This window comes from Lytechinus pictus, chromosome 2, assembly GCF_037042905.1.
Source record: "Lytechinus pictus isolate F3 Inbred chromosome 2, Lp3.0, whole genome shotgun sequence".
NCBI lineage: Eukaryota > Metazoa > Echinodermata > Echinoidea > Temnopleuroida > Toxopneustidae > Lytechinus > Lytechinus pictus.
Window position 1 is genome coordinate 22897196 of NC_087246.1, and position 58282 is coordinate 22955477.

The 58282-nt window shown below is 36.8% G+C and overlaps 3 protein-coding genes across 5 annotated transcripts; 2 read left to right on the forward strand and 1 right to left on the reverse strand.

The window, feature by feature from the left end:
* The first annotated feature begins 4091 nt into the window (after positions 1-4091).
* Positions 4092-26134, forward strand: LOC129254547 (A-kinase anchor protein 1, mitochondrial-like). 2 transcript variants are annotated; one of them, XR_010296540.1, is made up of 9 exons: positions 4108-4408; positions 14049-14244; positions 14848-14944; positions 17328-17449; positions 18797-18977; positions 20071-20286; positions 21003-21145; positions 21681-22113; positions 22520-24127. XR_010296540.1 is itself a non-coding variant. In XM_064113542.1 (8 exons), the coding sequence occupies exons 1-8, from the start codon at positions 4389-4391 to the stop codon at positions 21822-21824; spliced, it is 1119 nt and encodes a 372-aa protein (XP_063969612.1). In that variant the 5' UTR covers positions 4092-4388; the 3' UTR covers positions 21825-26134. The 2 variants fall into 2 exon arrangements, 1 of the variants encoding a protein (XP_063969612.1); XM_064113542.1 differs by having other exon boundaries at positions 4092-4408; positions 21681-26134.
* A 12618-nt stretch (positions 26135-38752) lies between these two features.
* Positions 38753-50540, reverse strand: LOC129273577 (uncharacterized). 2 transcript variants are annotated; one of them, XM_064113555.1, is made up of 3 exons: positions 50325-50540; positions 43721-46015; positions 38753-41828 (listed from the first exon to the last, which is right to left on the reverse strand). In XM_064113555.1, exons 2-3 carry the CDS (start codon positions 45518-45520, stop codon positions 41415-41417), a joined length of 2214 nt encoding a protein of 737 aa, XP_063969625.1. In that variant the 5' UTR covers positions 45521-46015; positions 50325-50540; the 3' UTR covers positions 38753-41414. The 2 variants fall into 2 exon arrangements, with proteins under 2 accessions (XP_063969625.1, XP_063969633.1); XM_064113563.1 differs by lacking the exon at positions 50325-50540 and adding an exon at positions 46471-46564.
* A 1592-nt stretch (positions 50541-52132) lies between these two features.
* Positions 52133-54894, forward strand: LOC129273567 (netrin receptor UNC5A-like). The gene is made up of 2 exons (XM_054910625.2): positions 52133-53871; positions 54387-54894. The coding sequence occupies exons 1-2, from the start codon at positions 52156-52158 to the stop codon at positions 54795-54797; spliced, it is 2127 nt and encodes a 708-aa protein (XP_054766600.2). The 5' UTR covers positions 52133-52155; the 3' UTR covers positions 54798-54894.
* The last annotated feature ends 3388 nt before the right edge of the window (positions 54895-58282 follow it).

Sequence of the window (58282 nt, forward strand, 5' to 3'; positions counted from 1 at the left end):
GATTGGAGTTTGACCTAGTAAATATACTTTTCTACCAGGCTTGAGCTAACGTGCATATTACTACAGAACAAACATTCAGACTACACACAGACCAACCAGTCAGGATTCTGCAACAATCGGCAACGCTCGATTGACTCTTATCTTATTGCAGTCTGAGGAAGGTCTATGAGTGAAAGTGGAGTAGCACACAGGAAGGTGTGGTAAGTCTTCAGAGGGATCGTCAATATTAGACCCGGGTGGCGCTCTGGAGAGATTGTGCTGTAGATCGAGGAAATCCACCGCCAACATGGCTCAGCTTCGCTACGCCAAGGCGGTTGCATGTGGCACCGCTCTGACGGCTGCTGGATTGGCTGGCTACTACCTCTACACCCGTAACAACCTCAAGAAAGCCAAGATGAAGGAAAAAGTGGAAGAGGGAGATGTCGGAGAGGAGAATGTAGGCAGCGGCACGCAAGCGATTGAAGAGCGTCTTCAACAGGAAGCGCAGCAGGAACAGAATGGAGATAAAGCAGATTGTAAGAAATTTGACTGCAAAAATAGCAGTTCTTGTACAAACGAATGCACACCAGACATAGAAGCAATTGAGAAAGTGCTTGAAAAACTTAGTGCTGATGATGTGCAGGACACAAGAAATGAAAATGAGAATGTAGCGAATAAAGAAAGACAAATTGAAGAGACCATAGCAAATGTTGTTGATGACTTTATGATGGAGTGTAGTATGGATACAAACGCTTCGTCCGGGTCCTCCCTCAATGCATCAAATGAACATATTATGGAGGACCTTCAAGCCATGGAAGAAACTATCCCAGCTCCCATCCAGGAGATCACAGTTTCTGCCAAGCCACAACCCATTCAGGAAGCTATAGTTCCAACCAAAAGACAGTCGTGTGAATCAACACGCCAACCCCTAGACAACGCAAATTGCAAGACCTCGTCAATACCCCCATCCACTGTGACCACCTCTAACAACAATTCATCAATAACAAACGGCAATATGCTAGACAATCAGGTGTCGACGAGGGCCTCGACGGCCAATACAAAGTCTGGAAGGAAGGCTAAGCATGTAAATAATGCTCAAGTGTATGGTGGGAAGGGGTCAACGCCCGGTGGCAAGAAAGGAGGTAACAAGAAGGGCAATGACCTATCAAAGCTTCAAACTGTTGACTGGGCATCCTCTGTTCTCCTGGATGAGAAGACACATAGCTCTAGCGGTACACCACTTGGAAACAGTGAAAGGTGAGTGTACACAATTGACCCATTACAGTAGATTTCAAGCTGTATGTATGCTTTGGCAACTATAGTATGGCTTGAATTCACCAACATGGTTTTGAAAACCATCAAGGTGTAACCCAAGGTTTATGTAGGTTTCCTGGATAAATCACCCTAACTTTACTGTGTATAATAAAAAATGTCCACTGCCTATGCATGCGTTTGTCACAGTGCGCCACTTTATTCAGGAATACGAAACAGTGGAATCATGAATGAAAAAGAGTGCTCAACTGTGGCAACAGGTGTCACTTGGCGTACTGTGACAAAAACGTGCATAAGCACTGCACATTGTTTTAATATACGCGATAAATTTTAGCGTAATGTACATGTATTGAAATCTGCATAAACAAAGTCAACGATGGTTTTCAAAACCACCTTCGTGAATTCGGGCCTATACATGTAGCTCCCATAGAATGTGTGATCATCAAGCAAAGTACGAAACCTTAACGAAGAGACAGCAAGTTTTGTGATCCATTTTCTTTGAAGGAGCTATTTTCCTGTGTATATGAACATATCAAATTACCTGTTGTGTTGAATATTTTGTAATAACGGGACAATTTGTATTTTTGTAGTAGCCCCTGTCCCAATATTTCCTCACTGGGTTGAGGGTTTTGTAGCCCCTGTATGAAACAAACCCTGTTGCGAAGTAGCCCCCATAAATGACTATCTGGGTCAACACAAGATAATTTAGCATGAGCAAAACTAGGAATGTAGCCACCCCCTAGGAATTAAAAATGTGTTCCCTATCTTTTTTTGGGGGGGGGGGTGGGGATTTAGGTGCCCCCCCCCCACAAAAAAGTCCTCAAAGAAGAAAGCTGTTTCATTTTTGCCGTGTTTGGATGTTTATGTACTGTGAGTATGAAGTATTGCTCCATTGTGGTAAAAAAAGGCCAGTGAATACATATAAAAATGATGAATGACAGTAGCATACCTATCATGTGATGACTTTGTGTAGGTAAACCCATCCCCTCCCAATCCATGGACTTGCACACGATGGCGAAGACGGTAAGGTCATCCTTTTATAGACCACTGCTTACAAGCCTTTACCCTTCACCCACCCATTCCCAAATCTTATCAAATTCATCTTCAGACTGAAGTTCAAAGGTACTAATATCATTCTAATTTGACTTCCTGCCAGGCCAACCCTGATATCTATTTTGTGAATGGTATAACAGCAGCACAAAGAGGATAAATGCTTTCCCAGAGGGACGATCGATATCTTCAGCACCTTTGTTGCCCGTGCAACTTGTATTTTGGACTTTGAATTTGCCTTGCTTAATATCTTAATGATATTTTTATTAGTTTACACATTGTTTGAGATTGTTAGACCCAGGCTTGTTTGGAGCTGTGATTGAAGTTAAGGTCACAGGAATGGTTAATTACATCAAAACCAACTGAACTCCACTCTCGTTTACGTACCGTACTGTAAACATGTGAATCCAGGCATCCAATTATGCTAGAGTCACATACATATATGGAGATAGCAGTTTCGTTTTCAAAACTTATTTTCTTTTTTTTTTCAGGAAGAAGGAAATTGCTCTTCATATTCATTTACATTAAAAATATTAAAAATGTGACAAAAATAGCTGAGGTGTTAAAGGAGAATGAAACTCTTGGAGCAAGTTAGCTTTTGTGAAAGCAGAAAAATCAAAGAATAAGATCAACAAAAGTTTGAGTAAAATAGGACTAGCAATAGAAGAGTTATGAGCATTTTAATGTCGAGATCACTAATGCTATGGAGATCATCCATTGGCAATGCGACCAAGATCTATGATGTCACAGATGAACAACTCTCCCCTTTTGGACACTGAAAATATACCCTAAAATATCTCTTTTTGCTCATTCTAATCATATGGCAAACGATTCATCAATGATATAATGTTGTGAAACATCTGTACTTGTCCTCTCATAAATAGAACACCTCACCTTGTGATGACTCTATAAAAGTGAGAATATAAGTGAAATAAGTACTAAAGTAATGAGGGAGTTGTACGTGTGTGACATCACAGATCTTGGTCGCATTGCCAATGAGAGGATCTACATGGCATTAGTGATCTCAATATTCAAATGCTCATAACTTTCTTATTATTCATTCAATCTTCCTCAAACTTTCAACAATATGTTTCTTTGATTTTTCTCTTTGATATGGATTCAGCCGGTTTCAAGGGTTTCATTCTCCTTTAAGGTCATTGGTAGCACACAGCAGGGACTACATGTAGTCAACTTCTCAACTTAAGATGCTTACAGAGCTGCCAACAATTACCTTTCTGCAGTAATTATTTTTTGTCATCAAAATTACGGCATTATGTTTTTTCTTTTCAAATTGTGTTTTTTACAATTTTAGTAATGTGTGGTGTATGTCAGCGAGCGACACTAGCGGCAGTATGTTTTCTTCATGTTGAATTGAATGACTCATCACTGCATTCATACTTTTTGCATTGGATGTATATTGCGTGTGGTTTTAAGCCATTATGGCCATTATGATTCCTTATTTTGCTTGCACAAGGTTACAGCTAGAGCAAATGTGACTGAGGTCTTGACATGAAGTATCCTCAGTGGAACTTTATATAACAAACCTGCCAACAATACAAACCCACTTCCTTGGGATGCAGAACACATGCCCCCTTTTGTTAATGCAGATAAAGAGAATTATAAAAAGTTATTGCCCTTTGAGTTTAAACATGAACACTAACACAATAGGTGAACCTCTGCTTGGTTATCAATGCAAACAGATGGTTGGAAGTTTACTAGCAATTCAGTATGCATAAATTAGAGTAGCAAGAATTTTATGTCACATGGATGGCACGACTGAATTTTACAATACAATTGTGATTGTGTAACACTTTGAGGGAATACCGGTTTGCACAAGTTGTGCATGTTTGTGCTTGGAGAAGACTTTTGGGGTGATCTGCAATTCTGAATGAAGCATCTGATGAATATTGGAGGGGGGTTGAGCAGTGGTTGTCTGATGAGAGTTAACTTGCCAGTGTGGTTGGATTGGGACTATTTAGAAGCTGCTAGAGAAGGATTATACAAGTGGAATTCAAGCCCATTTCACCCAGATGACGAGAACTTTGCCATCTTGAAATGACTTGAGTAGCGAATAGCAGCATTTCAAGATGGTTTTAGATCAGGAAAGGTAGGTCTATTTGAAGTTAATGAACTTTTATTATCATCTTGTACATAGATATAAGATATGTATTTGTCTTCTCTGTTCACACTCAGGAGAATGTCAATTATGTTTAGTTTTGATTGATAATGAAGGAGTACCCAGATGAGATGGGGAAAAAAGAAAATTATTCTTTACACTCTATAAACTATAAGTGGGAAAATATACAGATAGGAAAACTAAGTACCCAACTTTTTGCACTCCCCCCTCCTGATGAAAGATAACAAGAAATACATGAATGAATAATGAAAAAACAAAAGATGAATGAATAAATGAATGGGTTTAAAAATTTTGCCATTCTGCTTAATTTTTTTATAACTCAAACCTGCAGAAAGAAACACAGAATAATCAAGAGTGAGATCATGATGAAATCTTAATGTCAATTTCGCACATTGAAACATGAATTTAAAGATAATACATTAATGAAGCCGAAGCTCTTAATGTACATCTTGTATGTAAATAGTATGATCACATCCATAGATTTTCTTTATTTGTATACTGTTGAGGTGTGACCAAACCTTTAATAAGAACTGGTAGCTGATGATCTGAACATGTGATGGCTTAGTGATTGAATACAATGTACACATGTGTAATATGAAGAGACTTGGCTTGTGAATGTCATACATACTTCTGCTATCCCACTGACATTGGTATTGATATTAAAGCCAAGAGCTTGTAGATTATTTGAATACACTTTAACATCTATGTGTGTTTAGAGCAAATTTTTTTTTCACTCAGTCCCATTGTTTTGATCTAATTTTATGGCAGATGTTTTGATAGTATTTTTTTTTCAATTGATTCCAATTGTGATTTACTTATTCATTTATGTAATCATTTATTATTGTGTTAATTTTCATTTTCATTTTTTGGTTTTATTTATTTCTTTGTTAAGTAATTAATCCATTTAATCCATACCAATTCCCTTCTTAAAATCATTCATCTATTACCTTAGTCATTTTGTCAATTCATTTTTATTTTCCTTGATGTTTGTTTAATCATTAATGAGTGAATAAAATTTTACTTGATGACATTGTTCTAGTTAATGGCATATTTTTTTTGCTATCTATTTGGGACTAAACCACAGAGCTACTCAAGAGTTTTGAAAAAAAAAACTAAAGGAAACCTCTGGCAATGTTCTTGAACTCAATACCATGACATTAGGTGGTTTCAGACCGCCTCGAAGTTCGCCAGTTCCAGGTATTCTCTGATCGGGAAATTTACCCCGATCAGAAAATACCAGGTATTTTGGCGGTGTGAAAGCAAACTACGCGTAATATCCCCGAAATAAAATACCCGATAAATAGTAGGTACTTGGCGAAATTACGAGAACTTTCGCGGGGATTTTTCCAAGGTCGTGGGTATTTTGGCGGTCTGAAAGCAAATTACGGGAACTTTTAGCGCAGCGTGTCGTTGGGTGCGGCGCCGTGCATGGGTTGCTGCTGGGCTAGTGATTTTGAATTTCGCGCCTTGCTGCTTATCAGTCCATACTGCGCATGCTCGTAACTTCAGGAACTTATCCCGAAGGGTATGTTTCAGGGCGGTGTGAATGCAGGAATAATTAATGGGTATTTTTCAGCCTAAAAAAGTTCTCGTAATTTAACGGGGATTCTTGTGATCGAGGCGGTTTGAAACCACCTAATGTCATTCAAAACAGATTTGGCAGACACTGGAATGTGATTGTGAAGACTGGAAGGTAATTGAGAAGAATTTAGGCAATGCACTCGGCTTCCCCTCTCTCTCTCTCCTAGCCTCTCACAATCTCCCCTCCCTTCCCCACACACACTCTCTCTCTATTCATCTCTGTGACTCATCCTTTCTCCCTTTTTACCTTTCTCCCTTTTTACCTTTCTCCCTTTTTACCTTTCTCCATCTTTCTCTCTTCCTCTACTATCAATTTCTTAGTCTTTTCTACTATCTCACATTTCCCCCTCTCACTTGTTATTCCCCTCTACCCATTCTACTCAGCCATCTCTCCCGCTAATTTGTAATGGTATATCTGGGGTCATTATTTGTAATTGATTGAAGTATTGTTAAGAGAGCAACAATATTAGCTGCAAAGTAAATAACCTAGAATCACTACTGTGATTATAATTTATTTATGTGGTTAATTTTGTGGTATGTTTGTGGTCAAGCACAGATGGTATCCTAAAATATGTCTAGACTGCCTACTAGTATGTAATCATTACCCTAGATTCCAAATGATTTAATTCACCTGTTCACAAATTATCAAGTCCACGTTTTAATAGATGGTAGTTGCATGTACATTTAAGTGCAGACTGCATGTATTTACATTGGATTTGGGTTTTCCCTATAAAAGGTTCTACAAATGAATTTACTCCTACAATTGTAACGTTTCAGGGGTGGACGTTTCACAAACAAGTTTTATTTGGTATTTGTACTACACATGCCATATCAAATTGCTTCATTTTCTTCACTCACATCCCTAAGTGTAAGAATACAATTATTGGAAATGAATTAAAGATAAATGTTTTTTGATTGATTTTAAAGATACAAAAGGGTTTAATAACAACCTGAATTAACTGGTCTCACCAATAGATCACACATCTCACAACAGTACATCACACATCTCACAATAAGGATGTACAGGTGGATACAATTTCTTAGCATTTATAATCAAACCATGATGACTCATTTGATTGTAATCATGAATGAATTTGAAATTGAGCAGGTGCACAGATCAAATAAAATCATCAATCATATTTTATTCTAGATTCCAGAGCTGTGCAATAGGGACTTTCATCAAACACTTATCTTCACGCCATTCATGTTTGTCCGTAGGTGTATCCAATCAATTTTTTTTTAAAGCTAGAATAACAAACCAAGCACAAGACATGGTCACTCCAATCAGATTAGTGTTCAAACGATTTTTCATCAACACTGATTTTCCCTCATTTCAATCAAGGCCACATGACCCAGGAATTATGAAAAGGTCAAGGTCGAAATTATGCAATGTCCAAACCGAAAGGAGGCCTGTTAAAATCATAAGATCTTTGTTACCTTCACAAGATTTTTAAATAATACTAGTGTTCTGCAGAATAACTTTTCAGTTGCACCTTTTTCCAGTGTTTCATGCTTGCGTATCAAAAGACATTGATTTTTATGACCGAATTCGCTTGAACGCGAACGTGGTTTGAACTTCCCATCCGAAAACCACGTAAAGGTGTTGATTGTATGCAGGATTGTACGCAGCTCATGCTCTTTACGCAGGTGTGCTTGTAGCCTACCTGCTAATCATATTAGCCATGCATGAGGTGGAAAATGTGCTCATGTGTCGCCGACAGCCTCACATTGTAGCGATGCAGTGTAGGGCAATTAGTGTTGTATTCAGGTTTCGATAGTGAGGGGTTCTGAGGTGATAGGGGCCAAGTCCAAGAGATCACATTCTATTCTGATACCTGATATGTCCCTCTCCTTGGTACTGACCTAGTGTTACAGACAAAGATGAGGAATGGACAAGCAATACAGTATTCCATGGTGAAGATTGAGAAGTCCTGGAGTAATTTTGGTGTTTTGCTTTATGGGTGGGAAAGTGTGGTTTTCAATTTTAGAACAAAGAGAACAGCAGTAGATTGTTTCAGGGGAGGTAGGGGAAGATGAATGTAAGATGATGCATGGGAGGGGTAGGGGGTAAGGTAAGGGAAGGTATAGAGGATAGAGAGAGAGATGGAATGAGAGAGAGGAGGGAGTGAGATGAGGGGTAGATGATGCAGGGGAGGGGTAGGGGTGGGGAAAGGTAAGGGAAGGTATGGAGGATAGAGGGAGATGGAATGAGAGAGAGGAGGGAGGGAGATGAGGGGTAGATGATGCAGGGGAGGGGTAAGGGTGGGGAAAGGTAAGGGAAGGTATGGAGGATAGAGGGAGATGGAATGAGAGAGGAGTTAAGGGGAGATGAAGGGTAGAGGAAGAGGAGAAAGGGGAAGGGATAGGGAGTATGGATGGTAAGGGGTGGGAATAGGTCTGGGAGGTGAAAGGATTGAGAGGATGGAGGGGAAGAAAAGAGGAGAAACATAGGGGATGGTTAGAAGGGAGAGGGCTGTAATGATAAGGTTTAATTGAATGTAATACTCGGAATCCGGTATGTGTGTCTGCACATAATTTGTTGTTACTTGTTACACTGTATGTTTGGCAAAATGCAAGCAATTTAATCATGAGGGGTATCATATTGAAAACATTGCTCATAACTTAAATAATACTCTGCTATTTCACTTCCAGGATACACCTGTAAAATTTATTCTGATGTGGGCCTACTTCCAGACAAGCATTCAAATATTACATGTAGTCTTGATGTGGTTATTTGTATTGCATTTCATTTGAATAGACTGCTTAAAATTCAAATAGTAAAATTTGAATGAACCACATGTATTTTAGGAGACATTTTGCTGAGATATCCATTCAAACTGAAAACTCTCAATCGAAATATCATCTTCTGTTCCTGAACTCTCCCTTAAAAGCTCAAATCAATGGTCATGAAGAGGCATTTAAATGCTATTGACAAGTGAGGTTAATAAGATGTCTATTAGATGACGGTTGCATTATTACTGGGGAATGAAGTGGCTTGCGAGATAGATCTGCTATTCATCTTCTGTGTAGGAAGGAATATTATTTAATTGTCAATATCTTGTCTACCATCATATTGATTCAGAAACAGGGTTTACTTTCAGTGCAATAGTTCTAATTTTGTAAAAGATGCTAGATAAAATTTATTAAAGCTTTGAATACAAAGGATTTTCGAATGATTGTTGACTGCTCTCATATTCAACATGAATGCACTTCTCACATCTCTAGGATACATAACACTGAATATTTATTATTTAATTTTGAAATTTATTATTCAATATCACAAAATACATTTCTTTTTATCACATTCTCATCAAAAATAATTTTGAGTAAAGCAATATTTGGTCCTTCAGGTTTCCCACTTCAGGATTTTTTTTCACGAGCTTATTCAGCAACTTGTTCACGCATCATGTCTTCAGTGAACATTCATATGGACTTGCACAGGTACATGTGTACATCTGTATCTCTACTCCTGCCTACATGTGTAGATGTATATTATATCTCCAGCGAATAGCGGAGGAGACACCCTTAGCGCTAAACCCATCCACGCGAGGGCTTCACCTGACGGCCTTAAACAGCATATCGCCTCCTTGCATAGCTGACTATGGTTAAAGGGCATGCTGTCTAGAAAAGGGCATCTCTGAACTTCAGCGTAGCTTACTCCTCCTCCTCCTCTTCTGGGCTGCCTAGACTATCCCCAAGTCCCTGAAGGTTTTTTTTATCATTAAGGTCTGTACTGTAAGCACGACTCGATGGAATCTTGACTTTAATCTTTGGATTAATGGGAGAATGCCCAAGATGTACATGTAGGGAAGCGGGAGGGGTTCCATTGAGTATCTGAGTAATTAGACTTAAATAACCTTTAAAATAGTAACGAAACATTTTCTCTTATCTGTAAAATTGATTAAATTGTTCAAAGGGAAAAAGAAGATTAGGACTTCAATGCGATAAACTCAGCCCTGTAAATGCATATGAGGGTCATCCTAAACAAGAAACCATATTTCGGCCTACCTGTATATTTTCACACTTATAAAAGATTTGTGTTATTCTGTTATATCAAAATAATATAAATCATGTAAATAGATAGGCTGCACACTAACATCTGCATGATGGCAAGGGCTTTTTCTGATCACAAAACAGAGTAAAAATAGCATAGTATGCTATGGATATTATACATGACATGAATCATCAAAATGGAAATATCTTGTTATTTCTAGAGATCTACACTATGGTAAAATCCATTAATGATAAACTTCATAATAGTCCAGAGATTTTATGAGCGTTACATTGAAAGAGTGAAAAATGTTTCCACAATTTGCTACTGATAAAACTAATAAATTGATAAATGATTTCATTCTGAAGCTGTCTCTTGGAAAATTTTGGAAAATTTTAATGATTCCCCTTTTAAAGCAGTCAATATTTGCATAATAGAACACTACCTAAATTTTGTGAATTTTCAACAAAATACTTGTAGGCCTATATAAATCTAGAAGCATCATGGTAATATGTCTATCAATTGCATTTGATTTCATTATAATGAGACTTTTTAATGATAGTCTCATGCCAAGGCTGGATTAATATATTCTGTCTTTAGATTGTCCCCATCTTTCTGCAAGCTGAGATGCCTATTTTCTTCACTACTAGTACTTTGTTTATTCAACCAGGCCAGATGAAAAGCTGTAGTCTTCAATTTCAGACCAGACTAATCCCTCTTACCAAGATGGGATCAAATTTCACCATATTGCCTCGTCATGCACTTGTGTTCTTATTTTGTAATTGGTAGGCCCCCGCAGTGAAAATCGAGCAGCGCAGATTGGTACAGTGTTAAAAAATCATCAAAAGCGATATCCATCTAACATAGTACACCAATGACAAATGGTAAATGCACAGGGCTCAGAGGGCAGTTCACCCCCCCCCCTCTCTAAAAAAAGAAAAAGCCAAATCAATCTTAAATTTTATTTTGGGTTCAAGATGAAAAATAATGTAAACATTACATTAATTTTCTTCTGATTTATGCAATTATTACAATTTTGTTTGTCAGTAGCATATACTTTAGGGCTGATATTATATAGTTCAAGTGGTTTATTAGAAACCTTGCCAAAGCAATATCTGCATGCAAACCATAACAAATAGCAATGGATACTAGCAGGAAGCTCTTCTGCATTGTTTTATTTATGGTACTATGAATGAATACTCTATCGCCTGGTTGAGGCGCTGTTCAGATCAATGTCATGGTATAGCCTAGTATATCCAATGGCTCAATGTACCATCTCACTACCACTCCACTACATCAGTCTGAATAGTTGACTGCCAAGTTGAAGTGGAGTATTTAGTTTACATCTTTAGACCTTTTTTAAAACAAAAGATCCATGTACACTGTCATGAATTTCTTGAATGCACACCAACACTCAATAATTTTGAAAGTATTCCTAATTTTTTATTGATATAATTTGAATTCACAAAAAATGTCATTTTGTTTCTTGTGGAAGGAAATTTTGCTGCATCAGATAAGCTCTCATTCACACATTAGTCTTTGCCCTCTATGCATAAAATTAAGTTTATAATGAATATTCAGCTTAATCACCAGAGATTGCCAGATCTATTATTTCAGTTTAATTTTTTTTTATAACAAGAGGTTCAAATAAAGGGAATAATCAGTGCAATATTGAGTCTGTTTCACAAGACTATAGTCATTCAAGGCAGACAGACCCCAGGTAGAATCGCACATGGCTGCTCATACTACAACTGTATCTCCCCTCTATCTCGAGAGGAAACTATTTAGTGCACAAGCATACATGTACGTGGGGTCATGCCGCGTTGTGCTAATGTCAGTTATTTTGCCCCCCTTCTACTGCCAGCAGAGGTGATGTCGTAGAGACGGTCGCGTGGGAAGTAATTGGGTCATTGGATAGCGGCACTAATGATCAACGCACTATTTGGTTTGTGGTGATTTTAGGACAGCCCTATGGTGGGGATGATGATCTTGTTCCATTAAAAACAATTATTTCAATCACCACATCAGTATTACATTCATCATGTCAAGTTTTAGACCCATTAAGATACATGTATCACTATGGATTCTGCATTATGTGAGGTGTTTACAGTTGAGTCCGAATCTGAAATGGGCTTTAATACACCGTTATGCTAACAGAGAAAATATTAAATATACAGTCGATAAGGGCGAATTTAATGATGGTTTAACCAAAGTTCAAGTCTATTTCAACTCTGTTTGACTTTTGTGAACTTTAACTTGAACTTTCTTCAAGTTGTGCCATTTTCAATTCTATTTTTCTTTTTATATCATCGCACAGTTGCCACTGACACTTTTGTGGAGTGTTTCTAAGTGGAAACATTTTATTGCACTGTAAGACCTATGCCTTTCCTCTCACCTTTCAAAATCCAACCTGACTATATGCTTTCTTTATTCTGGAGGTGCAAACGGTGAATTTAAAATTATTTTTTACTGCTCAGCAATTATAATTTGGGCATTATTGCCCATTCTATTTGCATAGGAAGATAATAGGGTTTATGTCCACTACGTCTGATGCCATTTTGTCTAATGACTACGGTATGTCGTCTAATGCCGTTTTGTCCCATATTTTATTTAATAGCCGTTTCGTCAATTAGTCTTCATGGTGGGTAAAGTGGCAATATACATGTATGTGTATCTTCAGTGTGCTTTATCTAGAGCTGTTTATTTGTATGTGAACATGAATATCCGGCTTCTATTTCAGTTTAATTAATAACCTAGGCTTGTGTTGTCATGCCCTACTTTCTGTTGGTCTACGTGAGCTCTCATTCATAAAACAACTTTTACAACCTACTGTGGTCTTGCCTTCAGGCTTGAACCTTTTTATGATTATCAACGTTATAGGCATAATATCATTTAAAGAAGAGAAATGGTTGTCTGTGGGGATGGGTTTCCACAGACTTACACAGTATTTAGAGGAAGATGGGATCAGACACGTAATAGTTCTTCTTCTAGGCTCTAACATTTTTACAGGCAAAGAAAAAAATCATGGCAACTAGTATTGAGGGCTTGAGGCTAGTTGGGTTAGGAAGTTGAGATGTTTATTTTTCATCCGTTAGAAAGTGAAACATCCATATGATTTATAATCACTTATGGAATTTTCCTCAAAACCACAGATAATCTTGGAAGATAATTATTTTTTTTACATCAGTTACCTTTCAATTTTTTCCTGTTTGTCATTAAAGAACCAGCTTTTACCAAAATATGATAATATAAGAAATATGAAATGGCTAGTTCAAGAATCTGGAAGGGAAGGTACCATAATACTTCTTAAAATTGTAGGAAAGGAATTGAAAGTAATGATAAAACTAGGTAGCAATTTTACATCTCATGTACATCAATGTGAGGCATGAATCATATAAGCATATTTATTCATTTTTATCTTTTAGATCTGAACAGACCTTGACTATGATTGATGTTGTAAGCCCATTCAAATATTAAAGAAGAAAGAAAATACACTGTAGTCAATACTCAATAGGTTTTTAAGGGGTTGACTGGAAGTTCACATTGCATGCCTTTTGAAGTTAAAAATTCTGAGTATTCAAAGAATTGAGAATTATTGAATTACTCTTTCCAGTATAACAGAAGATTTAGGTTGTCCTACATATGAAACTTACAATAAAAAAAAAAATGCTGACTGGTTGCAAATTCAGACTCTTCTGTAGTTTGTATTTAGTTTCAAGTTTATGAATGATATGAAACCGAACAAATTCTGCATATTCAGTGATTATTGTCACTTGTCAGCTATTTTTAGTGGGAGAATTTTAATGAAAGGAATTCTGATGCTGTTGCATTTTGATTGTCTTCTCTTATACAATTTGGTCTTTGTGGAGGTTGAGAAATATCTTCAATAAAATCTATACTGGCAATGTCTAATTGATGGGTACTGCTGGTAGATGTAGTTATTTAAAGAAAATCTCTCGATTTAACTTGAATTATGTATGGAAGACCGCAAATAATGTATTGATTCATAAAAAGTTATATCTTTTTTGTTAATTACAGTAACTCAACTGGATATGATGTTAGTTCTGAGGTGAACAGTGAGGGGTCATCGATAGACAGTGGCCATGGATCAAGGGACTCTGGGGCTAGTGCTAGCCCTGCGGCTATCTCTCAAGCACCGGGAATGAAGGAAGGACCGGTCATGTACCAGTTTGAATTCCCTTCAAAGCTCTGTGGTAGACTCATCGGAAAATCGGTTAGTAATAGCAGTAATAGTAGTTACCAGTAGTGCCTGAGTTGGAGCGTTTGGTCCATTTGCAATCATCTGATAATGCTTCTTACAATTTCTACTTACTTCTTAATGTTCCTACTGTTGCATCACTGTAATAAAGATATATAATGAAATTTTATTTTCCAACACCTTGAAATGATTTGTAAACAAACTTCTTTATATTGTACATTAGTATTGCACAGTATGAAATCAATGAAATTCAATAATGAAAAGTTGTTCATTATTTCCGAATCCATTGATTACTATGTCTATCATTGCGCGGGACTTTTTTTTTACACAACTACAATTGACCCTTTTTCTGAAATCAAATCTTAAGTTTCTCACTAATTTCAATAATGTGATTGGAAATTAATCCACTTTACCATTATGGTACAAATGTTGGCAATGAGAAAAGAAAACTCTGCCTAAAAATGATTTATAACTTCATCTCTCAATGACCTATGCTAATATTTATAGATTATCCTATTTACACTACCTTTTGTTGAACCCAGTTGAGGGAGGATATTTGTTCCTTTATTGACTCACTAAATTGAATGTTTGACACCCATCTTTTGTATTTATTTACAGGGAAAGAACATTCGTGAGCTGAAGGATAAGACCGGAGCCAAGGTCATTCTAAAGAATGTCCCATACAGCACCACCCATCAGATCTGTGTTGTAGAAGGTATTCTTTAAAGCTTGAAAATTGTTCTTTGACCTTCAAGCAATTTGGGCTACCCACTCTTTATCAGATTTAAGATTAATGCCAGTTTTGGTAACGATCTCAAAATGAGCTTGTACAGAATCCAATAAAATTACCACCCAAGTATTTGTTTGTATAAATAAAAGAATGTGTGCCAAATGGCTCTGGAAGAAAATGTGTAATTGCTGAGAAATTAGCAAAATAAGCACAGAATTCCATCAAATGTTGGGTATTTTTCCAAGCAATATTAATACACTGTCCCACATATGCTTTTCTGCATTATTGATCATCAGAATTATCACTTTTCAGCTAAGATTTTGTGATTTCACAGAGATAAGTTTACATTAATTTACCAGATCTAGATCTATGATAACAAAGTGAAAATTAATCCTGATCTTAAAAAAATACTTCCTTTTACCTTTAAGTGATACTCAGATATAGGAAACTTGAGGTCTTTTCTGCTGCACATACTGAATGTTTCTGTATAAGCTGTATGTCATTGTAATTCTTGCATTTCTTAATACACCATTGTTCATTTTTAGGAGGGGCCTAATTTTCATTGCAGATCAACAAATTTTTCCTCGATCAATGTAGATATCACGCACCTAGAGTGAGAATTGAACAATCAAATTAACTGAACAATGAATCCCAATTGCTAGAATTCAAACATACTTTCACTGGCTTTCCTATTGGCAAGAAAATGAAAATTTCCATGCAATGTTTTGCAACTACTGTTAATTTAAAAGGCACTGAATACCTCACATGAATTGTTCTTTAATAGGAATTATATCGATTAAATGGCAAGAAAGTATTATTTGAATAGTTGAATATTTGAATTATTTGAAAAGTACTAACAATACTTTGGGTGATGAGGGTGCCTCCATTCACTTTTTAAATAATGTATATTAAGCCAAAGACCTAGAGTCATTGGCCTGTATTCTGAACTTGAGTTTGATTTAAACTCAAGGTTTAAAGCTGTAGTTTACGTATGGAAAGCCAATTGTGACATAAATCACTAACAGTAGCGATATATATTTCAGCTCATTTGACTCTCAAATTATTCTCAATTGTCTAGGAATTATGAATAGATAATTGTCTTCACAATCAAAGAACCAGGATAGGGCAGAGTAAACATAAAAACATACAATGCAATACAAATTTTGACACTTTTGGCTTCCCATAATTTTAGCACAGCGTTAGACCATGGTCTATCTTAAACCTGACTTCAGAATACGGGCCATTGTATCAGTGTACATACTTAATGCTTGAACTTTTCCTAATTGGAGAACTCAACATTGAACAAGAGACATGCCTCGCATAAGGATTTCACTTGCTTTTCTCTTTTTTCTTCGGGTGGCACTAATTCCATATTCCTCACAGGAAAGGGCTAATTGCTGGCTTCTCGAACCTGGGACTGCAAATCTTTAAAGCATTTATAGGGGATGAAAATTCAGTGGTAATGCTTGAAATGGATTTTGTACCCTGGGTATTGGTGCATCTGCATTACAATTTGAATGGCATTAACATAACAACTTTAATAACAGTGGAAATTTAAGATGTTTACAGACTTCTATCTTGGAAAGAGGGATTGTTTGGTAAGGAGAATAATGCCTTTGCATTTTGCAGAGGGGCTTGCTCCTGATGAATTTCAATGGAAAGAGCATTCTTGTAAACATACACTGCCCAGTCTTCCTCTCTACCCAACTCTCTGTATCTGTATCTCCATTTTCCTCTCCATGGCCCCATAGCACCTAGATTAGCAATTAATTGCTAATTTGAAAGTGCAATTATGATTGGTTCTTAGTCAGTGCACTGAGCGAAACGCGCATGCAAGAATGATTCTGATAGGCCAATTACGGGGCCCATGTCTCTCTTCTTACACATCTTCCATTCTTCCTTTGTTTTGATCCGTTTTGAAATTATCTTTGTCCCTCTGTTTCTGTCTGTCTCCTCATCCTCACTGATTTCTTTTCTCTACCATCTTTCCTGGTCTCTCCATTCTACTGTTCCCCTAATCCAGATTGGACATTGATGTATGGAAGCTCTCTTCCCCAAAGCTAACATAGAGGGCCTCCTGACTCCCAATCCCTAACCCAGTGCCATTGCGGATGGGAGATAAGAGGATTTGCACTGGGTTAGGGATTGGGAGTCAGGAGGCCCTCTATGTTAGCTTTGGGGAAGAGAGCTTCCATACATCAACATACAGGTACTGTTCCCCTCTCTCTTTCTCCCCCCCCCCCCTTATCTTGCTCTCTCCCTTTCCCTTTCCTCTTTCTCTATTTTTCTCCCCGTCATTCTTTCTCTCCATCTCTCTGTATCAATCTGTCTCATGAACACTCGTCCATATTGCTCTCTTTCATTCCAGGCTTGAGAGGGGAGGTAGATGGAGCGCTTGCGTATATCAAGAAGAAGTTTCCCAGCGTGGACCTCAGCAGACGGGCCAATACACAGCAACAGAAGAAGAACAAGACACCAGATATGACACAGGTTGGCCAGCAGACTCTATATATCTGGTTCTTAGGCTCATTAATTCTAGGATCCTGGGACCTGTAACATAAAGCTTGGAGATTGCTCTTTGGGCTGATTTGCATGGTTGATCACACAGAATAATCAATGCAGAGCCCCGTCTTACAAAGAGTTACGTTTGATCCAATCAATCGTAATTCTATGGAAATCCATCAGCGTCATAATTTTTTCTACAGGAAATTTGCACAATGTCCTTTGTAAACACAGAGAGGCACAGTGAATTTTCAAGAATACAATGAATGCATGAATATACATCATAGTGAGAAAATATTTTGAACAAACATGAATAATAGATGTTGACGGCCGTCCATAGTTGCGATTGATCGGATCAATCGTAACTCTTTGTAAGACGGGGTCTAGGGCCCCATTGTACATAGAGTTACGATTGATCCGATCAATCGTAACTCTATGGAAATCCATCAGTGTCATAATTTTTTCTACAGGAAATTTGCAAAATGTCCTTTGTAATCAAAGGAGAACACCCCAAATTGTCAAGAAATCAATGAATTTATGGATATGCATTCATATCTAAATTTTTTTTTGAACAAACATGCATTTTATATGTTGACTTTGCTGGATTTCCATAGTTGCGATTGATCGGATCAATCGTAACTCTTTGTACAACGGGGCCCAGATCAGTTGCTCTATATTACAGGGTACAGCTCCCACATGTGTCCCAAGTATGTTTGGTATCTGATCTTTGCAGGCGATTATATGCTTGCTAATCATACAGATTTGTAGGGTCTGTATCGGTAGTTACATAAAAATTTCAATATGGTAAGATAGCAGCTCATAAAAACATTGTAGGGGCAATCGTACAACCATTGAAGGGCATTGTACGATCAGTGACGGGCAATGTACAATCAGCGTAGGGGCATCATGAGATATTTGCACGATCTCTATTAGGCCTCTTTATGACTGTATGTGGCCCTTGATTCCAACTGTATGTGGCACATGAAATGGTACAAGGACTGTCAATGATATGAAAATGTTAGCGGAGCCCCCCCCCCCTAATAATTGTAGACTGGTCCAATATGCAGTGATCATAGAAAAAGTAGACGAGGCATTTTGTTGTTATCACATTCTGGAGGCCATATTTTTCGTTTTGAACGTTTAGGTCGACTCCATTTTTACCTGGAGAGACACCTGACTACATTCTTATTTCCAGTGTGGTTTTGGACAAGATATATTCATACAGAAACCAATGCACCAGACAAGCCATGGTCTTTGCATTCATGGTAATCTAATAACTCAGTGATAGACCAACATGAATTGTGATTTAACATTTTGTATGTTCTTCTCTTTCAGCTACACTTACCAGAGGAGACACCCAACAACATCCTAATCTCCAGTGTGGTTTCTGGAGGCCATATTTTTATTCAGCAGCCAATGCATCAGACATATCAAGGTCTGAACGTTCAGGATAATCTGATGACACAGATCTACCAGCAAGCCGACATGACTCCACAGCTCCCAAGACCCATTGAGAGTAAGAGATATTTAAAATTACAACAAAAATCACTTTATAAAACTTGATCTCAAGAAAATTGAATACTCAAGTGTCAAACCTCATCTGGTGGGGCGAGGACCTTTGCATCTGAAGTATGTTTTGGCAAGCATAAAATAAAAAGTAAAGGTCAGGTCTGTTCCTATAAATTCTGACCAAAAAAGGAAAGAAAAGGCATCAGAATTATTGGAGGCTGTATACCATTCCTTTGGATATTCTTCTCTTTTTTGCATGGTGTCGTGGCTTCATATTTGTTAGATTGGTAGAATTTGGACGTATTGTTGCTTGATAAAAAGTGATTTTCCAGAATTTGAAGTACAGACCTTGCCATCCAATTGGGGATATGCATTTTCATATTACTTATCTGGCTGTTCTTATTCTGGTTCTAATTATTGGCTTCCCTCTAAGCCAATCTCCTTTTGTTTTTCTTCATCCACCCAAGAGATGGAATCAAAGCAGTCAATTTGATCTTGTTTGCTTTTCATTTTGAGCAAATATTATGATTTACAATATCAAGGGAAAATGTATTTAACAACAAGCAGACTTTTGTATAAAAATGGTGGCCAGATTTTACTTTCATATATAACTTGTACAAATAGGCGCCACTCACGACAGCTAGACGAGATAGGGTTGGCTGTATTGGATCAGATTACTTATAAAACATATTGCAAAAGAGGCAGAGTCAATGATACTGTAGGTTACATACTGTAGGATACATGAAATGGTAGCAGTTACCGAAGAAAAAAACTATTTCTCCCTTGGGACAGAAATGCCAGTTAATCTCATAGTCACATGTTCTAATAATCAACTGAATTTTCAAACTTCTTTTTTTTGTATTTAGTATCATGAACTGATGACCAGGTCAGCATTACACAAAGCTTAGCTATTGATTCAATTATTTTGTACCATTTTCTGCACATATTCAGTGTAATCAATCATAGAAATCAGCTCTATAGTCAGCTGCTGAATTTTGTGTTAAGGGGACCTGGTATAAAAATGTATCAATGTAAACTCTTTGTTGAATCTTTTAAGATGAATATGCCCTCAATGCTCTTTGCTTTTTTCTTCACTGTAGATGGTGTAATCTGTGCTGCACCAGTAATGGATGGCTGGTATCGAGCCCAGGTGGTTGAAGTCGGCAATGAGACCGACGAGGTTGATGTGCGGTTCCTGGACTATGGAGGCTACGCCAGGGTGGAGGCCTACGCCCTGAGACAGATCAGATCAGACTTCCTGAGTCTTCCCTTCCAGGCCACAGAATGCTACATGAGTAACATTGCACCTCTTCCAGGTAATAATGAGGATAATATTGAGGTTTTACTCACCTGGGACCCGTAACACAAAGCTTAGCAATGATTGCAGAACGTTTTTCTACGACTGATTGCATTGACTACTATGTACAATCAGTTGTAAAAATCAATTTAATTAAATTCAATTCACTTGTTTTATTTTCCACTTTCAATTTCAATTTCATATTTACAATTATGATACAATTGACATAGTAACATATAATCACATTTGAAGTATACACAAAAGTTGATAACAGTATAACATTACAAAGACAATTATCAAATTGAAATATGAATAATTGAAAGGGAGGGAGGGCCAACTCAAAAGCAGAGCTTGTATAATGTAGGCCCCCCTCAAGCGCTGATTAATCGCTAACCTTTGTGTTACGGGACCCTGGTCTCTGAGCAGTTGATATATTTCTAAGATAGACAGTCTGGTCTTATTGACATTTGCTCTACACTACATTTGGTCTAATACCCACTTTGTCTTTTTCTCATTCATTCTAATATCCAGGTGGTCTAATTTCCACTGCATTTACTTATCACTTTGCACTTTTTCGAATGAAAACAGGTGAAGCTGAATTCAGTGAATCATGTAGCTAGCTCTAGAGTATTGGTTTGATGCAAGCAACCATTCTTACTTGGATTCTGCCTTACATGTCTCTTGAAATAGTGCATGCTATTTTATACATCTAACATTCTCCTTTGTTGTTTGCAGGTGAAGCTGAATTCAGCGAATCATGCAGAATCTTCATTGAACAGCTAGCTCAGAGTATTGGTATGATGCAAGCAACCATTACTGGATACTCGGTCGATGGAATCCCATTCATTGAAATCTTCTTCATCGACAGCTACGGCAAGGTAAGTAGATATCGTCTATTTTTCTCTTTGTCTTCTCTTGTTACAGATAAAGATTAAATGTGGCAATATTATAACTTTTTTAAGATAAATGCTTAATGTGTGCTCAGAAATCCTCTAATCGCTTTTCATGAATGCACTGCGAATTATACATTCATGGTTTATTTATTTGAAAAACAACAATGATACACATACTGCAGCCAATTGCTGGAATTTGTGGTATCTACAATATACAATAGTTTAAATGGTGTGCAGATGGAAAAGCATTCTTCAAGATGCCAATGGAAATTTATTCATTAGTCCTTGGGGTGTTTCAGAAAAGCTGTCAGCGCTGCTTCGATGGGGGAATGCTGCCATGATTCCAAATTACACAGTGGGCTGTTTTCCATGTGTGAGAGATTTCTGAATAAAGATTATTAGAACCAAAGCTTAATCACAAACTGATATGTTATTCCCAGTATGCTCAAATAATGTCAGTTACGTTCACTTCTTAAAAAATTTCTAAAGAGACTCTTGTTCATTTCTCATTCAAACACAGTCGCAGTCGCTGAACAAGCAACTAGTAAACCAAGGTCTTGTATCCTGGTACGAAGGCACGGAGGCAGCAGAACCCTGCCCGGATGCAGCCTCGGTAACAAACGGAGCCCTCTATAGCTCGGAGACATTAGTCAGACCAAGCTAGGATCAGAGGGGTGGTATGGCAAATGACATTTTGAATGCTAAACGCAAGGATACGTGACACGAGGATGAGAGGGATGCGCGATTATTATTTTCTCCCCTCTTGTAGAATTCTTTGATTTTTGAGTTGCGAGGGAATGAATGGCTTGTAAATGCAGGAGGAAGGTGGATAATAGCAGATAAGTTGATAGTGTGAGGATAGATGGCTTTCCATTTAAACACCAGTGAAGACATTGTCTTTTGATGAAACGATTTGGATGCTATTCGTCTTGAGGTCTTTTAACCCCTCTGACATCGTTGGTCTAAGTTTGAATATGTGCTAGCTACTGCAGAAGACCCTGTTCATCCTAAACAGTAATGTATCCCGTCAACTCAAATTAACTTTCTCAGATGTACGGAATTGAATGGGAAAAAATAAGGGGAGGGATTGGAAAGGATAGGATAGGAGAAAGATAGTGAAGTTGTGTTTTGGATTATTTTGGGGGATGGATGTAATACCCAGTTCAGATATATGGCAACCAAAATCTGCAGTAGGGCAATTCCATAAAATATGTATGTCCGACCCCCTCTATGTGGGACCCTTCATGAAATTTTCTGTCTCTGATTTCTTGTTCTTTTGACAGTCTGTAATGTTCTCAAAGGACCATGACTTGGTCAGTTTATAAAGTGAAGTAGGACTTGAGAAAATGGGGGTCGGACATACAAAAAAGTGGATCCTTTTATGAAATTGCCCAGCAGTTATCTGTGTGTCATCAAGTGGAAAAAAAACCCATTGCATTTCTGTGTTTCAATAACACACTTCTCAAGGTGCAGATCCACTATTCATTTATTGCTTATAGGGCATCTAAACTTCATATGTTGGTGAATTAAAATGTTAAGACAATATTTTCAATTCCTGTTCATTTACGCAAATGAAAATATGGTTGTTGTGATCCGCTTTAGTATGTCATTCTGAATGACCCCTCATATGAAGGTACAAATGGATGGCATTACATGATTTGAGAACTAGGTTGGAACTAACTCTTGATCACAAGTTTTTGTGTGGGCCATTGTTTCAACACAGAATGTGAATGACATTTCATTATAACTGTTTGTTGTTGGTATCGTTATCTTCCAAAGATAATCTTAATATCACTGCCGGCTTCTTTACCAAAAAAACAGATATACTCTATGTATACTTCAAGTGCCATTGAACGCATAGTTCATATCATCTCTTCTCGAGGCAAGGGTTATGAAACATCTCTCGTATTTCTCAAGAAGACAATCTATAATTAAGGAGCGTTGAATAGCTGGAGTCCTGAAAAGCTCATTCAAAGTGGTGGCCTGATTCCGGGGATTCACAGAAGGAATTATGGCATGTGAGAACATGTGAATAACAAAAAAATAATTGATTTTCTGCTTGGCTTTTTGACTAGAATGCATCAAATCACTTCAAATTTGTGGAAAATGTGAGAATTTTCCATTTTCAAATCTATATGTTAACACTCTTTGTATTGCTTGTGGCAATCAAAAATTGAAAAATAAAGTTAGAATATTGTCTTTCTCTTCAAACAAATAAGTATAGTGCCAAAACATACCTAGTGAACTAATTTCAATCATATTTCAGGAAACAGTACAACTTTTCTATTTGCATACTCTCCAAACAGGGAAGCATCTATTGCTGTATCATTGTGAAAAATTATTATCATTACAAAGGCATCACAAAGGCATCAAAGGCATTCACCCATCTACAAGGAAGACCAGCTTAGCACATGGCCAATATTTTTTGTTTGGGCAGTTTTGAATATGGCTCAAAGCAAATGAGTTTGATGCAACTCCATCTGTTCAAAGCTCCTAGTTGTGATATATCAATGTACTGTCACCAAATAATGTGCAGGTCAAGTTTAACTATTGCATGATATTTTAACAGTTATCTAGTGCTTCATACAGTGTTTCTGAGCACTTACAAAATACAAAGAGCTTTCAGCATGAAAGTGGTGGCATGGGAAAATTTATGCAATACCTTTATTTGTCTGCACTGCTCTTTATTTGATCAGTTGGCGATAATCATAGACTATCTTTGGCTTTGGTAAATCTCCCCGAATGCATATATCAGTATTCCAATTCATTACTACGGTCGATCAATCTCCCTGCAGTTATTCTCGATCACTTTGCTAGGTTTCCTTTAGACTATTCTCGTTCTAGAGCAATCTTGAATTGCACTCTTGATGCAAGACTGCAAACCAGTATTCACATACATTTAAACAGATTTTATTACTTTCTCACTTTATATTTTCTGATGTGCTTTGCTTTTGTTTTTATCTAGATGATAATTCTGTTTTTACAGAAGTTTCTCTTTTTTAATTTTTGTACAATGGGTTTGCATATTGAAACAAATCAAGTAGTTCCAGATTCATGTATGTCTTGCAAAAGTGGTGAATAGTTGGAAAGTATTGATTGGAAAATTTATATCATACATTATTTTGAATTTCTGAAACTGTAGGATTCAATATTCAAAATAAAAAAAAAAGGAAATGAAAATACCAGAAATGAAGAAAAAAAAATGAAAAGGGGTGCTTTATAAGATGGCTGCTTTTATTATCAGGATAACAACATGCAACAATATAAAAATTGAATTTGGTATGTTGAATAATTTCGGAAAGAGATTTATATTTCAGTCTGGGATGTACTGTATATTATGTAGGTGTAACCCCTAGCAATTTAATTATGCATTGCATTGTTGATGAGACTGGCTTAGAAACGGAGAGGAGTGTGCATTTATTTACCAAAGCAGAAAATGAAACCATTGGGTTGCAGTGTGTATGATATATATTACCGCTAAGTGTTTGTCATGGAATGAAATATGATAGTCAATGAGTGTTTTTGTTTGATTTGATTACGTTTATCAACAGGCATTTATAAGTTTTGTTGAGAATGAATGGTTGGTACGAGGGCACAATATATATATTTTTGAGGTTGAGAAAATACTGGTAGTTGTATCGTGTACAGAGGAGTTATTGAAAGAGGTCAGAGATATAAGGATTGACGTTGACATTTCTTTTTCTTCATCTACAGTGTAAAATCTCTTTTTGTAGAAAATATGAATTTAGAATGTACAATTGAATTGACATGATTTTATGACAAAATATGGCAATCAGGAGATGGAATATGGTTGATAATTTGCATGTTTATTAGAACTTATCTTGTGGACGTAGATGGAGAACTGTTTTATATTGGTTGATTTGATTTTGTGTGATCTTTGTAGAGCCTTGTTTCAAGTATTTATCCTTAATACTGGAATAGCTTGGTTGTATCATCAAGAAGAATGGGTGCTTATTGCTTAAGTGAACTACAACAAATCATTTGTTTTAGCTTTTGTTTATTTTGGGTAGTAGCTAACAGATCTGTGCACTTAAGTGCATTGTGACTGGGGGTTTGGAAAGATCTTTTGAAATGGAATTACTGAAGATACTGAAGCTTTGCGGCTTAGTGAACTTTGCAAGCTATTTTGATGTGTTTGCCATTACTTATTCCAGATGTGAGGCGAGTCCAAGGTTGATATCACCAGACAGGCTTTTAAAGGAAAGGTGAAACTTCCTAATACCGTATTAAAAACTACAAGCTAAATGTACGTGGCTGTTGTATGTATACACATAACTTTCTTTAAAAGAGGATTTTTTTCTTCAAGGTAATATTGATGTATGCTACATGCATGTACTTTGTGTACAACAATATTTAAAGTAACATAAACAAGCTTCTAATATGGTTATGTTCATTACCCTAGCTTATGACCTCTCTCCATTTTTCATTATCATGCCTAATATCTTGTTATGAATTTGTGTCAATCAGTTAAACCCTTTTAAACACCAGTGCAGAAATAGTGAACATTACAGTGCGGCTGCCCTGGTGTTGCTTTTCCCCTTCTCCAATGGCGTTCTCTGCTTGGAGCTATGGTGCGACACTTTGGAAACTTTCTGAAATGAAATGTCTCTTATAAAATATCATGATGAGCATGATGAGTGTGACAAGCCACTCACTGTATAGTCCCCCTGCGGCCGCCATGAGGGCGCCTTGTGGCCACAGTTAGGGTGACTTGCGGCCACCTTGCATCTGCCACATGAGGTATTAAGCACCATTAGAAGATTAACAGGATGAGGATCAAGTAATGGGCATATCATTTAGTTACAATATGGTAGGAGATGTGTTTGTATTACTGGGGCTTATTAGTTTTGTGATGAAGGCCATTTCTTATGTTCCTGGGCCATTTTCAAAGTAGCAATTGCACAGTAACAACAAAAGAATTTAGTGCACCAGGTGCGATGAATAAGTCATCAATCACGATTATCTCAAAGTTCTGTTGTGGAATCGGGAAGTAGGAACTCAAGATGGGATAGTTCTCATAACTCATTTAATTGTAGTGTGAAAGAGAAGAAATATTTTAGAATTCAAAGAAACTTGATATAAAACCATATTAGTCCATCGTTCTGAAATTTGGACTTTGCAGTCCGGCTACCTCACTTTCCAAGTAAACCAAGATGTGCTGCAACTATAGGTGATGGTGGTTACAACAATTGAATCAAGTGTGAAACTCCTCACCTTTTAGAACAAATTAACAATGCGAAGACCAAGCCAAAAATCATCTATGATATCCAATGAAGAAGGGTTATACTGTTGGTATCTTGGATATGAAGAAATTATTGGTTTCGACCACCCACCAATTCTGCTTCTTTATATCATACCACTTATCAATACCGAACCATATGTGATGTCATCAAATTTCCTTCTCAGCATTTCACATTATGGAAGTGTGTTGAAAAGCCTCCACCCGTACAAAATTTGAGACAAATTTGTTCATGGTTATCCAATGTGTGGCTTAATGAGTACCTGTTAAGGTCCATTGAACTTGGTGTTTATTGACACCTGGCCAATTTTCACTGATTTCAGTGGGCCTAAATACCGTCACAGCCCCGATTCCTATGACATTTTAGTTAACGGATGGTTGCTTGGTGGTATAGTCATGGTCATGGGTTTGATCCCTGGCTGATAAGTCATACCAAAGACTTATAAAAAATGGGTGGGTTTTTCATAAAGCTGTTCGTAAGTTAAGAGCGACTTCAAGAAAAACTGGTGATCCTTTCTTGTGGTAAATGGTATGTACCAAAATGTTCGTTGGTGATGGTATAGCGCGTAAGGTTCACCAGTCGTTCTTAACTTACGAACAGCTTTATGAAACGGCTCCCAGGACCTGCCTTCTTGCTAGGTGCTCAGCATTTAGATTGGAGAAGGGACATAGTAACATGTTATGTTATGCTATGCTGGGGCCCACTGGTAGAGCAATATTATGAATGAAGTGGCTACCCTGGATAAATAAAACATTTTTATCATAGTGATTATCAAAACTCTGAAATGCCAAAAAGGTTTTTTTTAATGTTGTTGCATTGGTACTCTCTCTATGTGTAATAACTTTGGTCATATCCCCAGTCACTTTATCACTGTTCTCCTCTTTAACCATCCTTTTTAAGCTCTTAACAGTATCCACCATCTAGCTCCTGGCTGATATTGTAGTTTAGTCGTCCGTTAGACGAGCATGATTCCTTTCTCTGTTTCTTATGGAGATCTCGAGTTAGCTCTTTAGGGAATGCATGTTTAGAAGTTTATTTTATTTGCTTGAACTTTTAATCTGATTTTTTTTTCCGCAAGAAAGGCTCTTTTTTTATAGCATTTATGTTTAATTGCTGTTAAGAATTCAAGGGAGATTGTACAGAGAATATCTTACGCCTGTAAAATCTTATGGTTTATTCCTGTAAATAGCATACTTAAGTCCACCTTTTACTTTACATCTTTCATATTTTTTTAAAAACATCTTTTTTTCAACAAAGAAGGATTATTCAGTTTAACTTTGAGAAATTCTAAACTGATAGATGATTTGGATTACAAACCTTCTTCTGTTGGCATATTAAAAGTGTTTAGCATATTTTGATGGAACTTACAGTGTTAACCAATTAATTGTTAAATTCTTAATTCTGGAAATAGTAATCACACTCTCAAAATTGACAAAACATTCATGACTTATGCTAATAATTAAAATGGTTGTAAAGATAGAGTGAACATGTTTCATTTTCTTCAAAATTATATTAAACCACCAAAATTATATTAAACCACCAATGCCCTCTCTTGGAACTTGAACAAGTTCATGTGAAACTGCTGTAAATACGTACAATATTGAGAACTTGGTAACTTCTCTTTGGGTACTTATTGTGTAAGTACTGGAAGGGAAGGTGTTTGTGAAGTTTTCTCCTGTACCTGGAATTTGTAATGTATTGTACATAGATGAACATAAAGTGGTGGTTTAAGAATTAAGGATATAATTCGATGAAATATTCAGTGTCGAGCATGATGAAAATTATTGGACCTGGAGCTCGTTAGAGTTGTGTCAAAGTTTAAAGTTAAGAGAAAAAGAGTTGGAGAATTGATAGAGTATTCATATTATTTAGCATGAAATGACCTATATTGTCTAGAATGAAATTATCCTGCAACTTCCTAAGAATATAAGTTTGATAAATTGTTTCATTTCAGTTTAAGTAGTCTGCTCTGAGTGCTGCTCTTTTTCCTTTCAAGTTTTATATTTTTGAATAAAGAAAACAGAAGACTTTGTATTTGTGTATGATTTCATATTGAATGAGTTTGTAATAACAATTATTTGTGATATGTTATTCTAGGTTATGCAATTTGGCAAATACTAGTAAGCATATTTTTATTCATTGTCACAAAATTGTCACAAGATTTATTTCGGCGATGTTAATAATGTAAGTGAATGGTAAACTGACACTATTAATTAGTACCAAGTATACATCAGTATAATGATTGCCCAGGCTGAAGCATTTATTCAGGCCATATGCATAAGGTGTAATGTTTACCTCTTCTTACTTGACTTTTTCCCACGTTTAACACATTTTTGTGGTTCTGATCTTCAACTTCTGTATCATTTACCTGTAAATTTGAATATCTTTGGGTAAATTTGTTAGCACATGCTACTATTACCAAACTGTTTTTACTCATCCTAAACAATAAGCCAATAAAAATTTTGGAATTTATATTACATAAACAGGAATGGCAGCTAATTGCATTTTACTGCACAAATTCAAAATTTATCTTCTGATGTTTTTTTTTCAAACCTGAACATCTGTATCTCATTTTATGCATTAATTAAAAATAAAACCAACTTGTTGAGCTAGGGTCTACTTGCCCTTTTCATTATTCTCAGAACCATAGAAGTATGTTCAACATGGGAAAAAGTTGACTTCAAAGAAGTATGTAATTCATGTTTTGCCTAAATATGATCTGAATAGTTGCTTACACTTGAGCGATTGGTCAACTCATGCAGACATAATTGTAATGTGTTACCTTATCTTCTCTCTGTTTCCCCAATTAAGTTAATATTAATGTGTTGGTCAAACATCTTTTTTTCATCTCTTTTTAATTGTCCTTTACCTGTGCTCACACTTTTTTTTATTTTTATCCTATTTCTCTTACCACTTTGTGCTTTCGCACATTGGAAAATTCTTATAGTCCTTAAGGCAAAAAATGTGTAATACCATATATTTGTTAAATGATTATTTCTTGTATCTTATTTTAATTCATAGGCAGGGTTTTGTCTTCTCAAATCCCAAACATGAATAGCCATGGGGGTGTTTTATAAAGCTGTTCATAGAGTTATAAAGGGTTTTCAATCAACTGTATTATGGAAACTCTTAATTGGTTTCTCCATCGTTCGTAATTGTGAAATTGGAATATGAAGATGGTGACTGACACTCTCATTGTTCAAGTCTTATTTGCCATGATTTGAATGAAATCATGTTAAATATTGCCAAACTTTTCTCAAACATCAGAAAAACATACTGGTCATAACTTCATACTCACTTCATATTCCAGTTGACAGTTAATTGCTTGTAACCTGCAGCACAGCTTTGTGAAGCACCTTAGCTATGGTAGAGCTTTATAGACGAGTTTTATTGTCTATGCAGCTTGCTTAATTTAAATTACATAATCGGCTGTAAAAAGAAAAAGTGTAAATGGATATTTTCTGTAACATTTGTCGAGATATTGGATTTTATACCATTTTCATTGTTATACAGATGGTTGGTTATTGCCCCTCATGTACTTAGATACAAACTGTGTGTGATACATTTATAAGGCATATTGATTATAACAATATTTCATATTAACATTTTTTTGGGTTAGCAGAAACAGAAGCAATTGTGATAGCCAACCTTTTGTGCCATTTTGATAAATTATTGAGATAATTAGTAAAAAGAGTTTAGATATACTAGTGCTCAGAGAAAATATCATATATTCGATGCACCAATTCAAAGAAATGCTATCATTAGGAAAAAGAAAACAATATAAAAAAAAAATGTCCAGTCTAGATAGGCACCGTCACATGATGTCATATGTCTGGTATTTGATTTGTTACAGTGAACGTTATGTGTTTAAACATCCTTGGCAGTATTGACTATGTTAGTCTTAGTCATAGGCATGCCAAACTACCACATTTTATTTGTTTTTGTCAAATGAAATCACACGATGCATTTACATTTTAGGGATATTTTTTTTTAGATCTCATTCTTGTGGATTTTTTTTAATTTATTTTTTTTAGAAATTGTTTTCTGTAATCAGACTTGCCTTATTGTTGTTCAGTGTATGTGAGTGTATGTGTAGACAAAACCAAATACTACATCCTTTATTCTTCCTGCTTTTCAAGTGCTAAAAGATCAATATATTTTTAGATCAGAAATTATGAATAGTCCTTTGCCAATAAGATGACTCTGGGTCTATTTTCCTGACAAAAATGTAAAATGTCCTTTGATTTATGAATATTCTGTAAAAAAAAACAACAACCAATGCTTGTTACACAATGTTTTTTTTTATTCCAGATACAAGGTTATACTATTTTTGTTATAAAGTATTTAATTTAATATTTGTGCCAACACAGAAATATTTTCAAACAATAAACTAATAATGCAGTCCTATTTTAAACGTTACTTTAAAGCCCCCACAAAATATAATGGTAAGCTCCCAACCTTGCGTACTAAAGTATTCTTCCTCTAAAGAAAATGACCTTTGCCAATTTTTGTTCATTTTGCCAAACTGTGATACCAATCTACTTTCAGTGTATGCATATTGCATCTTTATTTTAAAATGTATACTTGTATGCTGTGTGTTTTCTTACTTTGTTGATGCGATGATTTTGACAGTATTATTTTGTGATTACAGTTGTTTGAATCAAAATGTCCTTCAGTATACATTTATAAAGCAATATTCCTTTCTATTTGTTTCATGCATACAAATTTCATATACTGTTTTCTTTAGATACCTACCCAGATAATATTTGTGGCAAAATGTTTGGTATTTGTAATATTTCATGATGAATTCAAATTAAGTCATATTTATTTGAGTATTCACAAAGATATAAGTTTCACAGTTTATGCACAATATCTTTAATTGTTTGCTGTATATTTTAGGAAGATCAGTAACTATGATAGGTCTTATTTAATTATCCCCTTTATTTAATTCATGTTAAGCAAATTTCCATCCCTTTTAGGAGTTCTTTGTAATTGTAGCAGGATAAATACTCAGAGCAATATCTGTAGATTATGTGTATAGAGTATTGTAAACTTGTAAAGTGGCAACAATTTTCAATTTGTTTTTAAACAAAATAGATGTTATCTCAGCGACAAAGGGATTTTTTTTTGTTGTGAATTAAAATTTTGTTTGATTTACCTGTTAAAATATTTGCAGTTTGTGTGTGTTCTTGCTCAGTGTTGAAATGTTAACTGGATCAGTTTCCCCCGGATCAGTTTTTAAGATAAGTAGGTTATTATTGCGTCACAATAGTAACAATAGCAAGAGATAACGATGATAAAGATATTAAATAGCTGTCACAGAATAAATGGTTTCGCTGCTGATTGCGATGATGGTGACGGTAATTATATTATTCCAGTTCCAGTATATGTTTGCTATAGCAGATTATTATTGATGAAACTGGGAATTGAAAGGCAGAGTTTATCAGATTATTATCTCTGATGAATAATGTGCTATCTTATGGAATCCTTGAAACTGAGAAAAAGAATGAAGGCGACGCTTTACCTCCAACTTGAAGCAAATAGAATGTATTTACATTAAACAAGCAGGATACACCCCACAACCATGCAAACTGTTGACCTATATACAATGGGGTACAAAGTATTTACAGTACCTCTTACAGAGGCAAAAGAAAATAAATGGCATTAAGTGACATTTGCGGTGAAATGTAAAAAATGTTGAGATGAATGGCGATGATTACGATGATGATGGTGATCATACTATCAAAAATAGTGTTGATAATGGTGGTGGTGGTGGTGGTGATGATGATGATGACAATGACGATGATGATGAATGATGACTGATGAATGTTGATGGTGATGAGATGACAAAGTGATATTGATAAATGATTACTAAACATAATTATTAAATGTTAGCAAACGAAAAAAAGATGAAGATGCAGATCAGAATTGAAATGAGAGAAGAGGATTAAAAAGAAAACAACATTGGTTCAATCGGCGGAGAATCGGATCACGAAACAGGATAATAAACACATGGTGTAGACCTATAGTATTGACACAATATTGATTATGATTAAGAAGATTACATGTCATTGGAAAATGGGCCAGTAAACTGACCAGAGTTTCATTTTGACAGTGTCCCTAGCAATTATACATATGAAAATATCACTCAAAAATAGGACGTCTGAAACCTGGCAGTAACAATTCGAATCTTATTGACAAGGGGGGGGGGGGCACTTACATTGGCGAGTGGATACCATGCGCGACCTAAAAAACACGTAAAAAGGATGTCTTTTTCAAGATAGGGCACGTTACGTACGTAACGTAATAAGGATGTCAAAAACACTAAAATAATGAAAAAAGGCTTATTTTCGCTAGGAAAGCTACGTGTTTAGGGTCAAATTTGCGAGGGCGTAAAAAATTATAAGACTAAAATGTTTTGAGGATGTACTTTTTCCCCCCAAGACTCAACACTACGTGTTTAGAGTATGATTTTGCGCCAGATGTGGGAGGTGCAGGGGCTGTACTAAACCCAATCAGGTAAAGGTAAAACCGACGACAGTGACATAACAATAAAAATATTGTTGTACTTGTTTAGGGGGTCAATTCAGGGAATACTTGCCAAGATTATTGTTTTGTTTCCAATACTTGTTAAGGGTAGGGTTTTACACACCAATACTTGTTAAGGGGTGCATTTTCAGAATATCGAAAATACGTGTTTAGGGTGCTTTTCGAGACCCCGTGGTCGCGCATGGTATCCACTCGTCAATGGAAGTGCCCCCCCCCCCCCCCCGGTGGGGACATTGTACACACTGTGCCCATGCCCAAGATCCGAACATGCGAGGATAAACATTTGCGTTTCTCCCCGATGGATTATTTTCGATTGAAATTCACCTTCAACCATCATGGCGCGTCATATCTCCGAAGGAATCTGGAATCTCGTATAAAGGCAAAGTTAATTTGTTTATCATTGTATTATTGTAGAATGGTCAATAAAAAGAATGATAGTTGTCCACTCGTTTTCGTCACATTCTTATCGTACTCTTTACGCACCATAAAGGTCCCCTTATAGAATGATAATGAAAGTTGAATGTTTGTCAAATCAAATCAGCAAACTCAATCGAAATAAACAATACAATTATGGATCCGTGACGAAATTGATAGTCAAACAGCGGGCGATGTTATGGGGCAGAAGGTGACGCCCCTATAATATTAGGGAAATAAAAGGGGGAAAGAAGGGGAAAAAAGGGAAGAGATAAGAAAGAAGAGCTTCAAAAAGATAATGTAGAAGTCATACTCTAATTTGTCATTCTGAGATAAACTGCTACCGTCTTGCCCGGCGTCTTGCTCGGGATCAAAATACCCTTGTCAAATAAACGCACCATGCCTTCATATCATGACAGTCGTGAATGACGATCTTGAATGAACTTTGACAAAATTGGAAACATAGTGATGTAGTGCAATAAGCGTTCGAAAATGAGGAGGGGTCAGTGTGTATTTTTTTTTTAATAGCTAAACCCTACAAATACGGCAATTCGCATATGGCTCTGGGTTTCGACCGAAAGTCCGTTAACATAAATAATCATAATCGATGAATATTCTCTTAAGCGAACCCACCCCCCCCCCCAAAAAAAAAAAAAAAAAAAAAAAAAAAAAAAAAAAATGGTACTTTGTTCTGCCAAAATGATGCCTACGATTTTAGACGGACTTCTATAGCCTTGAAGAGGGAGTTCTCGGGAAGTAAACTGCATGGTAATGATGAATTTCAAAAAGCAGAAAAACAACAAAAACGTTGTAGTAACATTTTATGAAAATCCATCAAGAATAAGAATAACCGGGTTATGAATATTTTGATTCGTTACGTCGGATGTGAGTACCGATCAATCAAGTAAACACAACAAACGGTCATTGTTTATACATGTTTCGATGAGAAAATATTTCAGTTAAAGATGAACCATTAAAAGTAAGAATTAATGAGATTCATAATATAACATATCGGGCAGCTGCTTGCATGCCATAAAATGCCATAAAATAAAGGAAATGTAAGCCCCCCCCAAAAAAAAAAATATATATATCGTAACTATCTTATTCTCTAATTGATTATTTTCAAACCGATATATTTTTTTAATCTATCTGATATTTTTAAACCAATTTTTTGTCAGCCGAGGGTGAATGATATAATCATTATAATGCATGTAGAAGGCTGATATTTCGTTCCTCATTCAAATGCATAAATCTTTCACATATTTTTTTATATGAAATTGAATATCAAAATTTCCCATGGGGAGTAATGTGATAATAATAATGCAGAGACATTGGAAATTTGGCTCTTTCTTTCGAATGTCAAAATCTGACACATACATAATTATATATCAAATTCTTGAAATGCTAAATGATATGATAATGGAAAATATTAATTTGTTCTGTCGTTGCCGGATGTACTGACGATATCGGTCAAGGTTTCATCACAAAGCGTGGACCTTGGACGAAAATACAATTTGAAGTGTCATACTTTTAAATTATTTATCAAGCACACCACATTCGGTGATAGACTTAAAAAACAAATAACAAAAACAGAACCGGTAGAAAAGCAGTGGCGCGAGGGTGGGGTGGGGCAGTCCAAATTCGATAGGTTTTACCTCATTTGATAAGTAATGTTCTAGAGTATATTGCACTCGTATCAATGAACAACATGAATAAATTTTTAAGATCAAAAGATATCAAATACGCCGATTGTTTTTATTTTTATCAATGAACACCCCCCCCCCCCAGTCCTCTCGGAAAAAATCCTAGATCCAAAGTTATGAAGATTGTCTAAAAATATTTATGATGAATATACCTCTATATATATAGTAATATTAGCTGATAGACTAATAATTGTACTTTAATGAATTTCATAAGTAGCGTAATACGCCAACTTATTTTGAGGGGCACATTATATGCCAAATCGGCCTAAATTTCTAAAAAGTGGCTAGAGACCAACTATTTTTGATATATTTTGACATATTCAGAAAATAACATAACATTTCATCCTTATCTCTTTCAATTTCTTTCATTTTCTCCAATTTATCTGTCATGCCAACCTTTAGAGAGAGAGAGAGAGAGAGAGAGAAAGCGGGGGGGGGGGGGAGGCACTGTGCCCCAAACCAGCAATTATTTACCCCAGTCAATGTGTTTTACCAAAACGCGTGTTTTTCTTCTGCAAAAGACCTCCGAAAAGACCGGGTGTGCAAACACAAACTATGCTTTGTTGTTATCATATTGCGAGGCATTTCATCATTTAAAATGTAAACTGTCTTTTTTGTTCGCATATCTCCACAATTACTTGTTAAAATAGAGACTTTGCCCCGACATACATACCGGTAGCTGATACAGAAAATAATAACAGCGGCTTTCGAACAAGTTACCGGAAATTCACGCATGCTCAAACTCACCCTCACCAACACGCATCCACACTATACTTACATCCACCCACCCCATCCCCTGCTATATATAGCTAACGCGGCAAGTGTGATAATAAAAAGAGAAAAGTTTGAAGGGAAATCTGAAATAATATTTAGGTATTTCTTAGTCCACCCATACCCTTTAGATTTAGTCTCCATCTGCTCCCTACCCACCTGCCAAGGGGCCCCCGGTTCTATTGGCATACGAACTTCGTAATGTAAAAAGGGAAAACCCCGGGAATCCAGCGGCCCCTCAGTATTCTTTTCTAATCATTTTATCATCCCCGTGTTTGATAGCTGGAGCAATCAAGAGACGAAACATTCAGCCTCCTTCGGTAATTTCCCACTCTCTTGTTTTTAATCGTCATTTGTTGTCCAAGGGAGGGGGGGGGGGGGTGCTACTACTTTGTGGGGGACTGGAATTTGTATGAAGACAATAATGACAATTGAAGTACATGTATACAGTACCTACAATCAATGTAGGCCTACCACGTCATAAAACAAGTGCATGCCCTGGGTCCCGTAACACGGAGGTTAGCAATAATTTGATCGTACAATTGATTTTCACGATTGATTGTACATTGTAGTCAATGGAATCAATTGTAGAAAAATGTTCTACGATCATTGCTAAGCTTTGTGTTATGGGCCCCTGGTCTAACTGTACCATCACGTGAGCGCTGATATACTAAAACAAACAAACAAACACTTTAACAAACAAACGAAGGGGAGTCTAGACGAGACGGGAATAACATTCTTGATTAGAAAGCAGTCATCCACATTCGAAAAAAACTTTAATACTTTTCTTCGTTTATCATTTTATTGTTATGATATAATACGAAATCAAAATATATATCAGCCTTTGTGAAACCCGTCTTTCGAAGAGTTTTTTTAAATTAATCCAATATTATGGAAAGCCAGAGACATCATGGGATGAATTCATATGCATGTATTATTGTTTTGACCAGTATGCATGATCCTGTTTGTTTATAGATTGTTCACATTGTTCGTACCTAATAGATAAAGCATTTTGATATCTACGGCTTTCCATAGTTAGCATTGATTGGATCAATCATTTCTCATCGTGAGATGGTTACTTAAAGGACAAGTCCACCCCAACAAAAAGTTGATTTGAATAAAAATAGAAAAATCCAACAAGCATATCACTGCAAATTTCATCAAAGCAGATGTAAAATAAGAAAGTTATGATATTTTAAAGTTTTGCTTAATTTCACAAAACAGTTATATGCACATCCTGATGGGTATGCAAATGGGGAGACTGATGACGTCATCCACTCACTATTTCTTTTGAATTTTATTATATGAAATAGGGAATATTCTATTTTTCTCCTCATTGCCAAGTGATACAACGATTAATTCCTCCCTGAACATGTGGAATGAGCATTGTTTGATACTATATGATTCAGACAAGTTGATCCTTATTGTCAAGTCTATAAAAATGAAATATTGTATAATTCTAATAATAAAAACCAAAGAAATAGTGAGTGAGGAACATCATCGACTGTATTATTTGAGTTGTGCATATCACTGTTTTGTGAAAAATAAGCAAAACTTTAAAATGTCATAACTTTCTTATTTTACTTCCAATTTTGATGAAATTTCAGCGTTTCGCTAGTTTGATTTTTCTCTATTTATTCAAATCAACATTTTCTCTGGGGTGGAATTGACCTTAAAAAACGGGTTCAAAATAATTATAAATCTTTCGCTTCATCGTGATTAATGAGGGTACAGCAACACGAAAATGAGTTCCGAAACCAACAACAAACATAGTCATGGTAGTGGTGCTAAGGTATGTTGATAAGGGAGGTAGGGTGCAAGATTATGCTAGAGAGAGAGAACTATTTTCCATTCTTTATCAATAAAAATGAGGATATCATCTTGATAATATAACTGTTTATATAATCTGTATATAATCTGTTTTCTTCTTTCTCCTTTGCCCATTTCCTTTCATTATTTTCCATTGGCTCTTTTTTCTTTGAGTCTTTGAACATGTTTACAAGTAAACTGAGGTGGGGGGGGGGGGGGGGAGTTTACCCCCTGACACCCCCTGTACATCGATATCGAGTATTTCCCAGAAATCACTCAAATCAAATAAAATCAAACCCACTTGTGTAAAATCGAGACCTTATTGTTAATTAGGCCTATAGTAGGATAAGAGCATAATCAATCACGTGTTCCGGCGACAACTGCTCCGGGCTTTATTTCGTCTAAGATACAGGGTTAAGGTTGGGGTTGCAATAGGGTTTTATGTTAGGTTTTAGGATGGGGTAAAAGTGTTAAATCCAGGGTTGAATAGACCAGTTCGTAGTTACTTCATGGACGATTTTGGTCAAATTACCTTTCATTTCTTTCATTATGATAGGCAGATTTCAAAGCAAGATATTACGTAAGCATGCATAGCAGTATGAAGAAATTGAATAGACCAGGTGACTAGAATAGCACACAAATGAAAACTTTATGAAGGTATTGTTACATTTCTATTTTGAATGAATTTTATAGCATGCTGTACAATGTAGGCCTACTTGGCAAACTGTGAAATACCAGTCGTTCGTGGACGCATTGTTGTTTTTGTGGATATAAATGAAAAACACAATGCAAAAGAATATATGAATAATCAAGACATCAAAGTCGGTGCTTATCTCATTAGATTTTAAACCACAAATATGTCACTTTAGTACCAATGACCTTTCTCTGATCATGCGCAGAATCTTCTGATCATGCGCAGAGAGGAACTACGAACTGGCTTATTTGGTCATCCCATTTATGTGAGGAATTTGCAGCGAGATTGCGCATCGTGGCCGGAGCAAATATCATGGAACCATACATGATTTGACTCAAATACTTTAGACAAAATTCAACATTGTTTGAATAATTGAACGGATACCCTAATCGAGGTAGAAAATGACTTTGTAATTGTTTTCATCAGAATACTATATAGTTGACCTACATGTATGATAAGGCAGCATATGATCAACCCGATTGCGTACATCTTCAACAACACCATCATATCCAATATGCTTAAACACAATGGTCAATCAAGATATGGGAGGGGTGGATCCCGCCTGGGGATTTTTTTTTCATTCTTCACATTTTTGCGCTCAATACACTGGATTTCTTCATGCCATTAATTCAAAACGTATAAAAGAGACAACTATAGAGCTTTGAATACTTATAACATCACTAGTCATATATACAGTGCAAAGAAGGACCATCCGTAAAGTAAATGGTATCAATATAAAAGAGACGCCGAAAAGCACTATTTTCGGGCTAAAGAAATCGGCCTACATTCTAAAAAAATACTTTTTTTTCGTATACATAATACATTGTGTATATTATATTATGTATGGAAATAGCTTATGATATTTAACGTATCAAGAAAATGCATAAAGAGGCCAGCTCTTATCATCATCATAAATATTTTCAAACGATTTTTTTACATAATTGCTTATAATATAAAAACTCCTTGACACTGATATAAAATTGTGCGATATTAAAAATTCGAATTAGGACCCCAAACCTGTCCGTTAGGGCCACTCATTAATTTTATGAATACAAATCAAAATAATCCAAACAAAAAAGTGTATATCTATACACATTCTAACCTAAATAATGTATCTAGATTAGCTCTGTTATTTGATTACCCATCCCATCTCTCTAATAATAACGCAAAAACAATAGATACAAATTTGCAATAGCTTGAACAAGAGACGTAATACCTTTTCATCTTGCACTCAAAACGTGAAGTTTTTTTCAGAAATGATACGTAGAACGTCTATTTCTATTACCCTTTTCAGATTTGGCATTGCAAACGTCTTTTTTCAGTCCTGAATGTGACAAAATCGAAAATCTTGATCTGAACCTGGGAATTGAAAATTTTCGTACTTCTAACATACCGCTGTTGCCAAGCCTGCAGCTAATCTAAGAAAATGAAAGTTGATATACTATACATTAATATCACCCAGTTTTGAAAAAAATAAAAAAATATTTAACTATTCATTGTTCGATTGTTAATACCTGTAACAGTATAGTCAAGACAGTAGTCATCATAGGTGAAATTCATCTTTGACGCACCACATCAGAGCATCATATACTTTGGTTCATCGAGATGACGAAATAATTCAGGAAGGGAAGACGACATCAAGGCATGATTCTTTGATGAGAAGGCGATGTGAAAAGCTCCTTGCCATGTCCTTGTCATGTCGACCTTTCAGGGTAACCAGTCAAGAACATTAGTTCACTTCAAGTTGAGAAAAAGAAAACAAAATGACAAGCTCATGGTTCTCGTCACACCAAGTTCGTCCAGCTGAGAAGGTAGAATACTGGGTGTTACCGAACTATAAAGGGTGCGAAACGTTGTGGGTGTTTCATAAAGTTGTTCAAAAGTTACGAGCGACTTAACGAACGACTGGTGATCCCTTTTTTGTGGTAAATATTATACACCAACTTTTCGATGATGTTGGTTTAACGCTTAAGAAGGAATACCAGTGATTTGTAACGTCACTCGTAACTTAACGAACACCTTTATGAAACACACACCAGGGGAAGGCAAGCCGTTTTCTTCTCTGTCCGTCTAGGCAAAGTCTCATGCTCAACCAAGATCTTGTCTTCTCACATGGTCAACCTGACAGAGGGCCCTTTGCCCCTTACGTTTTTTTTACGTTTAAACAAAACTAAGAAAGTCATACGCGAGTCCTATGAATGCGAGCTTCTGATTTGATGAAAATCAAGTTGTATTACTGTTTTTACAACTGGTCCCTGAACGGTCTACTTGTCTTCTCGTCCTATTATTCTTCCCAAAATCAACCTTAAAAGTAATTACCCCCAGCTTCTTGCCTAATGTCTATTTCTTTTCGACCTGAATTATCGGTACATTATATATTGTTGTGATAATGAACTGAGACTACAAAATGAAAAATAATTCCAAATTGAATACAATCATTCTGGACCCGGTCGAATAAAAGTAACTATTAAAGTTACGCTGCCATCCAATGGTAACTTTCTCAGAATCCTTGATTTTGATTGGCTTCAGCGCCACGTTACCATGGCAGTTACCATTTGGTGGCAAAGTTCCCATACTGTTAACTTTTATGTACCGAGGGCCAGGTGGAGACATTGAATATTCACCACCGGTAGCAACAGTATTCGCATCTTATTTACTTAATGTTTTTATTATTGTTGCTTTGGTTGTTTGGTAAACTTGGTAAGTGTGTTCATTTTGTAATGATTATCATGATAACAAATAATGATAAATGCACAGATAAGAATATAATCTGAATGTATGACATAACAGATAGATAACGAACTTGATAACCTGGTGAATAATGAAAACAAAAATAAATAAAGGAACGACTTGATAGAAATATAAAATAACAGACAAATAGATTAGAAAATAAACCAATATAAAAAAATACATGATGTTTCCTGATCTGAATAACCTTTTTGCAAAAATTGTCTTAAAGAATAGAACGAAAGTCAAGATCAACACTAATTCACATTATCCTTTTTATACAAAGGCTATGATGCGAATATAAATACGCCCAACATTTAGAAACTTCAAGCTCGTGTCTCAGAGATTCTGGGATCAATGCATCCGGGATCTTCTTCATTGTTCCGTCTCGGCGATTCGCTTCCATCCTGTAGGTACTTGCCAACCTCGTTCGCCGCATCGTACCTTTCAGCGTCACGAAGAACACCGTAGAGCCACCGACAGTCCTTCCCTTTCTGCGCTGCGACGTCCAATAACTCCTCAGTAGGACTCGGCTTCATACGAATAAAACTCACCAATGCATCTAGATGAAGACTCTCAGCCAGAACACGCCAGTCATTGACCGATGATGTGACAGGGCAAGGAGGGTCAAGTAAAGCCATGAGCTTTGATCGGAGCCGAAGAGGGAAGACAGCAGGAGGCGGATCATCATGCGGAAGACTATGGTGATCAAGGGGTGTAGAAGACTGGACAACTGTCCCCTGAAAGAATGATAAAATACAAGTTAAAAAATAGTCAAATTTGACGGGTTTATTGAATAAGAATCTATCTGTAAAAGACAAAATGAAAGACGTATATTCTTGGTGTTGTGTATGAGAAGCCAATAAAAGCCCGGTAAGACTGGGGTGTTAAACCCGACATAGGGTGTTGTCCCTCGAGGACCACACCCAGAAGTGTTAAAATAATACCCTTTGAGTTTAAGCAGAACACCAAACAGTGTTAAGAAAACAGCCAAAGAAGGTGTTGTAATAACACAAATGGGTGTTAAACTAACTAACACTGTAAATTTAACAACGAATTTATTAATGATTAGAATGGTCCTCTATATTATGTTCAAAGATTTACTTCACAATTTGTGCTGTGTATGGTCTGGTGAATGCCGCAATTCCAGGGTCGAGCAATCGGGGGGAGGGGTCGCTTTCTATCCTACCTTTTTTGCATCTTCATCGAAAAAAACCCAAACATACATCGAAATGGTCCCTTTTAGAGCACATGACGTTTTCTTTTGGAAAAAAGATGAATATTCAATAGGTAGTCACTGAAAATTGTAGGGATCTGAATTCAATCCCGATTGGCTAAGGTTGGTAAAGACTTAGACTCCGATCGAAATAGGCCCTAGGCTAATGATTCATTTTAAAATCCATTCAGTAATCTAAATCGAGAGCCTGGTTGTGCATAAACTAATGACGGTTTCATGGGCTTAACCCATTTGGTCTATGTAGGCCTATTTGGTTTTCCGATTTGGTCTACACTTGGCCTGTGCTGTTAGACCAAGTTATATAGCAATTATACCGAATGGTAAGCAGACAAAGAAGGATTAGATCTGAAAGCAAACGGAAAGTAGGTTATAGGCTTATAATAATCAAGTGACAATTTACCACTAATCACAGCCGATCAGAATTTTACAATCCCTAAAGTTTGAGAATACTGAGAAGCCTTTCATCAAGTTCCCAGTCATTTGGGAGTATAATGTTGATTACGATAATTAGAGGTGCAAATTTGCAATGAATTTTTTATCTACTCAAGAAGCATTACGGAAATTGTAGATGATGCATGGACTTAAAAATATTTTATTCAATTTTATTCAATGATCTTTGCTTTGAAAGACTAAACTACATCACGAATGAATTTTACTGTATTTTTATGTCATTTGTACATTACATTATTTTCTATATTTACGCAACTTTATAGTATGAATACCAAATCTTTGCCACTGCCACCAATCGTTTCACGTGTCTACCGTGATTTGAGTTGTAAATTTGTTATGCAGAGTACGCCACAGGATGTGGCCCATGGGCATGCCGGGAAGGAGCAATATCTTGAAAATAAGGTATTATGTAAACTATATATTCAAAGGTAACAATGAAGGATAAATAAACTTGCCATACACTGTAAAAAAAACAATGGGTAAAAATTCTAAGCGGTACGAGGGAAATATGTGTCCAACTAATTTGGGGCAGTATTTTATTGTCCATCGCAGTAAAAGATAAACAGCAATTACTTTAGAATGGGCAAAATTTTCATCACACTGGATAAATAAAAATGCCCAAAAGAAGTGTAGAAGTGTAGAGTGTAGAGATTCAGGGCACAAACCAGCGATTAATTCAATTTTAGTATCGGAATCATAGTAGATCATGATGGGTAATCGACTGATCTATTTACCTTTTGAAAAAGATGAAACAAAATGGGAAAGTCTTGTAGAAATGAATTAAAGAAATATACTTACAAAGATGGGAATATAGTGTAAAGGATTAAACACACCAGGTAAGTCAGCCGACAAGTTATTGAAATACACTATTACACTTATATGAGCTAATAAGAAGCATGATTTAAAAAAAAAAAACAAGGCACATAAAATTGAGCTTTTACTAACCGTGTGAATGTTGATATTTGTTGTGCTTGTAGAGTTGTTACTTCCAGGAAATGTCCTCGACCGTCTTTGACGTGTCTTTACAGCCATCATTCCGTCGTTGACTATGTCTTCTTTTGTGGCCGGTGTCACCTTCTCCAAATCTTCCTGATCATCATCGTCATCGTCACTGTACTCGCTACCATCAAATGCCTGATCTCCTCCGCAACAACCAGAAACAACCATATCGAACTGAGCCTCCTTGTCGTCATCAGTATGGATATCAATGCCATTGATGTGATATTGATCCATGATCACTGACTTGAATGACGTCGTCTCCGAAGCAGAGGTCGAAATACCGCTGTCGAATCCGTTGATGACTACAGAAGGGAGAGCAGGAGAGAGATTCAAGTTCAGATTGGTGGTCGGTTGTGCGAACCTTCGCTTTGTCCGACTTCGAGCTGAACTTTTCATTTGGAATGACATGGCAACTTCGAAGTGTCTCTTCACTTCTGGCATGTGCTTCTGAAAGAGACAGATATTGAAGTTGAGGTCATTGCAGGATGGATCGACGTGCTTGAAGGTGAATGAAATGTTATTACACTTTCCTTGCCAGATGTCAGGGAAAAGTCCAGTTTCCTCAAATTTTCGACCCACAGGACTCCATCCATCATTAAGGTGTTTCAATTCGAAAACAAGATCTCCTCCTTCTTCGTCAATTAAAAATTCCAACGGACATCGAAGCATTGGACAATTATACTTGGCTTGTTGCTGGGTTGCAAACTGCAGAGCACATGGCGTGTTGTTGAGCATGTACATCAAGACTTGGAATTGGCCTCCCTCCTTCTTTCCGAACGCGGCGAGTTGAATCCACTTCTTTGTCAACTTAGGATGTGATCCTTGAGCGATACATGTGTACAAAGAGAAATGAGATAGGTACACCTGACATTGGTTTTCAAGGAGCGCATATTCAACCTTCCCACATTTCTTCCGATGCTGGATGGGTTTCCAATGCTTGTCCTGTGTCAAGTGCGTCTCGCTGGACAACACCACGATGTCTCTGGTATCATCTGCACAATGCATGAAGCTTAGAATTGCAGGCTTTGCCAGCTTCAGTCCATGTGGACCACAATGAACAACAGGGCTTATGATAGTTTGTGTCTCTTTCATCGGTGGGAAGTCGCTTAGATCCCAGTCAAGGACCAGTTGTATGATCTCCTTCTTACCCCGAGGGATGGCGCAGGGAGGAATTATGAGTGAAATGCCCATCTTGTCCAGAACAAGAGTTCCACCTGAATCATCAATCTCTCTGGACATAAACACCAACAGCTTGCTATCGACCTCAACAGTGACACTTTCCTTCATATCTGTTTTCAAAAGCTCGATCAACTCACTGTCGATACGACCACTACCACAACTATAGGGCGTTAATATTTCCTGCTCATGAGTCACATTTTCTTCATTCTCGCGATGGCCGTTCGAGTCGCCACCACAAGGTCCACAACTTAGCTCCCATCCATTCTGGGGTTCATCATCCTCTGGAACGTACGCAGGATTCACCTTGGTGTTCTCCCGTTCTTTCCTGATCTGGTAATCGGTCATGGACATGATCGCGTTGGATATAATGCAGTTTGACGGGAGATGGTGAAACATCGATGTCGGTTGATCGATGTCGCGTTCCGAACGACGTCGTCGACCCTTTTTCCATTTGAGGACAGCGATGTAGACTACCAACAACACAACTATTATTACCAACAAAACGATGACGACGCTTAAAACTGCTACTACCTGATGAACATCAGTGCCTATTGATTTCTTTTTCATTTTGCTTGCTTTTAATCGGCTATGCAATGAAAATCAAAGGAAGGTATAGATTTCTTTGGTCAATCCACAAGTCAAATGTTTCACCTAAATTCACCATCGAACTGGGGGTGGTGTACGCATATGAAATCTGGCCAGTTTTCCTTTCATTTTTTCCATGTCTGCCACAAAGTTCTCACCGAAATACTCATACAATCTCAATCATAAGCGGAAGTGCTCTTCTTTGTGATCTCTGTACATGAAAAGTCCGATTTCCACCAAGTCTCTGCAGACTTGCTTTGCAATATAAATATCAAACCCCTTTTCTGTGTGTGCTGATAAACACTCCAGCACACTTAACTCCCTTTGAACCCGAGCTGATAGCAAACTAATCGTGAAGTTGTCGTGAGGTTTCTTAGCACTGTTCCAAAGGATGCCGCGAGAATGACGGAGTGACGGATTCTCAGGGAGGTATAGACTTGGACCTTTCTGTTCAAACAGGTCGCTCCATCCAAGATTCTATGACAAATAAAGGCACCAAAAGGAATAATTGTATTATTACATCTGTTATATACTGTATTTTGAGTAAACTGTTAACGCACAAGTAGTGTATATTGGGATTTAAAGATCAGGGTCGATCAAGGGGGAGGGTTCAAGCATTATCGCTCTTATTTCCCTGTTTCCGTTTCTTGTCGCTTCCATCCCCCCAAAAAAACCTATTAACTGTTACATATTTACTTATTTCCATTAAACGATTAATTCATTCATAGATTAATCGTTTAATGGATAATAATATGCGATATTTATATAGCGCTTCATGCATATCAAATTAAAGAACGCATTGTTGGAAAAATATCAAGAAATAAATAAAATATGTACATACATAAAGAAAGCAAAAATAAATTGAGCTGGTAAAATAGGATATACCCTAATAGATCAGAGAATGTAAATAAATGTTGAAAAAAGCAAAATACCATATCTGGTGCATGGGCCTCGACCATGCCAACTAAACATGTACAACACGAAGGAGAATTGACTATAATTTTATTATCAATATAATCGAGCACTGACGTTTATTGGCAAATTTTCGACGCAGGGTCAATGTCCATTGTTTTACCAATCGCAATCATCACGACCAACCAATCGACCGTACCTTTACTTTTTGTGAACCCGGTCACCAAACATTGAAGCGGTTTTGCAGAATTCATTAATATGCAAATTCCTTTGACGTAACGTATAGTTGTTGCAGTCTACAAACCCATAGTCTCTCCCACATGACCAACCTGCGGTTATGTTTTTTCTTCTTATCCATATCACGTTGTACAGTTTACAATGATTCAAACAGTTATAATTTATCTTCTTTTTTTTAATTATATAATGTAGGAGCGGAGAGAGTGCATTCTGATGGCACGGAGGAGGGGGGGGGGTCAATACGACCTAAAATGACGTCATAATTTTGTCAATTCAAAGAGTACCGAAGTGTGACGTCACTGTCATAACAACGAACCGGCTGGTTCTAAACAGAGTCGCAGCTGACGATCGTCTATACATATTTGTATTTGCAAAAATTACCACCATTCTGAGGTTGCAGCCATTTTTCCCTATATAGGAGAAACACGCAGGCCGCCATGGCACCATGGCAACTGACGTCATCGGTTCGGTATACTCTATAGCACGACTTAGTCCACTCTTTTTATGCTCTTCTTTTCCCTTTTTTTCACTATTTGAAAAAAAAAAGCATGGGGCGGTCTTTCTCCTGTCGACTTGGTACCATTCTAAAATTAAGCAGGCATACTTATGTTTTTTGTTTTTGTTTCAAATAAAATGAAGGTAGTGGAATGACACGAAATGAAATTATATTTGTAATCATGAGATTGCACTCAGACAATGAAGAAATCAATCCGGGCATTTCCAAATTTATCTCAAATCAATGCCGATTAGTTCGATGAGTCAATCTTGCAAGAAAGTAATGTTTTAGTTGTCTTTTAAAGTGATTAAAAGTTAGTGAAATATTCACGGAGATAGACCTATAGACGTATGCCTAATTCTAGAGTGCTTGCGGGGGGGGGGGTTACTCTGGCCTATGTATTTTGGTTTTACTTTATTGTTCAAAGAAACGCTTCTGTTCCAATTTGATATTGTGACTTGTCTTTTATTACTCCATTATTGTTAATGTTTTTAACTTCTTTCCCCTGGTTCATTCAGACTTGAGAAACACTCGTGTGTTTCGACAACCAGAAAATATTTTGGGATTAAAAAAAAATAAATTACCAAACCCATACACAACATGATCAAAACACGTTAGGAGGTGGATGGGTGGGGGTGAGGGCTATTCCGTTCCAAATAATTACGTGGTTTAATCATTGAACTATATACCACTGCGTAGTGGTATAGTTCAGTGGGTATGATAAATATAGCTGCCAATTAGATTTTCCATTACAAGTCGTTTAGGGTATTTTTTTATCGAAATGAAACGAATGAAAGAAATTGATTGATTGCGCGTTCGCGCTTGGAGACCCTGCACTGGTCACAATTTCCTTTCCATAATGATAAATCATTTTCCTTTTTGGTTCACAAACATTGGCGGCGGAAGCCAACAAATTTAGAGGGGCTGGGGGTCCACCTGAAATTTGGGATGGACACAGGTAACAAATTTGACAAGCAAAAAAAAAGGTTACCAACCAAAATTTTAGGGGGGGGGGGTCCACCCTAATTTTTTTTGAAACGCGAAATAGTTTATAAATTTGGGATTAAAAGCAGTATGGGAAAAAGTTTATAGGGTCGGAGTGTGTGCATATGTGGTAAATTTGGCTGTTAACTGGAGCCATCAAAAAATAAAAAGTACACTAAGTCCTTTCCCCCGACGAGGACCAATTAAGATACTGACTAAAAAACCATCATCATTCTATAACATGCACGTGAGCATGGTGAGTTCCCAATCATTAAACATTCGCCATGATGTTGTCCCTTAATATGTTTAAACGAATATTCCAATAAAATGAGAAGAAAAAAAAGTAAATGGATTTATCATTACCCTCATGCACTGCATTTATGTATCCACATCAAGAGAAGCACAGCCCCCCCCCCTCTCCCCACACAACCATCATGCACGCACTTTTTGGTGTTTAAAGGAGAATGAAACTCTTGGAGCAAGTTAGCTTTTGTGAAAGCAGAAAAATCAAAGAATAAGATCAACAAAACTTTGAGTAAAATAGGACTAGCAATAAAAGAGTTATGAGCGTTTGAATGTCGAGATCACTAATGCTATGGAGATCCTCCCATTGGCAATGCGACCAAGATCTGTGATGTCACACACGTACAACTCTCCCATTTGGACACTGAAAATATACCCCAAAACATCTCTTTTTGCTCATTCTAATCATATGACAAACGATTCATCAATGATATAATGTTGTGAAACCTCTGTACTTGTCATCTCATAAAGAGAACACCTCACCTTGTGATAGACTCTATAAAAGTGAGAATATAAGTGAAATAAGTACTAAAGTAATGAGGGAGTTGTACGTGTGTGATATCACAGATCTTGGTCGCATTGCCGTTGGGAGGATCTACATGGCACTAGTGATCTCAATATTCGAATGCTCATAACTTTCTTATTATTCATTCAATCTTCCTCAAACTTTCAACAATATGTTTCTTTGATTTTTCTCTTTGATATGGATTCAGCTGGTTTCAAGGGTTTCATTCTCCTTTAATGAAAAACGCACTTACATGCAATACACTTCCGCGCACACACACACTCAGACTTGTACCCTTGTCGAGAGTCACACATTTCACTCGATCTCTCCGAAATGTGACTTTTTTACAACGTTATTGAACATCCTTTATAATGCAGGCCCGACGAAGCACAAAATTAATTAACTATGCTATATCAATAACCAATCTTGATTATTGAGTCGACCCGACTATCAAGTTCAAAGTCCATATCACATTTATATTTGCTTAAATTCTGTCCATTGTGTATACCCCATTCTTCAAATTTGTGTTATTCAGCGATAGCTCCAATGGTACAATAACGTCATCGAACGGGTCATTATTGTAACCATTTGTCAATTACTGTTGCTCTCTTTTCCACCTTTCAAAATGTATATAACTATGAAGTTTCCTTAAAGACATAATTGCGCAAAAATGCCTATAAAAAGATACACAATGAGAGGGAATGATTGTCGACTAAAATGCAAAGCTAAAATGAGTAACTATATATACTAATCATTATCATCATTTTATGAGAAAACAACTAAATGAATCATTGTTGCTTAAACAATTATAGTGTTAAGTGGCTTCCCTGGAAAACCTCACGTGGATGGGGGGGGGGGGGCAAACCAATTCTGACAACTAAAAAATAAAAAGAAAAAATGTCACTGCCATTTCAAGGATCAACCGTCTAAATATTTTCTGACAAGCAAATTAAAAAAACACTAAATTCTGTCGGGGGGGGGGGGGCTTCATCCCCCCGCGCACGTACGCCACTGAAACAAATTTTATGAGTGACACCAGAAAGAATTAGAATATCACTAATTTTGATTTCATCCAAAACTTTTCTAAAATATTAATAATAATTCATGGTATCTGAAAATTTGTGTGATATTTGGCTGCAGTGTTTTCTTTACTTTCCATTACATGGTCTTTACACACACACACACACACACACACACACATCACCCACTCTCACATATCCTCATACACACAAACACGCACCCCACACACCCTCACACACACCCACACCAACACCCACACACACATACTAAAAAAGAATACATTTCCGAGTTGATAAACTCACAATTGCATCATGTAGGCCTTTACTCACCTGAGATTCACCAGCAACAAAAGTTTGTCATCAAATTTGACTCTGATTTCGGAATAAGCTGATGGCATTCGATCCGTTTTTAATGCTGTGTGGGTCCTTGCGTGTCTTGAATATTAGCTAGTGGCGAACAGAATACGATTTTACAAAGTAATCAACATTATAGAGTAATATGATCCAAAGTTAAAGATCCAATACCAAGTTAACACTGGCCAAAGGAGCGAGGGTAGAGGTGACTATTAGACAGAAGGGTTAGGCTATGATTCCTGACCCTATAATGGTACGGGTATTTCCCTACTGGATGGATGACGTCATAAATGGGCGTGCGCTGTTGAGCGTTAGGCCCTGGGAGCGTTTCATCATGGAGGCCTATACCTCCATGGTTCCATCAACATTGATGTCCGACAACTGAAGTTGTCAGATCGGATAACTCTCCTTGATTTTGATTGGCTGAGAAGCTTTGTTACTATAGTAGCTAGCAGATAACACGTCCGACAAGTCCTTTCCTGAAACGCTCCTCTGGGATCACTCAGGATAACATTATCCTCGCACATGACACCACTTTGCACTGCTGGAAGTTACTTGGTAGTATTGGGCATTTTAAGCATTTTATGGCTTGATCTAGAAAATAAACGCTATTTTTGCACAACCAGTTCCTCTTACAGTTATTCATCGTGTGCCCTGTCTCAGTGCAAAATTCATTTCCTTAAATAAAAAAAAAAATCAAATTTATGTGATTGATTACTGATTTCCAATCAAATAGAGGGCCTCTCAAGGATATAAAAAATACACATTTTAGTTAATAAAAAACGTAGCCAAGGTCATGATAAAAGAAAGATCATAAATGTGGGCACAGTTTGTTTATGCTTAGTTCCTAATATGTATCATTATCAATGCAACACTATATTCTGTCAGTTCATTTTTGTTATGATTGGTGAAAATAAAACAAACAAACAAATGTGTGTGTGATTTTTTTTTTTTTTTGGTTACAAAAATCATGATATTTTTATGACCCTCAGGGAATATGTGTTGTGTGTTGCATAGACAGTAGACTTGCATACTGACACAGGTTGGTCGCAGATTGGAACTGCCTGGGATCAGTTAACATGCATATCATAAAATCACCCTATAAATGACGTCATATATGTTGTCAGTCTTGTTGAATGTGGCGGTAAGTAAACACAGGGCCAGGCAGTAGGCATAACCCAACATTTTCAGGTTTTAATAGTGCACTGATTTTGTCAGAAATGCTATGATTTTTTTTTTAAATTTAGATATTATTTTTTAATCAATTCAAATCGAAATATTGTTCCAAACTCGCACCTTATTTTAGCCAGAGATATCTTTTACAATTTCCATTTAGACGTCACATGTTGGCTGCCCATTTAAAGTATAATGAGATGAACATTAAAGTAATCGTCTCATATACTATACAAAATACAATACCATACCCGCAAGAATATTAATGGCATTAATAAGAGAGAGGATGTTCATTGAAGTAATAATCAATTCCACTTCTCATAAAACTCTTAATGCAACGGAACGATGTCTCTTTTTATATAGTGCTTTACAGAAAATGCTTACACATAATCGTATATCGTTTTGTAAGAGGCAAAACCGGACATGACTGAAATATCTGTAATTTTTTAGCACGTGAATATGATATTGTTTTAACTTCCGCTTTTCACTTAAGAGTGTAAGTGAATTGAACCAGGACAAGGGTATCAGTGCAGACATTGCAACATATTAAGATGACATGATTTACATCTTTATATTCAGTTCATCGTCAACATTATTTTGGTCTACAATAATCAAGGGGACTAACCGATACCAAATGATGGACAACTTGGGTTGTCCAAATACTATTCACGATGTGGTGCTACCAGTCTTAAGTATCGCCATTGTAATATTGTTGATAATTCTTTTGATATTCATCCTTTACGTTGCCTTTATCAAGAGAAAGAAAGGTCGACGGCGTGAGGAGAATGAAGATGATGGAGAATTTCGGATGCATCTTACAAATACCATGAATCGTCACAAACAGTCGATCGCATCGATGCCTCGTCTACAGCAAATGGTTAATGGGAATATTAAGGCAATATCTCCGTATGTACCAGAACATGAGGATGAAGAGTTCCAAAACGGCTCTCATCTAGGATGTAGCACTTGTGATGCTGACTCGAGTTTCCAAGGAATAGTCGTGAAAGTGTCTGGCGAACAGCATGGTTTAATAACCCCGAATAGTTGTGGGAGCGGTCGCCTAGATCATGAGTTATCAGCATTGTTACAGACCGATATGAAAGAAGATGTAATTACCAAAATTGAAGGTAAACTCCTGGTTGGCATATCGAGGGAGATTGACGACGCAGGAGGAACTTTAGTTCTGGACAAAATGGGAGTTTCTCTTCTCATTCCACCATGCGCCATCCCTCGCGGTATGAAGCAAATTATTCAGTTGATACTTAGCTGGGACGGAAGCGATTCCCCACCAGTGACAGATACACAGAGTCTTATGAGTCCTATGGTTCACTGCGGCCCACATGGACTGAAGCTGGCAAAGCCTGCCATTTTAAGCTTCATGCATTGTGCAGATGATGCCAGAGACATCGTGGTGTTGTCCAGCGAGACACACTTGACACAGGACAAGCATTGGAAACCCATCCAGTATCGGAAGAAATGTGGGAAGATTGAATATGCACTCCTTGAAAACCAATGTCAAGTGTACCTATCTCATTTTTCAATGTACACCTCTATCTCTCAAGGGACACATTTTAAGTTGACAAAGAAGTGGATTCAGCTGGCTGCGTTCGGAAAGAAGGAGGGAGGACAGTTTCAGACATTCATCTACATGCTCAACAACACGCCGTGTGCTCTCCAGTTTGCAACCTATCAACAAGCGAAGCATGACTGTACTATGATACGATGCCCCTTAGAATTCTTGATGGATGAAAAGGGAGGAGATCTTATTTTCGACTTGGAACACGTGAGTGAAGGATGGAACCCCATAGGGCGCAAGTGGGAGGATATCGGTCTTCTTACAGACATCTGGAAAGAAAAGTGCAACAACGTCTCATTTACATTCAAACACGACAATCCATCATGCATCGATCTAAACTTCAGTATCTGTCTCTATCAGAAGGGCATGCCAGACGTTAAGAGACACTTCGAAGTTGCAATGTCCTTCCCCAGTAAGAACCCAATCAAAAGTACTGGGAATCATTCACATGCCACAACCAATCTAAATGTACATGTCACACAGGCAGTGCCTTCGATGGCCATCAATGGGTTTGAGAGTACGACTGCTAGGGTGCCATCTCGTACAACTCCCATCAAATCGACAGAGGATCGCAGAAAGGATGATCTCGTGGACAATGATCACAATAATGAGCATTCGCTTGGCAGAGATGGTGCTAATAGTAGTACCGTAGTCGATGAGGTTGATCTATCAAACACGAAAGGGAACCAAAAGGGTGACGATAATTTGCCGATTGCCAAACAGGATTCCGTTGGACATTCTCAAACAAACACAACTAATATCAATATCCACACGGTAAGTAGGCCTATACTCACAAAGCAAAGGAATTGTGGAACCCTCATTTAATTCTAGTTGATCGTGGGTGGTTCGATCGGTAAAGATATCGATTTCCTTCAGACAATTATTGCTTCTGGCGGAGTAGATAACATGATGACGATTATGAAATAGCGTTTATTATCAAACAAGAAATCAATTGACGCTCATTAAACACTGTACTCGTCCAAGCTAAGTGCAAGAATAAAATAAAATTTATTATTCTTAATGGAGACGGTTAAAGTGAATTATAATTCTTCCAAGGGTTCAGTGCTGGACTGGCGGGTTCTAACCCTATCATGTCTGTACAATTTATCCGCTATCTACATTTCGCACCAAAGCCATATGCCCAGATCACAATATCCCAATGAGAAGCCCTTGCGAATCATGGTAATAATCGTGTTGATCTTCGTATAAAATTTTCAGGGATAGCAATCAATATTAAAATGGTTATAATAAACGATATTCTGATTCTTTATTCCCCTTATTACACCAAGGAGACGGTGGTGCAACCTTCTTCAAACAATGGTTTTCACCGTGATATCCTGACTCTGCAAGGCGACCAACATACTGCTGTCTTCCCTCTTCGGCTCCGATCAAAGCTCACGGCTTTACTTGACCCTCCTAGCTCTGTCACATCATCGGTCAATGACTGGCGTGTTCTGGCTGAAAGTCTTCATCTGGATGCATTGGTGAGTCTCATTCGTATGAAGCCGAGTCCTACTGAGGAGTTATTGGACGTCGCAGCGCAGAAAGGGAAGGACTGTCGGTGGCTCTACGGTGTTCTTCGTGACGCTGAAAGGTACGATGCGGCGAACGAGGTTGGCAAGTACCTACAGGATGGAAGCGAATCCATGAGACTAAAGAATCATATGAATGAAGGAGATACTGAACCACGGATACAATAGTCTAGGAGACGCTTGCTTGTTGGTTTTTTGTCTCGCCTGCATAGCAGAGCGAGACTAGACGACGCTTTTCCGACGGCGCACCGTCGGAAAGGCGGCGACGGCGGCGTCGTCAACATGAAATCTTAACCAAGGTTAAGTTTTTTTTTACTGTCATCATAAATTAGATAGTATATGGACCGAGTTCATGAAACTTGGACATAAGGGTAATCAAGTATTACTGAACTTCCTGTCTGAGTTTTAGGTCACATGACCACGATCAAAGGTCATTTAGGGTTAATGAACTTATAGGGGAATTAACATCGAAATCTTAACCAAGGTTAAGTTTGTGAAATTTCGTCATAACTTATATTTTTGGATCTAGTTCATGAAACTTTGACATAAGGGTAATTGTGTTTACTGAACATCCTGCCCGAGTTTCGGGTCATATGACCAAGGTCAAATGTCATGTAGGGTCAACGAACTTTGGTCATTTTGGGGGTAATAGGTGAATTGCCATCATAACTTTTAAAGTTTATGGATCTAGTTCATGAAACTTAGACATAAGAGCAATCAAGTATCACTAAAATTATGTGCGAGTTTCAGGTCACATGACCAAGGTCAAAGGTCATTATGGTCTATGAACTTTGACCGTGTTAGTAGTATTGTTGAATCGCTATGGGATCGCTATCATGATTTGAAAGCATATGGAACTACTTCATGAAACAAGGACGAAATGGTAATCAAGTATCACTTAATGTTTTGCATGAGTCTTAGGTCACATGATCAAGGTCAAATGTCATCTAGGGTAAATAAATATAGTGTTTTATTATCATTTGCGTTTCTTGGGAATAAGTATTCAATAGTCGTTTTCAAAGTCATCACTGCTGCTTTATTGAATCGCGTATCGCAGGCGAGACTGCCAGAGGCGTTCCACTTGATTTTTTGAATTAAAACTTTAGATCAAAGAATACGCATTCAAGATGCTGTTGCCACAAAACACAAAGGTAGGGAAATGTATAAATGTGTCTAGAAGTGCCTAAGAAAACAGTGGAAAACACTTTCACTCCTCGGTCCTCCTAAGGATGGTTTATGTCTTACATGAATTCTTTGATTATCATACATGCGTTATGTCCCTGAAGACTATTCGGCAGAAGGAGCAACAGTATAGAAGTGGATGAGGTAGCCACTCTGTACTCCTCATAACACCAGTCACTTTGCCTGAATTCGGGTCACATGATTTATTGATAAAATGATATAAAAACGTACCTGCAAGATGCAAGTGATTTTATAGACCAAATAATCATGACAGTGTGCCATAGTGATCAAAGTAAATATTAATGAATATATCCCGGGTCCTAAAATATGAAAAAATGAAAGATAAATTATTAGGCCAGCATTCACGCTTTCAATAATCGTTGATCTATTGCACATTTCAACCAGCATTTTATTAATTTGATTAAATACTTTTATAGTCTATTGTACTATATAAAGAGAGGAATTGATTATAAGGTTGACTGTAAGAAACTATTATGTACCAGGTCAGCCACTGGTTAGATATTTTATCGTACACAGTATAAACACTTTATACTACCTGGTTTACGACAAAAACTGAGCAGATATTGTTTAAATTTTAGACAAAATATTAAATGTTTTAATCAGCAATGTTCGATTTTCTAATACTATTGGTCAAAGTTGTTTAAAATTTTTGAAAAATAAGACCAAGAGTTTGTGAAGGTTCGTGAAAATTAGGTACCATGACACTTGATCCGGCGACAACTGCGTAACATGTCGCAGGGGTATAGGTCGTGGGGTCGTGTCACCGTTTAGTTTTGTATTTCCTGTGTAAATGGAAAAATACAATGTGAGGATGCAGATTTGGGCCAATCAACTTTTCCATCTTGAGCACGACTAATATTGGGTACAACTTTTCACTTTTTGAAATTTATGTTGTGATAATATGATTAGAATTCATGTTCATGCAGTATTAAACAATATTGGGCCATACAACATTGAACTTTGAGTAACTTTGAATAAATTCTTGATTGGCAAAAGACTAAACTTTTGGACTTATTTTGTATACGGTATGATGCTATATAATTATGTAACATCCTGTATATGTATATTGTTTTTCAGAAAAAAAAAATCGGAATCGAGAATGGAAGATAATTAGAATCAGATTGTAAATCTAAGATCCTCATCTTTAATTATGTAACTTTATCAAATATGAATATGAATTGGCATTACTCACTCATCAGTGATTACGAGCAATTTGAAGAGAGAATATTTCTGAAGAAAAAAAGCTGAAGTTTGTACTTTCTTGTGAACCAAGACAGAGTAGGAATTATGCCCTCGAATTCAATCAAATGCACTTTTGGAATACACAATTTTACTTCTATATATAGAGAAACATGTAATATTCTATCAGGATCAAGAATCTAAGCTTGAATATGAGGTGCACTGAATTTTAGAATATTGATCATTTTCATATTATATCACATTGCTTTGATGATCTGTACAGTTGAAAAACAACAACAATAAAAGAATATTCTCATCCCATGGTTATCATTTCTAATCGCATTATTAACTTAGCTCACCCTTTAAATTAATATTCCGACTTTCTTTAAAAAAAATATGGAAGTGCTCGATTATGACATGGAGATAACACAATACAATGACATGATGGACAACATCTAGTCAATTTTCTTCACACTGGCCCAATAAAAATGGATCAGAAAATAAAACGTCCTACTATGGGGGGGGGGGGGGGGGGGATGAATAGATGATGAGAAAATAAAAGCATCAGAAAGACAGAATGAGGAAATCATGAGACATACATTTCCATATCGAGGACAGCCAAAACAATCATATGATATTAGTATTAGAAAAAAAAAGATATATTCATGCTTGCTTGAGCGGATGTAAATAAAAGGAATGGTCACATTGGGTTTCTGGATGGAAATTTCGCAAGAATCAACGAGATCGATATTTTTTTTTCATTTTAAAAGAGCTTTCAAGTTTTTTTGTTTCGTATTAGTACATGTACAGCTCATTCCTTGCTTGACATCATACCCTTCATGCCCTTTGTTACGGTATTTTGTGATATGGAAAGTTACCAAATAATTTTAGATATTTAGAGTTAGAGCTTGAATAAATACAATTCAAATTAATAAAGCACTTTCATTATCTTTTGTCATTTAGGTCAAAATCATGCTCTATTCACATGAACAAAACCTCTGAAGTCATACAGTTTTTATTGCAAAATGATAGCTCTTTCTCTATAGTTAAAGGATTTAAGATAAACCAAGAGCGTTGGTGAATAATGACAAGTCAGGCATTAGATTTAGATTTGAACCGTATGTGGGTTTGAATTTAAAAGCTAAAAGTCTTTGATTAAAATCCCACATATAACTCTTCTGTTTTCTTTTTTAAATGATGAGCTCGAGTACATAAATGAGGATCTTCACATTTATTGAGTACCCAAAATATTGATTATTAGATTTATAATT

Bases quoted from the DNA above. Each gene is read 5' to 3' on its own strand.
- LOC129273567 (XM_054910625.2), top strand. From the start codon at position 52,156: ATGATGGACAACTTGGGTTGTCCAAATACTATTCACGATGTGGTGCTA. The intron at 53,872-54,386 runs GTAAGTAGGCCT...TATTACACCAAG, and splicing joins CTAATATCAATATCCACACG to GAGACGGTGGTGCAACCTTC.
- LOC129273577 (XM_064113555.1), bottom strand. From the start codon at position 45,520: ATGAAAAAGAAATCAATAGGCACTGATGTTCATCAGGTAGTAGCAGTT. The intron at 41,829-43,720 runs GTTAGTAAAAGC...TCATTCTTTCAG, and splicing joins CAAATATCAACATTCACACG to GGGACAGTTGTCCAGTCTTC.
- LOC129254547 (XM_064113542.1), top strand. From the start codon at position 4,389: ATGGTTTTAGATCAGGAAAG. The intron at 4,409-14,048 runs GTAGGTCTATTT...TGTTAATTACAG, and splicing joins ATGGTTTTAGATCAGGAAAG to TAACTCAACTGGATATGATG. The intron at 14,945-17,327 runs GTATTCTTTAAA...CTTTCATTCCAG, and splicing joins TCAGATCTGTGTTGTAGAAG to GCTTGAGAGGGGAGGTAGAT.